Source organism: Serinus canaria, chromosome 3 (assembly GCF_022539315.1).
Source record: "Serinus canaria isolate serCan28SL12 chromosome 3, serCan2020, whole genome shotgun sequence".
Classification (NCBI taxonomy): Eukaryota; Metazoa; Chordata; class Aves; order Passeriformes; family Fringillidae; genus Serinus; species Serinus canaria.
In genome coordinates this window covers 77860880-77921827 of record NC_066316.1, presented here as the reverse complement: position 1 = coordinate 77921827, position 60948 = coordinate 77860880, and the positions used below count along the sequence as shown (strand labels likewise).

General features: G+C 42.1%; 1 protein-coding gene and 1 long non-coding RNA gene across 5 annotated transcripts; one reads left to right on the top strand and one right to left on the bottom strand.

Annotated features, from left to right (window-relative positions):
• Positions 1-1560: 1560 nt before the first annotated feature.
• Positions 1561-18510, bottom strand: AKIRIN2 (akirin 2). Of its 4 annotated transcripts, none has more exons than XM_050972109.1 (5): positions 17857-18493; positions 7190-7333; positions 6332-6466; positions 2559-2630; positions 1561-2244 (listed from the first exon to the last, which is right to left on the bottom strand). In XM_050972109.1, the coding sequence occupies exons 1-5, from the start codon at positions 18059-18061 to the stop codon at positions 2234-2236; spliced, it is 567 nt and encodes a 188-aa protein (XP_050828066.1). In that variant the 5' UTR covers positions 18062-18493; the 3' UTR covers positions 1561-2233. The 4 variants fall into 4 exon arrangements, with proteins under 4 accessions (XP_050828066.1, XP_050828064.1, XP_050828065.1 ...); XM_050972107.1 differs by having other exon boundaries at positions 6332-6481; positions 17857-18487; XM_050972108.1 differs by lacking the exons at positions 1561-2244; positions 2559-2630 and adding an exon at positions 2640-3702 and having other exon boundaries at positions 17857-18510.
• A 7-nt stretch (positions 18511-18517) lies between these two features.
• LOC108962628 (uncharacterized) lies at positions 18518-37081 on the top strand. The gene is made up of 3 exons (XR_001991309.3): positions 18518-18657; positions 28401-28545; positions 34706-37081. It is a non-coding gene; the product is annotated as an uncharacterized LOC108962628 (long non-coding RNA).
• Positions 37082-60948: the final 23867 nt, after the last annotated feature.

Below are 60948 nucleotides of genomic sequence, written 5' to 3'. Positions count from 1 at the left end.
TCCTCACAGTACCCCAATTTCCCTAGTTTCTCCAACAGCTATCAAGCTGCCAGCCATTTTCCTACTGAAGAGTGTGACTCTTGTTCTAACAAGTCTTTCATGTGTGATTCATCACACCAGATACTGGCACTGAGATTAAGTAAAGGAGTCAGTTTGAAGTCCAAGACAGAACAAGCAGCAGGTTAAAAAAATGAAAAATTTTAAAGAATGCAACCTCATCTCCAAAACAGGCACAAATTAAGCATACCACAGCTGTGATACATCAGCACCCATAGTGCCATGCTTTTCATCCGCCACAAGACTGCTTACTATGTATCAATTTGGAGCAGTACAGGAGTGGCTGGGTGCTAGCATGACATCACTTCTTATTTATAAATATTAATATCCCAAAAGAAAAGATAAGAACACAGGAAATACTTGAGATGTATGAGGATGCCAGATTTTGCATAGTGGTCCACCTAGAAGCAGTAATTTTCCTAGCTTGGGCAGCTTAATAAAAGGAGGTCAAAAAGTAAGGAGCAGGAAGGAGAGGGTCTGAGGACTTCAAGGCAGACAACAAAAATTACAGCCCTTGATGGTTTAATCTTCAGTGGCAGAAGACCTGAGAGGGGAATCTAGCAGAGATTTCTCTTTTCTGGGATTTTGAAAATAGAGATAATCCAAATATTTAGGCAAGATAGGTTTCAGGGAAGTGAGCAGAAAATACTTGATACTGTGGCAATGTGTCCAATTCTGAACCTTCAATCTCACTCCTAAGTGAAAGCTCACCAAGCAGCAGGGCTCATCACAAGGTTTCTCTGATATGGTAAGTAAGCATGAGCCAATTACCAAGTTCATTTACCAGCTTCAACTCAAACTCCTCTGTTAATCTGAGATGGAACATAGATCTATCACAGAGCAGACTTCCCTTTAACCAGAAGCTGACACTAAGTCAGAGAGGGGAGCAGTTTATAATCAAATGATTACTTTGAAACCGCTTTCTTGTCCCCAGAGCAGGTAACTTTGGTAGCAATACTTCCACCCCATAACACACAAATCTAGACTTGCCATGTAGGAAATTCGCAGTGATTCAGAGACGCAGCACTGCCCAGACAGCAGCAGCCAGAACCAACACAGCATTGTGTCAACAGCTGAATGCATCCAACAAGGCTCTCAACCCTTAACAGGCATTACACACTTTCAGCTCTTGCAATGGCTACACTGTTCCAGCTTGCAGTGCATGCACCTGCTCTATCTCAAGAACAGATTTCCTTTAATGTGTCACTGAAATCTGAAGGAAGGCAAGTGCAGCTGCTGTTTGAGTCAGCTGCAGCAAGTTACATCACCAGTTTTGTATCCATTCTGTACCAAACATGCTTCCTCAACACGAAACACTACAGCCAATATAAGGAAGATTTCTCTGCCTCTGAAGAATGACCTGAGATTTTAATCCAACTCCTTCTCCTGGTCTAAAACTGACCCACCCACTATTGCTAGTAAATAAAGTTTTCATTTAAACACTCAGATTTAAGTTTATTCATACACAGCAAAAGTTCCACCTGCATATTAAAAACAAACAGATTAGAAGTAAATGTTTTATTCTTCCAACTAAATTCCAGTACTACAAGGGCAGTAAAACAATGATACACTGAAAAATTGCAGCAATAAACATTTGTTAAAGACTGATAGAATAAATAAAAACTACAAAAATGAGAAATCATATAAACCCATTCTTAACCCCCAAAAAAGTCATGGAATACAGAAATGCCCTCCTTCACTATTTCACAGGCAGTACTGTGGGCTATTTGCTTAAAATTGTCCTGGGATTACATTCTAACTTAACTGTGATTACAGCTCTGTTGTAGTGCACAGTTATGAAAACCACACTAACTTCAGTCAGAAGTGTCATTCTACATTTTTATTTACACAACCAGTGAAGGGCAACTTCTAGAACACCAGCTTTAATCCTTTACTTTTTCAAACTTATTAACATAAGAAGCCAAATTGTAATGATACAGCAAATGAGGCCACTGGTATTATTACAGGTAGCAAAGGTCCACATCCAGGTGGTACTGACATCAGGGAGCACTCCAAAACCAGTTGCTGCATAAGAGTGGTTGCCACTGACAAAAGCTTGAAATAACCTGTGTTCACAGGGGGGAAAAAATATGGCATTGTTGCAAGTCTTTACTGGGACAGCTTGCAACAATAAAACAGGGTGTATAGGGCAGCCCACATATGCAGAAAGTGTGATTCATGAAACATCTGGAAAGAGAAAAAAAAAAAAAAGCGTTAATGACAGCAGAAACAAGTATCAGCTCTGTGCAAACCTTCTATGGTAGTACCAAAACTGGTTTCAAAACTAAACTCCAGCATGCTATGGGAAACCAGGTCTAGATGTTTTAAACACAAGCTGCATTTTCTCTCACACCTCCCTTTCAATCTCAATATTCCGTATTTTCAATTTCAAGTATTTTACCCTGGGGCCTAGCAGCTTAACAGCAAACAATGGCCATTTAAATTATTGAACACTTGGTAATTCAATGCTGCTACAGGGACCAGAAGAAAGAGATACTCACAACTGGCAGGCTGTTCTCCATATCGTCGCATGATCTGATCATGCGTGAACTTCACAAATGCGTCATATTGTTCTGCAAGGATGAAAGATTGCAAGTATGAGTATTAAGTTTAAATCTAACAGAAAAATACTCAGGGCTAATTTTTATACACAGAAATCATACAAGTTAAACACCAAACTAGCAGTAGTTTTACATAACTTAAGACAGTTCATAGCTGCCATTTCTTTCTTTATCCTCCAGAACAATTCAGGTAATGTCCCCTTAAATTAAAAGACTCTCCCCTACAAACTTCTGTAAATGAGAAAGATGGCAGTAAACTCAAAGAGAATTATGCTGCATGTAACAAAGACCTCAATATACCTCACACCTGCTAAGTATCACACACTGTACTTTGAAGAAGTGTGTCCATTTTACAGATCCATAATGGGGGCAGAGTATAAAACATGGCATAAAGGTCAGTGCTAGGGTTGGAAACATAATTTGTCTGCTCCTACCACTACCAGATGTAAGAAAATTAATTTAATGAAATGAAAACACAAAAGTACAGAAAAGGGATTTGATACAGTTAGAAATTGTATTTGCTGACTGCCAGAAAATCAAAAGCAAACAAGAAACCAAAAGGATGAAATGCTAAGTGACTAACTTTTGAGTCATTCTAATCACAGAAGCAGCTACTATGGGAGACATATAGTTGATTGTGGATTGCATGAAAACAGTTACTGTGTCATCTGAAATGAAATTTTGATATCAAACATACTTGGCTTTGAACTAAGCACTGTTGGAAGTAAGCACTAAGCACTGTTGTTTCTTATTTCACAGTAAGGTTATTCCTCCTATACACACATACATACAAAAACATTTGCAATTTTTTATTCAGTTTTAATACTGCACTCATCAGCAGGATATCACCTTTCAGAATTAGGAAATTGAACAAGGAGAGTAATATCTACCAGATGCCGCTCCTCTCCATTCCCCTTCCTCCCTTGTGGAAAAATACATGTGCAGCAAAGTGGGGTGTTCTGAGAAAAGGGCAAGGTCAAAGAAGGCAATCTTCAACCAAAAATGCAGCTAGATTTGTAGTGGTTCCTAGTCCCACAGGTTTGCCCCAATAAAGTCCCCATCCTCTTGCAGGGATGAGCTTCACCTTTGAAGTAAACAGGGTATCAGTAATCAGCAAGCAGTGCAGCAGCAGCCCAAAGTACGGAGCGGACCCAAAGATCTAAGGACATTCATCCCTGACCAAGGGGGCCTGCAGTCACTGCGCCAGCTCCCCTCTGCCCACAAGCAGGACCTGTTTCACTGCAGTTCTGACCAACGGCTTTTCAGCAGCTATGTGAGGACTTCAGCCAAACAACAAAATAACACAAAGACCGGACTGAAGGATCCAGTGCACTGAAACCATTTGAAAAAGTAACACCAAATAGAATTTTTCCTAAAAGTATGTATTAAAGACCAAAATCAAACTTGCAAATGTTCTAGTATTAAGGCAGAAGTCGGCATACACAGCTGCTTAGTAACATTACCTTAGTTAGAACTAAGGCTTTGCAAATTTTTTTAAAATCCAGTTACTAAAAAAGCCCCGTTCTTGTGACATTCAGATTCAGAAGTTAAGCAACACAAAGTTAGGAGCAGCCTACAGTTAACTACTTGAGAATTTAAGTGAACACTGCACAAATACTTACATCACGGTATCACATACATCTTAACTATTTTAAGTCAGGCAGCTAAATGACATGAACACAAATACAATTACAATACTATAAAAGGCTGTTTTTCTGGGATTCTTTAAAACTTTTCTTTAAAACCTTTACAGCCAAGCTAGTGTTTTGCTAAGGCTCTTGCAAAACCAAGTTTGCGCTAACACAGCAGTTTCAGGTAACAGAGGCAGGAAGAGAAATCAGGGCATTACAGTGATCTGAGTTTTCCATTTACCAAACATTTATTCTGCATGAAAAGCAACTGTGCTTGCAAAGAACATGGAAGAAAGAAAGAATAGGCAGTATCAGGCTAACCACTTACATGACAACTCTGATTCAGAAAATACCCAAGATGCAAACATTCAGTTATGTCACTTGAAAGAAGCTATTCAACTGAGATTTATTAGAGAATTTCCAGTTACATTTCCTATGACTTCACTTTTGTAACAAGGAGTATCACCTTACTGCACTAAGGATAGAAAACGATAGAACCATTCTGTCAGCAGACAACCATAACTGGCCTTCCACGTAGGGAAGGTCTAAATTCTTTTGCCAGTCTTTAAATTCTTGTATAATGTTGAAAATGTATTACTGGCTTAATAAATGTGATGCAGTAACATGATCCTCTAACTGCTCTTTTGGTGAGCACCATGGTAAGAACAAGTAAACCTAAATCATCTCACTGAACCACAACTCCCAGACAGAATTCAATCCCCTCCCTTTTCCAAAAACAAACCAATCAATGCTCCTTTTGAAACTGAGAGACAGAGCACATGTAAGGAACTTGACAGAGGGGCTTCCTGTTTGTAAAGAACTACAAGCTTGTACTCCAAAAAGTGCCTGGAAGAAATGTAAATCTATCTGGTCTTCAAATGGTTATGAACCCTGCTAAATTAAATGAATTTAAGAAAATACAAGAAATTACCCAATTCCTAACATACATAAATTAGGAGAAAAAGTTGTACAGAGTCCTTATTCATCACGCTGAAGCAGGTTAAAAAGAATAACACTGAAATAGCACACCAGGCTCAAAGCAGCAGAGGTATTCATGGTTTTATTGTCTGTAATAGATGTAGATTTAAGAGGGACATAGAACTATAGCAATTTCTTATACAGAAATGGCAGATCAGCAGGTACAGAACATGAACAGGATCTTGGGTGCAGAGACAATACTATCACAAGCAACCTACAAGCCTGGTGACTTTCTGCATGTGCATGCCTGTAAAAGGTTTTATTCCCACCTGAAGAGACCTTCCAACTTTAATTCTGATGCATTTTCAGGTGGAAAACACAACAGCTGGAGGTATTCAAAAGCACATCTGCAGTGTGCTCAGGTTTTAATTATCATCACACTAAATATTAAACTCCACATCATACTGTGAAAGCACCTACCTGAATGCACAGAAATTTAGGTGCTCAAATGCTAGCAAGAGGCTTAGAAGTAACAGCCCTCAAACACTGAAGAAAGGTCATATTTACAATGCTGACATTAGCATGATCTTGATGGAAAGATAAGCTGGCATCAGGTGCCAAGAATTTCAACTGAATGGTAAAATACAAGAATTCAACATGGAGCATCAAAAAACAGCTGAACTGACTCTCAAGCAGATACCAAACACTGCTGGCAGAAGTGCAATGCTAAGTACTGGGAAGAGAAAGGGAAATCTTAGGTACTGTCATCTTGCCAAATTCCAGAAAAAGGAAGTCAGTTCCCAAGCAGGAAAAAAACAAAACAAAAAAACAGTCCTTCAAAAAGAGCTCTACAGGCAGTCTTTCTGAAGAAGAAGAAAAAAAAAGGGAACCTGTCAATTTAAGACACAATAGCAAGAGAAAGTTCTCACTGAAATAAAACCACTGTCTTCACTGAATAGTAATAACTAAGAGTCATACTTTCTATCCAAAGCAGCACAGAAGGAAAAAAATCTATCAAAGGGAGTAAAAATCATTTTTTCTGGCATGTATGCAACCCCATTCCTTCATCAGATCAGGTCAGAAAAAAACACACACTGTAACAAAAATAAGAGTTTTAAGCTTTCAAAATGACTCTGACTTATATTATTCTGAAATGCAGGATACCTGCAAGCTTTGTGGTCAAAATTTCTTCATACTCTTCACGGATTTTCTCTTCACGTTCTTTCAGCAAACGTTCACAGATCATTCCAACTTGTCTGAGAGTAAACAGGGGCTGTTCTTTTTTCAATGGTGATGATGCTGCAGATGAAGTACCTAAGAGTAAATATTTGGGCATACCAATTTACAATTACAAGCAGATCAGAACCAGTGTTTTATAATCAGGTTTTTTCACACCTTTTACATTAAAGGAACTTTACAATACATTTGCAGAAGATTTGCTCTACTATTTGATCCTCCTAATTACTACTGAAGCAGAACTGGATGCTCAAAAAGGAAGATATCTGCAATGGACAACACGCACCACAATCAAAACCCCAGGAATGTCACACAAACAGTGTGAACACCATTTACATGGCAGTTGCCACACACAAATTTAGGCTTCTATTTTCTATAAAAATTACAGTACAGTACATTGGTGCCGAGACAGCTGCTTTGCAAAAGCCTATTACAGTGTCAGTTACAGAGTAGGCAGGATGGTCTCCTGAAAACAATGCCAGGTTTTTGTCTGACCAATTTTTAAAATGCAAAGCTACCATCTTCCAGACCAATACTGCTACTGACAAAAAAAGCAGTAGTAACTAGTGGGAATGTGTCATAACACAACAGGTAATGGGGAGAACTATTTACTCAAATGGAATCTGACAAAATAACAGAATATAGCAGAATTACACACAATTTATGGCCAAAAAACAACAGTAACTAGTGAGAAGGTGCCATAAACCACCAAGTAAGTAGAAAAAGTTGTTTACACCAGCATAGTCTAAGAAAACATAGGAAAATTACACAGAATTATCCAAGTACCTGGCAAAGCTGGTCCAGTGAGGAGAAATGCATGTGGCTGTGCATCAGTAGAACAACAAGGATCTGTCTGCTGGAAGCTATTTTCTAAATGTCTTCTCTTCTGCATGCGTTTGTACTCCTGTTTTATGTTGTACAGAATTTGTTCTAAAAAGAGAAAAAAACCAAAAACCCTAAAATAATTCTCTTTACATTTCACCATTTCACTTGATTTCCTCTCAAACATCAAATGCTGTAGATAAATAGCAGATTATAAAGGACAGACAGACTCTTAAAACATGACCTGCAAAAGCACTGTCTTACCTAATTAAAAGAAAGGTAACCCAGGCTGTTTTCACCAGGAGAACACTAGCAAAAATGTTCTTATTTAAGGTCAAGTATTGGTACCAGAGTTCTGCTAACAAAAAAATCCAGCATCCTAAAATTTAGGAATGATACAATGTGCATGGATAAAAGTCTGGCTATAAAACTTATACTGGTATTAATTATCTTCACTTCTTATATTTAATCTTTAAATTAATCTTTCACTCCCACACAACATTTTATCAGTCATAGAGGTAAGAGTAACGAGACACTCAAGAATAAAACAGCCACAAGAATTGCCATTCCTCTCTGCACACTGTCCTCCAGGCAGCACAGTGAAGAGGAAAACACAATTTAGACAATATGCATTAAGCACCTACTGCTTAAATTATCAAAGAGTTGGAAACTGACAGGAAAAATACAGAAGCCTTCCACAACATTTTTGATAGTCTCAAATTTATCCAAATAAAACACAGTGAATGGATCAACAGTCTCTTTTAAAGGAGTATGGCAATATGTAGTGCAGCTTTTCATTGCAATGAATGAAGTACAGCAAGTTATTTTAATAATTCATCTCCACTGTAGAATCATAAGGGAAAAACTAATCCTTGCAACAGGAACTACCAATCCTGTGTGCCTTGTCTCTGAAATTCCATATACCAAACGGCTCTCAGGTGCATCAGTGGCCTAACTGCATATCTTCTGGCAATGGAAAATATTCAAGAACAAAAAAAAAGAATTTTCTATTTTTTACCATACTATTTTTTCTTCCCATAAAGAAATTTCCACAGATTATCATCCTTTATGAGAACTCTAACTTTTAAATGCTCAAATGTTTCAAGAAAAAATTACGTGCACAATTGGCTTCCAATGACACTTCTAGACTTTTTAGCAAGGAAAACTTTCCAAAACTCAGGTACACATAAATTCACATGATCATGTCAGAGTTACAAAGGACTCCACTCAGACCCTTCCTATTTCTGTCACATTTTGCCAATACAATACCATGAAAACTTAAACCAAATTTCGTGTTTGTAATCCATATGCTACTGAGGTTCCATATCTGAACACTTCTAATAAGGAACCATGTGATGCAGGTACCTTCAGCTACCACCTTTTCAGTCAGCAGCTGAAGCCTCTGCTAAACCAAGTGGAAGGAAACACTTAAAATTCTCAGTTCAGATGTTTAAATACTGTCATGGTTCAATTCCATGAGTCAGTCTAGAGATTTCCAATTTATAAAAAGAGAGAAACCTGTTTTGAGTCAACAGGAGTGCCAGCAAAGGAGCATCTTGGATTTTGTGCATTGATTTAAGGACTTGATATCTTTTCAGTCCCAAGCCTGAAACTGAAAAATTTTCCTCTAATGGGAGGTCAGTAATATGTTTCAAAGAAGCAGCAAATGCAGAAGACAGTAATAAAACACTAATAAAAAAGCATAGTGGGTAAATTAAGAGAACAAACCACAAGAAAGTGGTGTGGGGGGATAGAGGATTCACTGCTTTCTGTAGGACAAGATACAAACACTCCTGTACAGTACTAAGGAACATAAATCTTGTTAAACCAAAATGCAGCCAAGGCTTCCAAAATTAAACAGAATCCCATGTAGAGCTGATCATGTGCATACACACATCACTCAGAGAGTGGCCTAACAATATTTATACTCAATGGCACTATGGTGGCAGAACAATAATTCTTCTCAAAATCAAGCGCTGTTCTGGCTCCAGTGATACTGCATAATTCTGAATGGGAACCAAATTAGCTCCTATGATTATCTGTCCTAAAGCATGTTTACACTATGAGAAACCTGACTGCACATATTCACACTGCATTTGTATTAACTGAAGAACATAACAGACCATGACCATCCTTCACTATGACTACTTTGTCCTGGCCATACTTTCTGAACTGCAAAAAAATCAGCCAAATTTCAGGTGTAACAACTTTAATAAAAATATTTTCTACAGTTCTCCTTTTGTCTTTTTGCAAAAACATTCTCAAACCACACTAAATACCAAAATCATTAAGGACAAAAAAAGTAAACAGACTCTGCTCAACTGAAGAAACTGCAAGAGTTAAATCAGTAATCATATGCCCTGTCTCCTTCAGTCCAAACAAAACCTAGAAATTAAACAAGGAATACTTTAGAGAAAATGTTAAAATACCAGCCAGGACAGAAGAAGCAAAAGCAAGGAGGGGCACGTGGGGGAAACAGGGAGAGGAGGCAGAGAAATCAGGTGTGGACTTTGGGAACACAGTAAGAACTTGGATAGAAAATCAAGATTTGTACACCAAAGATACACGACTCTATTCTAAATTATACTGAATTGTGGACAAGAAGTCTCAATGACATTACAGGAATTTCATCTACTTCCAATTTTGCCAAAGAACACTTTTTAAATTGCCACCTTCAAATCCTACTGTGAAAATCAAAAATCTCAAGAAACACTATTGACAGATCTGGGAGATCTCCATCCTGACAAAATCGCTTTAACAGTTGGCATTACTATGACTTCAGCTGAAGGTATAGAACTAAGCAAAGTTCAAGAGAAAGGACTATTTAAACATGACACTGACTACACTACAAACTGCAAGGAGGAGAAAAAAAGCCTGAAATGTTAAGCACTGGCTGAACACCTGCTAAGCATGCCTATAACCAGGTCTGGTAAATGGTATTCCTCCATTCAGACTAACTTAGAAGATTTAAGGCACAACTGCTCAGCACAGAGACCTGGACTGCAAGGCATCCTCAGTACCTTGCTGATAGCAGTCAAGGAGGCTGATTCATCTAATATTTCCCAATTTCCATCATCTATAAAAAGGGAGACTAACACAGCAGCAACCTCTCGCTGACCTCTCACACTAACAATGAGACCAGGAATGTTTCAAATAAAGCAGGCACATTTTTATATCAGAAAAGACTAAGCAGGCATTCTTATTAACCTACAGTAGCATAAAATTTCAGACTTAAAACTACTTCACTGTGAAGTGAAATGCAAGCCTGCAAATATTTATGACTCATTTCAAATGAAAATCTGAATGCCAAATTAAAATAATCTAATACAGTAAAAAAAACTGCTTAAATACACCCAGTTACTTCTCCCATTTACTGGTCTGTTTTGTAATTCCACACAAATATATTAACAACATTTTTATAGCACCTCAGCACTTGCAGGAAGCCACGAAATATTAAAGTAGTGCAAACCAGACAACTTCTGAACACCACCTATACAGCAGACATGTAACTGTAAATAATTTTAAAACTCTGACCCAGTTAAACAAAGCTTAGGATCAGTAGAGCCAACCTACTTTTGCTTCCAGAAAACCTTCCTGCTTTTTCAAGTTCAGTTTTCCAACTTCTCTGCCGTCCAATTAGTTCTGACTGATCTCTCCGCGGTGCACAACTAACTTAAAATGTGCACTGAACTGGTGTCAAACACAGCACAGTTTTTTTATGTGTCTCAGTCTGGAAGCCCAAATTGTCCTTTAAAACAATGAGATGCATTTTAATTAACAAATTATTTTATATATAAAAACTTAGAATTTGAAAGTACACTCATTAAAGAAAATCTACTATCACCACCTCTAAGACTATAAAATCTGAGAACTTGCATCACATATATCAAAACTTATTAGATATTTTAAATAAAAGCTTTCATTAACCTTGAACATACACCAAGTCCAAATCAGATATTGTACATCAGACAATGATTTGATCTGAGATTACAAAAGGAATTATTTAAAATCATGAGACACACATCACTGTGGCCTATCCTCAGTTCCTCCATAATCTCAGTCTTCCCCCTGCGCTCAGTGGTTTTTACTGGTTAGATGCCTCTGAAGGCACAAAGCTATTTAACAGGAAACACCAGGCAGAAGTGCTGAAACTGAAAATCCGACTTGTGAATATGGTGTAGCAGCAAGAAAAAGCCACACTGCTAACGTACTGAAATGAATTAGTACTTCATAAATAACATTTCAAACTCAACATGACTACGAATCTCTACCAGTTACACAAGAATCTGTTTTATGCCCCCCTTCTCCTTCAGGTTCAAGGCTAAGATCAAGAATGGAAAATGAAAACTATCGTCTCACCATAACCACCAAAGGCACCAGGGATTCAGTCAAATATCCCTGAATACAATGAAATACATGGATACTCTCTTTTTTATCCAGAGCTGTGTACGGAGAGCATAAAGCTGAGTACACAGGTTCTTTAAATTCTGCATTAAGACCTTTCAGAACTCGAGATGCCATTTGGAGAACAATGATTTCCAAATGAAGAGAGGATGAAATATGAACAGGATAAATTAGACTTCAAGTTTGACATCTGAAATATGATTGTCACACTAATGGATTGCAAAGCCAAATATTCATTTACAAGGAGTGATGTAGTCTTCCTCCTTTCTTTAAATCATGATAAGAAGTCAAGTTAATATTTTTCAAAATTCTGGCACCTAATTACTTCACCCTGACCTGTAATTACCTAAAATTTATGTACAAAGGAAACAGCAGTTCAACTTAGAAAGTTTAAAAGGCAAACAATTATTTTCTTCATTTCAATAACTGCTTATCAACTATGAAGGTGCTGATTGTTTCACCTAAAGAACTTTCTTCTTTGGGTTTGATTTTTAAACTATCAATCTCTCATCACAGGTCCTGATTTCTCTCATTTAGCTAAAGGAAAATTCAGCAAAACACACAGGAAGGTGACTCAATGCGCTGAAATCAGTAGCAGTCTTCCAGGCCTGAAATGGAACCTATAGCTCAGGTTTCAGCTGGCAATGTCACCATTCAACATATGCATTCAAACTTGAACCATGCCTGAGATTTCTTTTAAGTAATCAATCAAATGCTATCCTGATGTCAGTGGCATGCATCTTTAGGGATTTCAGCTTCTGTTAAAGCAAAACACTCCACTATCCTAGTTCAAATTAACATATAACATTTCCATTAGGCCTTCAACCTTATTCAACACCTAGTTGATGTCACCACATTCCTACTTTTGGTCTCCCCACCAGACTACTGACATACAATGTTAATTTGAAGATGCCAGATTCCCCTAAAGACAGCACTGCAGCAGAGCAATGGATAAAGGGTATTCCTCAGGGTTTTTTTTCTTCTTAACGAGGGAACTCTGGCAGAGACAGAAATTAAAACAACCCAAATATTCCTCTTACTCTCTTGCTTTGGTCTGCGATGTCAACCACTCCACTAATGCTTCTCAATTAGGCATGTTAATAGGTTAGTAACAGAATGCATACTTTTGGAAACCATGCTCTCCCTCATAGGAGCACGCTGTAAGCCAGAGAGAAAACACTGGTAAGGGGTACATGCGGGTACAGCTACAGAAAGGACAGAAGCAGCTTGCTACAGACTGGAGCACAGAGCAGGCAACCTCAGGAGATCCAGTTACTCCAGGTTTCACACTGCAAAAGTTCTGGGTCTCCCACAAGCTCGACATTCACATATGCATTAGCTCATTCTGCAAATGTATTATTTCAGGAAGTCCCCATTCTCCTGTTCAAGGGATTGAGGAATAAAAAATAAATCAAGCAATGCAAAATGTATTAGACACAGCAATTAGACCTTTCCCTTCACATAAAAAATTGTCACACTGCATTTATCAGACTTGCCATTGAAACAAAAAAAAAAAAAAAGGCTTCAACATTTCATGACGTCTACAACCAAGGGTATTTAACATTTATAGTCACCACAAGCATCTATGCAGAAATTTCTCATATAAATTAAATTATGAAGTCCAGATGCAGCAATTACGTGACTTTTGTTAAGGGGTGGGAATGTTTTGGTTTTTAAAATCCTAATGATTTCTGCAATACTGGAGTGCAATGAGAAACCTGGCATTTCACCAAGACAATTTAGCAATAAATACACATGTAGATAACTTAAAAAAACAGAAATTAAGCAGAAAGAGATGCAGCACTACTAATATGCCACATTCCAAAGCCACTGGATATGTTCATTTAAAAGCCAAACCTATGCTTGGCCATTGCCTGACCAAGTTTCAGACAGAAGTAGTTCAGTTTGCTCAAGAGGGCAACTCAAAGGTCGTAGGAGGACTGCTCACAGGGAAGACTAACAGTTCCTCCTATTCAAAAAGGTCAAAGACATTTTCTAGCATTAACTTTGAAAAACTGTGTTAATTACATCAATCTCTTTCCAGACTTTTCTGTGAAAGAAAAAGGACATTCTAAAGGCAAATTTATCTACCTTCCATTTGTAAAGAGTCCCTCACAAGAGGCCTGTTCTCAACAGCTCCACCCACTCCGGTTTTTAATTTGCAACATTAGTTAGTTGCTGGGGAAGTGTTGAAGCAGATGAATTTTTCTGATGGAGGAAAAACTGTATGTGCTGAAGTCGGTGGACTTCTGGATTATTTCATCCTTTTCGGCTGCACATAGGTCTTTCAAGTTAACCTCCGATTCTGGATGAAGTGTGGAAAAAAACCTTGCGATCTCAGTCTGTATTCATTTTTATGTACCAGGAATTTAAATTTTCCTATGTACCAGGAGATTTAAATTCCCAAGATCAACATTATTTCTCCCTTCTGTCCCTCCAATTTCTTTCAACAGTATTTCTTACTGTAGCTTCAATCTCAAAAATGTCCAGACATTCAGGCCTTCAACAACTAACCTGCCTATGAGTGTAAAAAATTTAAGCGTAGTTTTTTCTTTTTTTCTCCCCACTCTCAAACAATCTTTCATCTGAGTAAAACTGTAAACAATGGTTCCAAAACATCCAACAGAGAACAGAAAAATAATACTGCCAATATTTTCTCCTTTCACTTTTGAATTCATTTAACGGCTTTGAAACAGAATAGCATCCTCTTGACTTCAGAGGAAACCCAACAAGTGTATGCATAACACACAGGCAGCATCCAGCCACAGGTGCAGTTTTTCTGATTACACAAAACAGTCTCACTTATAGCTAGAGCTTACATGAAACTAAAACTCATCTGTAGTATTCAAGCAGTAGAAAAATTTTTAAGAGCAGCCACTCTTTCAAAACTCAACCAGTTTTTTGCCAGGCAGGTATGTTCTGCACTGCTTATAGTGAACAGTTTTAAAAACATCATTCAACAGGCAAATAATGCTATTCAAAAATTAGCAAACATCCTCATAAGTATGGCTCAAGCCAGTAAGCACAATTCCACAAAATGTACAGACTGTAAAGCCACAATTACAGTTCGACTGCCAAATTCACCGAGAAACTGGAAGTGACCTAACAGCTGTTCAAATAACCACAAAATATTAAAACACTCTTGTGAGAGATAAATTTCATCTTGACTAAGCCTATCCTCTCTCAGACAGACATTGGTTATTTGTCTATGACCACTCTATACAGACAGCTGTTTTCTCATCTGACTACCACACTGTATTCTCAGTTCCCCACACACCCCTCAATCAATCTGTAACATTCTACTTCCAGATAATTCATTTTTGAAATGAGGACCGATGTGGTAAGAAGTCCTAATGCTGATAAGGTCTCCACAGTGTGAAGTTAAACACTACCAGGTCAGAGTATCAGACAGAAGAAAAATGTTTAAACATAAACTTGAAGACTAAGCATCAGGTCCTTTTTATCCGGAGCTCTGTCTTCATACGAACATTAATTTTCATTGCACAAAATTCAGACAGACACTTTTTAAGTGCTGGAAATCTAAGGATTACAGTAACGGGCTGAGAAAAGCCCAAGTCAAGTCAAGTCAAGTCAAATTTATTAACAACAGCCGCAATTCATGCGGCTGTTGTTAATAAATTTCCCAACACAAAAATTAACACAAAATGGTGTCTTGGTAACACTTTTTAAATCAGACTGGAATTCTTTTCACCTATACAGCAAGATTTATCTGACCCTAATGCAGACATCTGCATCAGAAATGGTCATGTGAACTCATTTTAGAATTAATGGAAAGCAATATACATTTCTGCAGCACACTAGGCCTCAATCTAAGTCAGAGCTCTAGAATAAACCATCTGATTCTTCCAAGTGACTACCAGGAAAAATGCAAACTATTTTTTCACAGGTACATTTACAAAATTGGATGAATCACAGACAACCTTTCAACAGGCCTCTTTAACATTATGAGCTCTATTTTGCTTAGTGAGGGTCAAAATGAAATATATACAGTGTGATAATACCACCAAATTCAACTGAAATTTAAAGGTAAGCAAACTGATTAACAGATGCATTTATACCAGCACGGTATAAAGACTTTTTTTTTTCTGTAACGGAAACCACAGAGGGAGCTTTTAGGCCAAACCCATGTAAACGTGCACAACTTATAAATGCTTCACGTTTTTCTTAGGAGTATTCAAGTGCTGTACGAGACATTCTGATTTACTACTGTCATTCACTCTTCATTATATTAAACACACTTTTTATACATAAAATACACCTTTGTCTGTACACCAATCACCTTTTCACGTGGATCACCACCTACACCTCTGATTTTCTCAGGAGACAAAGAGGCCTGTATTTGCTCAATTTCAGTAATATTCCAGTTTTTAAGCCCTTCAAAATGGATAGAGGCTTAGGTATTACCTCAAATACTGCTCTAGGTAGGTTCTTCTGAAAATTTTATTGATTTGCCTCCTTTCAGCAATACATATTTACTGGCCAGACTATATTAAATATTCATAACCTAAGCTCGTCAGACCCCAAAGAAATCAAAAGAAATCACTGCAAAGAAGCAATACTTATCCTCTAAAATAATTAAATTAGGTCTGATTTTAAATAGCTATTTCAAAGTACATGCAATGCCTTGTTGTACCAGGGAGTGCCATCCATCACAACTCTCATCCCAGACCGCTGACTCATTCAAGATCCTTTCCTAGAGGTTCAAAAAATATCATGCACTGATGCCAAGTTTTACTCTATATGCCCTCTATATTTCCTCCATAGCAATTTTTTATTTAAAAAGTAAAAGCTCTAAAAAAAATGTATTGTACAGTACCGTTTTCCGAACTAAGAACTGAAACAAGGCACTGTCCTACGTGTAAATGGCAATTTGAACATTCAAACTTAGTGCTTGGTAACCTGGAGCCAGCTTGTATTATAAAAGGGAGTATCAAACACAACAGCGGAAGGAATTCTGCTGCAACAACTGCAGAGGGCTTTTTTTTTTTCCCCTGCACACAAAGGACACGGGTACATCCATACCTCGGCGCTACAGCCGCTCATGGCCGCGAGCTGCACCGTCCCTGAGTGCATTGCTGCAAGCTGCCCACTGGACTAAGCATGGCACGGGCCAATCAATCCTTTGTGCCCAACCAAGATTCGTTCCTTTCTTCTCTCCCTACTCGCTGCTAAACATAACTCGGTTGATTTTTAAGTGACAACCATTACACAAGCAGACCTCGAGCTTTTAGGGCCGCCGGTTGACTCATCTCTCGCACCTTAAAAATGTAAAAGGGTTTCGTTCTTGCCCCGAGTCTCCCAGACGAGAGCAGGAGACCGCCCGACCCCATTTTATCTGCCCTAAAGGCAATTCTCACCCTTGCACACAACCGCTTTTAACGCTCGGGTCTCCTAGGGAACTTTTAAGGATACCACAGAATGGGTTACCCGGGACGATAGCCCGTATTAAGGAGCTGGGAAGTGGGATTACCCCTTTGTTTTATTCGCTTTTGCCTTTTCCCACTGGCGTTTTGTGGGTGATGGATGACAGGCCGGCCTCCCCGCCCTGCCCCCCTCGCCCTCCCCCGATGTCTGAGCAACGGGAGGAGGTGCCGCCGCCTCGACCCACCGATAATGGCTGCGAGGAAGGGATCGACTGGGGCCCCGCCGACTCCCCACCCCAGTCCCACCTCGGTCGCACCCCTGTCCCCTGCCTCCAGCGTTTCCGGAGCTCGACTCGCCCCTGCGGCTCTCCTTGCCACATCCAAGCACCCGTGGTACAAGGAGGAAAAAAAAAAAAAAACAACCAGCCGGCCTCCTTTCCTAGGATCGAGCTTCCCCCCAACAGCACCCCCATCCCCCACGCCGCTTAGGTCCCTTTCTCCAGTCTCATCTCACCCCACCCCCCGCCTTCACCGACCCCTTTCCTATGGCCACCCGCCTGCATCGGCTCAACCCGGCCCCCCTTCTTCCTCCGCGTCCCTCCTCCTCCTCCCCCTCCTCTCCTGCTGCAAACGGCCATTTCTATTGTGTCTCTCGGTGCCAAGCCGAGTAGGGATCGCCCCGACCGCTGCCAGCCGCACAGCCCGGCAGAAAATGGCTGGAGGGGGACGCCAGACCCACCCAACCCCCCCCTTCTTCCTCCCCCCCGCTTCCCGGCCGCCTTCCCGGCCCCCTCCCCGCCGAACTGCCCTCGGGGGGGGCGCAAGGAGTGCCGCGTCCCTCACCTGTGGTGAGCCGGGACGACACCTCTCCGAAGGGCGAGGGCTCCATGCGCAGGTATTTCTGCGGGGAGGAGGCAGCGGCGGCGAAGGAGGAGGAGGCGGCTGAGGCCGGGGCTGACAATGGCGCACATCGCCTTCGCTTCGGGGACGCCGGGCTCAGCAGCGGGTCGAAATCCAGAGTCCTTTTCAAAGTGGCGCCGCAAGCCATGGCGCGGAGCGGCCAAGGAGGCTCGGAGCGAGGGGCAGCGGTGGAGACAGCAGCAGCCGGCCCTGCCCAGAGGCGTCTTCCCCGCTGTCTGAAGTGGGCTGGGGGGGAGGGAAGGGAAAGGAGGGGGCGGCTGCGTCAGGGCCGCCTCCGCCGCCTCCCCGCCGGCCTCTCTCTAGGGAGCGGCCCCGGCAGCGGCAGCAGCAACCCCGGTTGAGTCCAGCTGGATCTCCGCTCTCCTCGCCCGCTCCGCCCTGCCCGGCCGGGACAAATTCCGCCCGCGGCCGGTGGCGGGACAGGAGCAGTGCCGAGAGACGCGGTGCCGGTCCCAGGTGCGCGGTGCGGGGCGGCCGATGCGGGGCGATGGCGATGGCAGGGCCCGGGCGGCGGCGATGGCGGCGGCGATGGCGCTCCCGGCCGTAACCCCCGCACCAGCAATATGGCGTCAACAACAACGCCGCCGGTTCAAACGCCGGCCCCCCCCTCGCCGCAGAGGCTCACGGGACTCGTGGTTTCCCCGCCCTGGCCCACGCCACTCAAAGGCAGGATGGCCACTGGGAGCTGGGACTACAGCTCCCGGCGTGCATCGCGCCGGCAGGGTAGGCTTCCGGGGTCTGGTTTAAATCCCCCCTGGGAGGGTGCGGGTTGGGGTGTGGATGGGGGACGCGGCGGGAGCTGGGGAAGGGTTGGCACGGCCCCTTGGGACGCGGGGAGGCAAAAGGGGCGATGGGCCTGTCCTGCCTCCTGTTAGCGCTGTTGTCGGGTGGCCCGGGCGGCGGATGTACGTCCGCGTGGCGCTTGTCTGCATGTGAAATCGGGGGCAAAGTGCGTTTAGTGGCCTCGGTGGTGAGGGCAGAGCAGGGAGCGTGCGGGCGTCCGAGGTGGCAGCTAAGGACACGCATGGAAAGGCCTCGCGGTGTCGGGTTCTGTGTCACGGTGTAACCGAGTGGTTTCCTTGCAGTTGCATAAAGCACATTCTTGCTTAAGGAGGGTGGTAAGGGAAGAGGTTCAAAGAACTATGAAGCTGCTGCTGGGAAGAGCATAGCTCTTTCCTGTGCAGCTTCCTGATTGAAACAAACTGTGTTACAGGTCACCACAGTGGGAAAACTAACAGAGGTTTATAAGCCCTAAAATATATGTAACTCCTATGTTTTCTGTACCTAATTTTGGTAATTTAACCATAAGCACAAAGACATGTTGTCTTTGAAAGACAAAATTATGAATATGCTTTCATAAAGTTTTAACACTTCGGTGTTTTTTGATTGAGTTTTGAAGTGTGAGCTAGGCTTTCTCTAATGGCATAAAAAACCTCCACAAACCTTACCATCCTTTGGAAGCAGGATTGGCTGTACGTGTTTGGTGTGTGGCATGTATTTTTAATTAAGCCAAAGGGGAACCCAGTCAGTCAAAACACCAATCTGATTGTGCTGGCACTATGGTTGTGCTGCTCTTGGGGTAGCTGAGGTTTAAGGTGCTGGGGTGACCTAGCAGAACCTTCCTTCTCAACAAATTATTTGTTTTCTGAGACAGATAGCAGAGCCTTCCTTCTCAACAAATTATTTGTTTTCTGAGACACATAGCTTGTGACAGTGTTGGTGCAATTAGGTGAAGTTTACCTTATGCTTGTCTGAGTTGCCTTGGCCTAAAATTAATGCTGCAAAATTGCAAAATGAAACCTCTGCTATGAGCTGTTCCTCTAAAGAGGAAGTACTTGGAGTGTTTCCTTGGAAATAAGGATGCTGACAAGCCTTTCTAAAGCTAAGACAAGTTCTGCTTCTCTGCAGCAAGATTCAGGAAATATACTGATGTTATTACAGTGTTACAATTGCCCTACTATTAGTGTACTGGTGTAACTACTTCTGTGGACACTCTTCTTTGGAATAAGGCTGGCTGGTTTTCCATTCATTTAATTCTTCATTTCCATTACATTTCCCTAAGCATATAGCTTTCCCTGTGTTTGGGCACCGGTGTTAAATATTCTAACCAAGCACTTAACCCAGCAAGACTAAGGCAAAATTGCTCTTGCAGGCTTTGAATTAAGGGAACCCCAAGTGTCTCTCAGTGTGTGTATGATGTACCTGTTTAGTTTGGAGTGCTCTGTGCCCAGCTTCTGCCATCATGTGTATGCTGAAAAGTGCCTGTGTTTGGGTGTGGTACTGGGAAAAAAAAAGTTAAGTTTCAGAGTAACCAGTACTTCCCCACTGAAATTATTTTTTTAGATATATATGCTGCATTCAGCAGCAGAAGCAAAGATTGGTGACATTAACCATGTGGCAGTAGATCCTAAGGACCATTCAGGCACAATTTAACTCAATTAAGACAGTCTGAGGAATCAGGTGAGACTTCATCAAGATAAGCTACTAGAAAGTCAGCTTTTGCCAGCACAGGCAGCACTATAATTGTAAGCAATTGATTAGAACAGTGATTGTCCTAATCAGCAGAGTTATTTGGCTTTCATGTGACCTTTAATTTGTTGAACTAAACTGAAGCAAGTCTGATTTTGGTCAAAATATGAATGCACATAGTCCTTTGCAGCAAATTAAACCCAGACAAACCAACATAGACGAGCATGTAGACAAGCCCTAAGGCATCAAAATGTCCAACAGCAGTGACAAAGTGCTTGATGGTTGTCAGGGAACATGTGTTTTTACTTTCATTGTGGCAGGAAACACCATAGGGTCAAGGCTGCAAACCACTGTTTATATTGTTCTTTCTTCTACTTACTTATTATATAACCAATTTGCAGTGCCCCATTATGTGCTACATGGGGTGCCTTTAAAATTATATATTATAAGCATCTTTTTAAAATAAATAGTACCCACAAATTTTATTAATACTGGGAGTGGGAGAGCTGATTCATAACTGGCATTGTGCTAGATTTTATTGAATATGTACTTCGAGCATGACACCTGTTAAAAAGGCAAATCCTGACTCAAGACAATGTTTTGACCTCTGTACAGCCCTGATTGAGGTGGGAAAGTAACTCTTTCAATGTATTGCTTTGGGATGGTGATGGAAGTATCATAGTGGACCAAATATTAGGCTTTGTGCATTCTCTTTTCTTCTTTTCTTCCCCTTCCTTCCATTGCTCCATTTCTCTTTTTTTTTTTTTTTTTTTTTTTTTTTTTTTTTTTTTTTTTGTGTTGTCTTCCTGTCATTCTCTTTCTATACCATCTTGACTTTGCTTCCTCCTCCTTTTTCTTATGACATCCTATTCATTTGATGCAGGATCCACATCACAGGCCCTATCTTTTCTTCTACACCATCCCACTTCACCTGTGCCTCATTTCTCATTAACCTGTGCTTGCCATCACAGGATCACAGAGTGGCTGAACAGTTTAGAGGGCTCATTCATTTCACCACAAGAGAACAAAATTCACTTTAAGTGGTGTCATGCCACTTGAATTGGACATGGGTACCAAAGGTTTCTTACTTACGTATTAGGCACAAGCTATGGTAGCAGATTTTGTGGACAAATTGCAGTGGTGGTGATCTGCCATTATGTCAGTAAAGTGTTTTTGTGGTGCCAAGTGAGAAGGGATTGGTTAAGCTGATTAAAAAAATGGAGATTAGTACAGGAATTGTAAGGTGGGAAAAACAGCTGAAAGAAAACTGGAATAAATTCTCAGTCTGCTTTGCTAAATAGCAATGTAGATGGTGCTGGCCAAAGGGAAAGGATACAAGGGAACAGGAATGAAAGGCAGAGGTCAGTGAAGGTCAGCTCTGCTTCTTTAGATAAACTGTACCAAAAATTATGACCTGAACCTGTAATATTCTCTGACTATCAATAGGACAAATCTATTTCTTAGGCTTGAGCTACTAAGGTATAGCCAACAGAAGTACAGAAGTATATTTCTCAATATAAAAGACATTCAAAACACCTATTTCCCCTAAAATACTTTATACAGTTACACATATTCAGAAAAGATTAATTAAGACCACAATCTGTATAGGAAAAGGTAAATGAGCCAATTAGATCAATATTTAAAAAAGGAAAAAATTAGCCCCAGGAAATTAAAGTGTTGTTATTTAAATGTTATTGCCCCTACAAATTGTTGAATTCTAGGATTTTTCCCTAAAAGCGCAAGGTAAAAATAAGTTCAGGAGATCTATTTTAATGATGAAGACTATGTTGTGATACAGGAACTGTCAGTTACCTCACTCAAACTGAAAATAAGAGGAAGATTTATAGGTGTCAGAGGAATGAGTTTAAAGAACACTCTTCCAGTAGCATCAGTATGGGTGAAAATAAACCCCAATCTTTAGTTGCAGGTTAGGTGGGCTTTAGGTAAGGCTTAGTATTTTTATAAAAAGGGATTCTATGGTTTTGATGTTTTTGGTGACACAAGATTACTAAGAATAACCCAGGAAGTTTTGTAATACTAAATGACAACAGCAAACTGGAATTAAACATTTTACCGGTGTGCTGGTTTTGACTGGGATGGAGTTGATTTTCTTTCAGTGGGATAAGTTTTGGATTTGTGACCAAAACAGCATTGATAGTACAGGGATATTTTCATTTTTGCTGGGCAGTGCTCACATAGCATCAAGGTCTTTTCTGCTTCTTATCCCACCAATGAGGAGGCTGGGGGTGCTTAGGGAACTGGGAGAGGACACAGCCAGGACAGCTGATCCCAAATGCTGAAAGGAGCATTCCACATCATATGGCTTCATGCTCAGCATATAAAGCTGGGGAAGAAGTGGTGGGTGGAAATTCCTAGTTGCACTATTTGCCTTCCCAAGTCACTGTTAGGTGTGATGGGGCCCTGCTTTCCTGGGGGTGTCTGAACACCTGCCTGCCCACGGAAAGCAGTGAATGACTTCTTGCTTTGCATTGCGTGCATGCACAGCTTTTGCTTTCCCTATTAAACTGTCTTTATCTCAGAAAACCCTTATGAGTTTTCTCACTTTTACCTTTTCATTTCTCTCCCCCATCCCACCAGGGGAGTGGCTGTGTGGTGCTTAGTTGCTGGCTGGAGTTAAAATGTGACAACTTGAAAGGATATGAAGCAGGAATAACCCATTTGAGTCAGTTCACCTGTATTCAGAATAATATATTGAAGCTATAAAAAGAAAATTACTAAACTCACTGGTGTATATGTTGTGCTAACAGACCTGGATATAGAATCATTAGGAAGCACTGAGTAAAATTTTGCAGCTCTGACTACTGCAATTACCTCAATGATTTCAGGAAAGCATCAACTAGCAAAGCATGGATCAGTAATCTTTTCTATCTGTTGTTAGTCACAACCTTGTGTAGGATCACCAAAAAAAGGAGGGCAGTGTCATAAGGTACTGAAAATGCTACTGCAATGTAAAGAAAGATTGCCTTATATCACCATGTCCTGAATACCCTTACCCCCAGTGTCAAACATTTTTATACACAAATGCTTTACATTGTGCCTATTGGCTTTCTACCTCCCTTTTACTATTGTTAAGAATTCACATTTTTAAATTTCACATATAATTTTCCCTGCCTGGATTTTGGACAAACACTGTACCATGTTAAACTCTGCTTTGCTATTGATCTTAAAAACTGGTACAGTGCTTTAGCAGAAAGGAAAATTGTACTTCTTATGAAAAGATTTTTTTTTTTTTTCAAAAGTGTTCTCTTACATCTTTGTAAAAGAACTTTTCAAAATTGATTCTAAGGGTAAAGGAGCAGCATGGTATTGCATATTAATTGGAGTGTAGAATTGAGTCAACTAAAAATATAGAACTGGAATGGTAAAAAAAATTACAGGCCAAGTATTAATAAGGTGAATAATACTGAACATGTAAATTAAGAGCCATTGAAGTCAAATACGCTGAGCTGTGAACATTTCTCCACTTTTTAAGTGGACTGGAGCCTGGATCCTCTGTGAACTTACACAGCTGTGTCAGGCTGAGATATGGTAAAGGTCAGTTTTTCTTCTGTGCCAGTATGTTAGTGAACAAGCCAGCATGGGACAGCGTGACAACTAAGCTATCTATTAACTATCTCCTATTGACTTCTTCAGAACTAGGAGGAGTTGTGAGACACTGTTCATTCAGTTTACTTGCAACACGTAAGAAATGTTTCCCCTGTTGCCTCCTTGGAAATTTTGTGTGGAAGCCAGCTGGAAATTTTGCTTGTATTAAGCTCAGTTTTCTGCATCGAACAATGAAGAACTGGGGACTTGAGTTAAAACTCCTATTTTTCCAGATCGTTTACTAAGTGTTCAACTCCTCTGTCACTATCTTGCCTGTCTTATCCATCATTCTGTTCTTTTCAGACAGTACCTGGCTGCATTTTATTCTCAAAAACTTCTTCCTGCCTGCTGCAGCTGACCTCCAGGATGCTCCTCCGTCTCCCAAGCAAGGTGCTATGTATGTGTTATCTACCATCTATACACACCTATGGCTTAACCTACTTCTCCTCTTCTGATCAATCACCCCTCCGTTCCCCTCTGCCAATCTTGTACAGTACTTCTTACTTAGCATACCTTTTCTATTCATAAAACAAAAGACAGCACCCATCTTCTGCTGGCAAACCTACTCCTTGTCCTTTCTCCACCACCACTGCTAATTCTGTCATCCTTCAAACTGATCTGCTCCTTTTTCCCTCTCATATAAAAGCTAGTTTTAGGTCATGGTTGCTCTTCTGTGAAGTATTTCCAATGACCTGTTTCCCCACCTCAGACCTTGTTTCCAAAATTCTTCCCCAGACTTAGGTCACCTCTAGCCTGAAGATGCTCATAAATTACCAGCTTTCTAGAACTTTCTCCCAGGGAATCTTTAGTTTCTCCTTTCCACCCACAGTTCAGGGTCTCTCTGTTCACCATTTCAGGAGACAAAGTTTTCACTGCCCTCCTCAATTTTTTTCCTCACTAACCCGGAGCATCTCCTCACCTTTGCACCCTTTCTTGGACGTTCTTGGGTTATTCATCCCTTTGGTTTTAGGCTTCACCTTTGGGGCCCGGCATTCTTCTGCTGATGCATTAATTTGGGGTTTATGTCAATCCCACACATTCTGGTCCAGTCCAGCTTCCCTCTAATAACTTCCTTCCCTTCTTCATTCCCTCCTCTGCTTTCCTCAGAGAACTTTCACTAGTGCTGCCCTTTTTTCTTTAAGCCTGGAACAACTGCACCCATCTTGTGAACCAAATCCACACTGCCTTCATTCCAATATCCCCATAGAATATACTTTTGCCATAAGACCTATCCAGTACAGATTCTTCTCTGAAATATATCCGATTCCTCTACAAAAAAACCAAATCCTGTTTCATAATAAAACAAAAAGAACTGAGCAAGAGACTGACTACAAAACTAATTTTTGGCAGTTGCTTTCTGCCAAGAGCAACATGCTTGTTCCTATTCCATCCTTTGGATTGTGCCTCCTGTTTGTCCTTTTATTTTCAGCTTTTGATTCCTTCCTGAGGGCTCCTGGCCTGATCCTGTGCTCACACTGGTGTGAACTGAGGAGTAGCTCTGCTGCAGCAAACAGAGCTTTGCCAAGGCGAAGTTTCTGTGGAAGGCGATCATCCCTTTGTTTTAATATTAGCTAATAAAGCCAGTGCACAGCTCCAGCTCAGCACTCTGGTTTTAATTAATAAGAATTAGCATATACAGCTACATACACTCTTCTTTTTCCTTCAGCTCCTTTGAAGAAAACCTCTTTGTATGTCTTCCTGGTTGCTCTGTGTATTGACATTAAAAAAACCCCAAATGAATAAAACCCCAAAACCAAAGTAGCATCAAACTCCCACGCAAACAAAAGGCTTGGGTGCTGCCGGTGGCGGGGAGCACTGGGAGCAGTCCCAGCTCCCAGCCCCTGCTCCCTGCCGCTGGGGAGCCATCCAATTCCCAGCCCGCCGTCCCTTCCTCCGCCTTTGCACAATCCCACTGCAGCGACTTCCCAGTCTTAATTGGAGCCTCTGGGCATTATTGTATTATTATTATTTAATAAACAACCACATAAAACACTGACATTTAAATAAAAGTAAAGAAAGGAAAGCTCTGACTCCTAGTCTGTTTTGTTTTCCTGTTGGCTTGGGTGGAAGCAGGAGCAGGCTTTTTCTCTACAATCCCCATGCTTGCAAAACACAAGCTTACACTTATAGGAAAGGGAGCCCACTGTGGATGAGCAGGCCAGACCTACTGCAGCTGTCAATCCCTGTTGCATGATAAGATGTAAATATAGAGTAATAACCTGAACATTCCTGAATAAAAGGCACTGCTTTTCTTTCCTGAGCTACAATTTGCAAGGGTTTAGCCCCATTTTCTGCATTGTGACCCCCAGCCTGTCCTTTTGAGTGATCATCTGAAACCTACAGCCATAGGGATGCTATTAGAAATTATAAATGGAAATTATAGTTTTATTTTTGCATTTTATCATTTGACACAGTCCAGTGTGAGAGTTATCATGACAAAAGAAAATGTGGTATCCTTGAAGTGAACGCAGAGGAGCACAACTCCTTCAATGAGGTTGTGAAAGAAAAACAAAGAGCTGAGAGCCAGATCTGACTCCTTTAGACACAAGTCTAAAATGAGACAGGATTCAAAGTGCTTAAAGTATTTTGGTGACAGGCAATGAAGAAGCGTCTGTTACTAGAATTGATTGAATTAAGGAAAGGGAGAGAAAATCTTGAGAACTTTTAAAAAGTGGTTTTAATGTGTGAGGAGTATAAGGACAAAAATTCTCTCGGGCCACAGCTAGAGCCCTGAATCAGCATAGCTCCTTTTCTTGAAGAAAGTGAAAACTAGACAAGGGCAAGTAAGTACACCCTTATTATCCTTTTTCATTGTGGATCAAAGAGGAGGAATTCAAAGGGCTGCCAGGTCTCCACTTTCCTGCAATGAGTCTAGAGTATGGGCTCCGTTTATTTCCCTCACATTAGGCAATGCTTCTCTATTACTCTAAATGATCCAGTCCTGAAATGGACTTCTTGTGAGATCTGAATTCTATTTACTGGTTTGTGTTTTTAAAGCACTCAGTAGGAATGAAACATTCCAGCTGTTTAAAAAATTATGTATATATGTGTGCTTTAATTCTAGGGAGTTCACCCCTCATTCTTCCCACCATTTCATTACACATTTGCTTTCCTGTATTATATATTAAAAGCTTAATGCAGTGGCTCACTTGCATTTACATATAAGGACTGTAATAATTCTGTGATGTTGCTTGGAACTTCTGTATGAACATGTTGTATAGAGTCAATGTGGGCATGACAAATCTAGATTTTTTGTAGATAAACACAGTTAGTGAATGCAAATATGAGTGAATTTGTGTGCAAGTTTTAATATCTAAGCATTGCTAATAAGTGCATGACACCTGTAACCACAACTGCCAGGGCAAACAGGGAAACTAGTTTTAAGGCATTTGCACTGTTTTAAAAGTGCTGGACTTTGAAATATTTCAGCTGTAATGGTTGAGAAGTGTTCATCCTCCAGCAGGTATTTAACTGTATGGACTCTGTTATTAGGAGTACTGAGTTTATTAGCATCTGATATGCAGAAGTCCTTGTGAAAGCAAGTACCAGAATGGTGAGGACTGCCTTATGAAGCAATCCCTGGCTTTTAAAGGCATTACGGAAATCTTACTGCGATATGGATTAAAAAGTGCTGGTTGATGATCTTAGGAAGATGGGTGTTAGGCATGGAGATTTTTTTGGAAAGCAAAATAGGAACTTATTGGAAAGGTGCTGTATTTCCATTTGTGGCTGTATAGCCAGTAATAGCTCTGGTCTAGAAGCAAGGAGCTTGCTTAGGAAAGGCACTGCAGGGACATTCAGTGTAAGGAGGAAATGTAATGTGTTTGAATATGGGATATAATAATTCCCTAGAGGGTGATGGAGTGACTGCTTTTTGTGAGAATACTGAGGCAAAATATATTAAATTGTTACCAAAGTTATAGAGAAGTATGTTCTATAAAGATTTCTAGTGCATTTTATCAAAACCATTTTGTCAAGGCCAGGTTGGATGGGGTCTAGTGGACTTGGAACTAGATGATCTTTAAGGTGACTTCTGACCCAAACCATTCTATGGTTCCATGAAATTGTTCATGTCACAAAAAGGAGATGCACGCAAGTCTAAGACTTTAATTGACAAAAAGGCAAAATGAACCTCTTTCATCTCTTTATTCATGAATCTTTGCTTGTTTTTGTATTTGGTAGAGGTAAACTTGTCCTTAATTGGCCTGCAAAATATTTCCTAGAGATGTAGTTCATGTTTAACCTGTGAAGGAAATAGTTTTGAATTCACTGGAAGTCCACCAGCTCTTTCTAAATAAAACCATATTAGTGTAGATGTTGAACTGCTACAATAAAAATTATGTTTCTCAGAGAGAGGAAACTAAATTGTCTTTGTATTTGCATTTCTTTAGAGCTCAATCACGGTTATTTATTGATGGAAAATCAGGATCTCTTCAAAATGACCAGTCAACTGAAGAAGCCAGACTGCGAACATCTGTATCTTCCCATTTGAAAACCTCACCTGTTCTTGCTCCTATAGAGTACCTGGAAACACTGGTAAAAAACAAATTACAGTAATGCCATTGTATTTTAGCAACTCTTTTCTGCATAGCATTAGAATGATGTCAGAGGTCGATGACACATTAGATTGTTCTAGTGAGAACAATTAATTTGGGGGCAAAAACTAGTGAGGACCCTGTCAGACACTGAACAATGTTTTTGGTTTTCATGTACTGATTCATCAGTGTTTATAGGCCTCCAACATGTAAATCACCCTGAGGTAATCTGGAAGGGAAGGATATGAATAAGCCAATTAAATTGGCAAAGAGCCTAAGGAACACCCTGTTTAGGGATAAAATCACGCCTACCCTAGTGCCAGTAGTTTTGGAGAAAGAAATAGACTTAAAATCCTTGCAGAGTTGAATTTCTATGTAGAGAGAACCAATTTAGAAGACTTTGGTCTACTTCTTTTGTATGTGTGAGCTTGGGTAACTGAGATAAGGCAGTAAGTGAGGTGTTTTCTGCGAGTAACTTTAATTTTGATGACACAGAAGGATGTCATCCAGGTTGCAGAGGGTGTAGGAACTAGTTGCCTCATTTATGGTAATTATTTCGTATTCAGTTTTATGATATGAGCATTCAAAGGACTGAATTGCCCTTTATCTTTCCAAGTACCACCTCTTTTCTTTCTTTCTATTTTTTTTTTTCCCCCAAAGGGAGGTACAATTTTCCATCAGGAAGCTTCTCCACCCAACTTAGCAGTTACTAGCATTTATTAAGGTGCTCTATATCTAAATAATAACAAAAGCAACTACTCTTCTTTTGCCATCTGTCAGGTCTGTGCCTTCAGAGGTGTGATGTAACAGGAAAAAGAGGCAGAGGTGAAGAGAAGTTTTCATTGAAAGTTGTACAGAGGGAAAAGTATTTCCATTCTCAGTTTACTTCCTTACAGTATAAATGGATTCTCTTGGAGTTTTCAAGAGGCTTGCTGCCTGCTGGAAGACTGGCTCTGTTTTGCTGTCATTCCACTCGGGTCTTTGAACTCACACTCAATTCCAGTCAGGAAAATAGATCTCTCTCTGGAAGAGACATGCAATGTGTATGCCTTCACTGGAGGAAAGGCTCAGGCAGAACTCAGATGTGACACCAGACACTATGTGGGAGTGGATCATTATGACCTCTCCAAGTGCCAGAGAAGCCGTAATTGGCATTTGTACATTATTAAGCACCAGAGAATTTAACTGTAAACAGGAATCCATAGGAAATCAGGAGTCACCAGTTACATTGCTCACAGAGCTACTCATTTAAGAGCAGCTTTTGGACATTTTTCAGATGCCATTAAGAGTGGGGGAGAGGAAACCTCCCCTTTTTTCCTTCCATCGTCTTTGTAATTCTAGAGTCATGTTCATGGTTGAAGGGAAGTAACTTCCTGAAAACAAAACCAGGCAGAAAGCAACAGAGACATGAGATCACTGGAGACACCACTATCAGTCCTCGGAATGCCTTGGAATTGACAGCATCAGGAGATCCTAGATATAAATGCCCCGATGGACAAAAGACCCAGATAAACATAGCTGTTAGATGATTTCAGTGCCTCTCACCTAACCCCAGTGTGATAGCTCAGCATCTAGCTCATACCAGTCTTCACACCCTATGGAGACAAAGAGACGCCTTCCAGGAACAATCTGTACCAGCCCAAAGTAGGAATAAAAGGGATGTGATGTACTCTTTTTGTCTGTCTGTCTGCATTGTGTGCTGAGAATGGCTAGATGACCATCTGAATTTTTTAGAGGGCAGGTGATCAGTGACATGATTCTCAAGTTTACTGTTCAGCTCTTGCCATACATTGCTGGCAGCAGATCAGACTCCTGTTGCTAGATGAGGACAAGAAATTTTGCACCAGAGGTTTATTTCAAGGATCCCTTTGTTTTGAACTGGAACTAGAGATTCACTCATCTTCTTGGAGGTGTCTCTGGCTCTTATTCAATTTCAGGCATTCAGGAACTGCTCAGAGCAGTCGAAAGAAACAGAAATAGCTGCTTTCACTTCTCTTGTTGGTGTATGTGTCCTGAAGAAACAGGAAGCAAAGTAAGGTTAAGCTAGGTTTAAAGGAACAAGATAATGTTTGGTGGTGGAAGGGAAAAATGCATAAGCTGGCCATGTCTCTAACTTTAGTGTACATAAACTGTTGCCATGTCCTCAGGAAAACAAGGGATTAGGGAAATAGTCTAAATCTATGCTGCATGAAACACAGAGCACATGACACAAGCCTGAGCCCCTTTGTCTTAATAGACAGCGCTCTAGAATTGGTGTGACCTTACTTCTGCCCTTGTTAGTCTGAAATATGTAGCACAGCTGTAGGACGTAGTTCTTCATTTATCAAGGGAAAATACAGTTCTGCATGGGAACGTGGAGGTGAAAAGTGTTCTGCACACCATGTTCGCTTTCATGTTGTAACTTGCTGCTTGGAAAAAAACAGAACGCTTTGTCTTCTTGTAACACTGGTGAACAACTCCTTATCGTAACCTTGTAAGAGGTTTCAAGTACATTCACGAGTAGGAAGATGATTAGGATGACACATCAAGGTTTTCTGAAAACTTTTTTCTATTCGTATGCATTCTCATATTTTTCTTAGTTTTCTTTCCAGAACAAGGTGTTTCTAATCTCTGGTGTGATTGGTAGTTAACATCCTTTCACTCTTGGTGGCCCAGCTTGCTATGAAACTCAACCTGAGCAGTAGGAAACTGAGTTTACATAAGGGGCTTTCAGACCTAAAGCAGCTAATTTAGCTGGAAGGCCCTGCAATGGCCTTTGCAAAGGAGGCCACTATTGCTCTGAGCAGTTACTGTGACAAAACCCAAGGATAAAACCCCCTTTAGCCTGACTAAAATGTTTAGTGGGAAAGAACTTACACGGGGGATTTAAAGGATCTAATTATTAGGGTAGAAAGAGGAAGATATCTATGTAGCTGGGGAACAATTGAAAGTCTTACTCTGAACACATCCATAAATCATCATGCCAGGTAGGGTATTTTCCCTTCCTTCAAGTATTTCCCAGGCTGGGAGTCTGCATTGGCCACAGCTGCTTCTCTTCAACAGTCCATTAGAGTCCTGAGACTGGGTTTTGAGCCAGCTGTGTAGGAAGGCTGTAATACTTCTCTCAGATGGCAGCTGAAGAGTCAAGTGTGTAGCCTGATGTACTCTTTTTGAGAAGAGGACTCATATTAATTACCCTACATCTAAGAAAATCTAATTTTAGAGCACAAGGACGCAGAGGAAAAAAGGAAGCCTGATTTTTCCAGGGTTCAAATGATCATATTAGTGCAGAGATTTGTGTCAAAGGGAGTACCTCTGGGCCTTCTTGCCACCGGGTTTGTTAACAGAGGGCAGGAAATCAACTGAGACCAATGACTTCAGTGACAGATGCCAGGGGAGTAGAGGTGGTGTATCTTTGGCATTAGGCTGAAGGGGCTACAAGTGGTGGTGCAATGGCTGAAAAGTTTATCCCGTGGCTTGTTGCTTCTAGGGGTGTAAATGAGTGCTAACCATACCGACCAACAGCACAAGTCTCACCACACTTGCCACATTTGGGGGAAGAATGGTAGGGACATGTCCAGTTCAGTGAGGTAGAGTTAACTGAGAGGGTAGGTAGAGTTAATAGAGAGGGTAGTTTGAATTTATAGTGTAGTCTTACTTTCTTGATTTAACAGAGCAAAGAGAGAAATTTCAGAAGCCATGTATTTTGAGATTTACTCCAAGTCAGTTACAGGGAGTGAATGAAAAAAGTAGATAAGCTTTTTGAGATTGCCACATCACACACTCATGATGTTTGGCCTCTGCTGTCTACTTTTGTCTACTCAGCCCAGTGTTCCTACCCCTGTAATTCTGCAGCCCCAAGGACCCAGTTAACACCTGCTCCTTGCTGTCTGGTGCCCTCTGGTGCTGCAAGTACCTGTCCAGGCTACATCCCATTGCACCCTTGTGCAGCTGTGGGAGCCAGACTGTACCCCAATGGGAACCCAGGCTTTTCCCCACTGCAGTCTGGAAGTGGCAAGGGCACTCTATTATGCCTTGGGGCAGGTGGGATAGGCCTGGAAGTAGGAAAAAGCTTCTCTTGTCCTTTGACTGTCCTTGAAGGAGGAGAGTGGGACGTGTGCAGGATCCTTCTGTACACTTGGACTGGTCCCCCTCCAAGCATATCTCCCTTGCTTTACTCCCTTTTTCCCTTGCTTTAGCCTCTAACTTCTATCATCCAAACACTTCTACTGTTACCTTCACACAGTTGCCTGGTCTCACTGCTGTATCTTCCTCCTCCAAGGTACAGCTTCTCTTCCCCCTGGCTATTCCTATCACACTCTGATCCCTCTCTAGACACCTCATACTGCAGTGCCTATGGCTCAGTAATGATTGGAATTTACACATGCTCAGTTTTATTGTTCAGAAAACAGGATTACAGGATCCTTGCTGTCATTCTTCTTCCCTTTAATTAATCAATGCTAATTGAGTGATTGATTGGTTGATTGATTGATGGTGGCTCCCTGGTTAAACAGTCTCCCAAGCCCAAGCAACAGTCACATGCCTATCCTTCCCACATATTTACCTGGAGCATCCATAATGTATTAATCTCCGGAAATTACTCAGGGCCTTTTCTAAATTAGTTTGTACAAATTGGCAGGGCTCATTTTGCTGTACTTACAGAAAACTGATAACAGAAACAGATAGCAACAACAGGCTCACTCACAGGTTGTTCTCTTGATTTGGTCCAAATAGTTTTTAGCTTTTTCAGGGAATGAGTGGATCACTCAATGACTGCAACTACACACTGATGGCAGGTTCTTACCTGCAAGCCTGCTTTGTCACACCTGATACTTGTGCCCTGTTCAGTTTAGTTCTCCCTTCTTGAGATGGTCAAATGCTGTTCCTGATGATGTTGTCACAGTGTGACACGGTCAGTCAGTAGCTGTATGGAAAGACCAAGCTTCAGAATGTTTGCAATCTGATTAGCTAAAACATCATTACCATGGGCTTTCCTGGCAGATTCATGACCTGAGGACCATCTGCCTGACAAATTTCAGTTCTCTGCCACAAGGAGCAATTATAGGAAGAAATACACTACATTTTTTTTCTGTTGTTTTTGTTTGCTTCTTTCTTTGTTTCTTTATTTTTGACAAATATCTATTGGAAAAAGCTAAAGTGATTATACACAAAATAAGATATCTGCCCCAAACTCAAACAAACCAAATCATCAAACCCAACTAACAAACAATGAGCTGTTGGCAGGACTAAGCTTGAAACTTGTGAGCTGGAACTGATAAAGGGTTGGCAGAGATGTAAGGAAACAGAAAATGGGACCTTATAAAGAGAAGTTGGGCAACCTTCAAAAAAGTGGTGCTACCAGTCCTGTCAATGAATACTTAGATATGGTCCTTGCAGATTGCAGGTCTTTGATGCAATGCTCACTGGTGAGTCATTTGGAAGATCACTAATTGAAGGATAGAAACTGGCCTGCTGCGCCCTGCAGCCATTGTGAGCTGTGCATTTTTTTAAGAGGTGTTTGTTGCAATACCCTCTATTTTCTGCAAATGGGGTGTGGCTCTCCCATTCCTGGTAAAGTGACTGGTGCAGCTTTTGGTTGGGAAAATATGGGTGCTGTTGCATGACAAGCTGGACTTCCCCTAGGAGGGAAATCAACTTCTTCCTCTCCAGTACAGCATCTGGTGTGACAATTCCCAAAAACACAATGGAACCACACAGAAATCTGGCAACTTTACCTAGTTTGTAGTTATGTGGATCTGCCTCATAAAAACATCTGAATCACACTTCTCACTACCTACCTACCTACCTGCATAAACACAACCCCATCCTGTTCTTAGGATCTGAGCCTTATATTCTCAGACTATGCTTCCGTTTCCTATTTTCATCAGAGGTCTTGTGACTCTCACCCCAACATAATTATCTGGGCTTTAGTGAAAACAGCTGTGTTTCAGCCTGCAATCAAAAGTGACACTGTCACTCTTTGCTCATGTTGAATACAGGCACACAAAGTTTATTGGGCTCTGATGGATTAGAGAACTCATTCTTCATGCTGGATGGGAGGGACACCACACTGAGCCTCACAGATGACAAAGCACAACATAAACGGCCATCCTGCAGCTGGTTCCATGGTGGATAAGACAACCCCTACACCTTCTTGACTTTCTACCACTCTGCTTTTCCAGACCACTCACTTTGCTGATTGAAGATTTCCCAGTCAGCTCTGCTGGAAGCCTGGGATCATGGAGAAGGAGACAGACTACAGCACTGTGCTGCAAGTATGGGAAGAATGGAATTAGTTTTGTGGAGGCTGCAAGGAGCAAGCAGTCTGGTGAGTATTCAGACAGACACTGCATCCAGTCTGGTAGGGAGAAGTTGAAATGAGCTTTCCATGTTTATGGGAACATGGAGATTGCTGTGCAAGGACAAGCTGATTAAGTCTGGTATCCTGCTTCAGACAACAATGAAGACTGGCTGCCCGAGGAGATGCAAGAAATGCTGTAATAAAACAAAGATTTTTCCATGCTGCATGGACATTTCTTGTCATCCTACAATATCTAGGTCACCGGTTAATCACATCAACAACTAGTCCAGCATTAGTTGGGAAGGGTGAAAGCTTTACGCTGAACTGTTCCAGTCAATGCCCTACATGATTCCTCTCACTTAGCTGAAACAACAATGAACAAAGAATGATACCCTCCTCATCCTGTTCCTTCTGAAATATGTCATGAACCCCATATTATTAGCAAAGGTGTAGGTCCAAACGTGTCATTATCTCACACAGAGCACAGTAAATATCGTGACTAAGCATTAACAGTGTGTCAACAATGATCATCTGTAAGTCTCATTGGCATGCTTGCTGTGAACTGAACCAGGTTGTCAGCTGCCTTCTTCAGTGAGAATGGAGCAACTACTCTGAATAACCATCTTCCATCACTGCATACTACAGGTAAAAAATGCAGGTGAACAATAGTTTATGCACACAGATATGTAACTGATTATATTACAAAGAAATGCAAGAACATGTAGCTTGTTTTACACTTTTAGGAATTTGCATGAAGAGATCTCATTACCCAGAATCAGCATGCATCTAGCTTGGTGAATACAATAAAAAATGGATCCTTCAACTCACTAATTCAGAAGCATTTCAGAAAGAGAGTTCAGCAGCACAAGAAAGATGTCTTATTCCTAGAAATCTCCATACTCAACTGCTGTCCTGTATCTTTCAGTGATTCAGTAGCAAGGCAGTTATAATTGAGCACACACATACCTCTGTTCGTAAACAGGAAGAAGCTGTGCAGCAGCACCAAGATGGCTTTGGACTCTGTGAGTACCAAGGTGAGTGGTCACACCTGATCAGGGCTGTGAGATTGCTGTGAGATTTGGGTAAGGTGGTCAGGGTTGCAGAGGGAAAATCTGAATTACCTGTAACTGTGTTGTGATAAGAAAGGAGGATGCACAAGGAGGATGGTAAGCTTGGGGGGCACCTAACAAGGCAAAAGAGAGAGAAAATAATGCTTTATTTCCATTTCTTTAACTAGTAATTGCCTTACTTTCTCCTTTAGATTGAGTACTTTGTGTAAGAGAAAGCACTGACTGCAGCATTGAAACACTGTTTACAGTACATTAATGTATTATTACAGATATTGTGTGACATGATTGGAGAGAGGATGGACTATCAACAGGTAGCCAGAAGCCTGGGGGGAGTTTCTTAAGATTTGTGTGCTCCCGTGTTCATCTCCCCAAATCCAACCCAGTCTGCTTTGGGGGGGAAAAAACCCCACCAACCTGTGACTGTGCTCCATTTATGAAAAAATAGTTAAATCAGGACAAAAATATAAGATCCACATAGTTCCTGAAGGTAGGGATTACTCAGAGGGTGTTGCTAGGGCATCAGATAAAAATTTTAACAAATGCATGTAAAATTTTTATCACAAGTCTGTGTTTAGGAACCATTGGAACTGCTTGTATTTTCAAAAGTGTGTAATCATGGACAACTTCAGCTGCTCTCTTCTTCATGCTTTTATTTTGTGAATGGAATAGAGCTCAGTTGTTCAGGGTTTATGGAAGTTTTTCTACTTGCCTGAATTGGTAATGATATCCTGACACAGACTATCCTGAATGGGAAAGGGACCACAAGGACCATCCAATGGAATATCCTGATTACAGAGGGACCTACAAGGATCACTGAAATCTAATTCCTGGCCCTGCACAGGATCACCCCAAAATCACACCATGTGCCTGAGTGTCATCAAAATGCTTCCTAAACTCTGTCATACCTGGTTCTGTGATCAGTTCCCCCGGGAGCCTGTTCCAGTGCCCAGCCACCCTCTGGGTGAAGAACCTTTCCCTGATATGCATTTTAAAACCTTTCCTGACTCAGCTTCCACAGGCCATTCCCTCCAGTCCTGTCACTGGTCACCACAGAGAAGAATATCCACAAGAGACCGTAAGATAAATCAGCTACTTTTCCTGTCTTTATTTGAAGTTCTTTAAAATTATCAAATCTCTGCATATGCACAAGCTATCAAAATGTAAATAAATGAAAATGAACATTTTCTGTTAAATGCCTTTCCACTCCCACCTCCTGGCTGGAGGTTCCTTCGTATCAGTCAGATCCCTACACCAGTCAGTGTGTGTGGACACATACTTCCTGCCTCCTAATGGCTCCTTGGAGAGAGAAAAATCTGTCCAAACAATCCTAAACAGAGATTATGTCTTCACTGATTAAACTTCTTGAGGTAGTGATGTGTCCAACTGGGCTTATGACTGCAAATCATTAGTTTCAAGCATAGTCCCAAGAGCAAAAAAGGCTTCACCTGCCAATTTGGCTGGTTTTGCCAGCAGAATTGTTTGTTGATGACATGAACATGTGAATAGATCTTGTTGATGAGCTATCTTCTCAAACATCTCAGTTATATTTTTCTTATTGCCAACTTCTATTGACAGGCTTTTGGAGGGAGGAGAGGACATAATGAATGCAGAAGAGCATCTACATTAGTTAGGTAATTTTCTTTTTCCCAGCCCATGATCTAAAATGGCCCTGCTGCCTTGTTGCTGTTGCTTGATTGCATGGATCAGAATTTAGTTAGCATTAATTTTCTGGCCCTAAATATTTGAAGTCTAGAGCTATTCCAGAGGATAATTCTATTTCATAACAGCCTTGCTGTCATGAATATGTCTTGATCATCCCTATTTCAGCCAGAGTCTGAGCTTTCAGTGCATGTCTGTGCTATTCTTGGTAGTAAATGGTTTCTGGCAATCAGTGCATGGAGATTTTTGAAATAAGATCATTTGTAGCAGAGAAATATTAGAAAAGTTATGAGCCCATCAGGGACCTGATAGCAAGACAGTATTGTCCTGATTCTTCCATTTTGTAATGTGGGGAGATCCAGCTGTTGACAACCCCAAGTCACAGGGAAGCCTTGGGCACCATAACTGATTTCCCAGAGTGCTCATGGTGATCAGTGCTCTGGACCAGACAGCCCAGGATAAGGCATTTCTCCCTGTCTGTGCTTTGTAGGGGTGTGGGCTTCTGGGAGCTCCTTCCCTACTGCTGGAAGAATCAACTTTATGTTCACTAAGTTCAAAAGAGGAACTTGGCCTCTAGACAGATGTTCTGATATGTGGGGGATGTCTGGGTCTATGTAGTATGACAACTGAGCAGAGGCTGTACTTATGGGCTTGTGTTTGGAGAAGACTCATAGGAGTGCTACCAACAAGCAGCTCTTGGGGCCAGCCATGTCTGTGTGGTGCTCTTGGGTGTACATCCACTCTCTCTTGAGCTAGTGAGTGCCCAGAAAGTCAGATGGATGCTGTGCCCCACACATCACTTCCTAAACATTGTCCTGTCTAATCCAGCTGCAGTGGACTTCCAGCATAATGTCGCTTTGTCTGAATAAGCAGCAACAGCATCTAAAGAAGCAATAGATTTTGAGACAACTGGAGCAATCATTCTTTGATCCCTGGCAAAGCCCAGGGGCTTGATTATTATCCCGTGGAAGGAGCTGAGATAAATGAGTTTTCAGGAGTAGGCAACTCAAAAGAGGTCAGGCTGGAGGAGGATTAGAGTGAAGGGTGAGAGGGTGTGCCCAGCTCCCAGGATAATGAGGTCAGCCATGAGCAAGCCACAGGGTCCTCTCAGAGCCCAGTGCTTTTACAGGGCTCACATGCATTTTCTAGGAGCAGGCAGGAATGCTTCTTTCCATAGACCTCTGTCACCTCCTTGGAAGCTGATCAAACACATTTTAATAAAAACCACCATTTGACTCCTGATGTTTTTATACTGATTAAGAACATTGACTTGGCTGACTGAACAAGGGAGCTCATTGTAGCACATTCACTTTATGTCGGAAAAGCTTTGATCGGACTGAGTGGGAGTTTAAGGTACTCTATAAAATGAATTTTGGTGATAAGCTTTTAAACTGAATTTGAACCTTGCACAGGCTCCAGAGACAAGGAATAAACAGCTCCATTTATATTCTCTAAAGATACACACCAAGATGTCCCTTTAACCTTTAGTTATATTGCATTGGAGGTCAAACTGTTTCTTAAACTATTTGAAATTATTTGTCCAGATAAGCTGTCCATTCTGAAGATGGAGAGCTTTCAGGCTGATTCCCAAGAGCCCTGAAGCCAACTATAATGAATGAGTTTGGTGCTTTACTTGAAAAAAAAAAAAAGCTGAATGAGTTATGGAGCTGCTAAGTAGCCCCAATTCATTCACACAGAGTTGAGGATGATGTTCTTATCTTAACATAGTATTGTTAGAATAGCTTATTTCAAGGACATTCCTGTCTGAGATCTTCCCTCACTCATTACTTATCCGCCTCTTTAGTTATATATGGAGGTTTAGGAGACTGTGGTATCTGACAGAAACCCTGAGGAGCATGTAGGATTCATCTCCCATTTCTGCTGAAGCTGGTGACCAAACTTGCAGTGGATCAAGTGGAAGCAAGCTCAGTGGTCATCCTGTGAAGCCCTCTAGTCTAAAACATCTGGCGAGGCTGTAAACGCACAGGAGACAGTCTGAGGAGTCTGCTAACTGCTCAAGTAATTATTTACCACCAGTGGTGTGTTCAGCACCAATCCCAGCACAGCCATTGCGGAGAGTCCAAGGCTGCTCCAAACCCCAGGAACAAAGGAATTACACATTGCAGCAGCGATGTGGTGTTTGCCCAGAACAGATTTTCTTTAGAAGGTGAGATTGTGATCTGTATGAACAGATGTTTAAATACTGTATCAGAGGATTTATCCCACTGATATGTAAGTCTCACAACAAGAGAACACTTCTGTTTTCATTTTTTCAAGGTGGAGGGTGGAAATGAAAAACTTGTGGTCTGGCTCTGTAATGTCCTGCGTATCTGCAGGAAAGTCACTCCCACTGCCATTCTGCTCCTGAAGTCTCTCCACATCTACTCCAAGAGAAAATTGCTGAGACCCAGCAGCATCCTGAGCTTCTGCAGTCATTCCTCCTTCCCATCTTCAAAACAAATGCACTCCATTTATCATAATAAAAGGAATATTTTCTTTTAAACCTAGATGATCATATGTGCATATGCCTCTTCGACCCTATTACCCTACCCAGATAAGAATAGAGGCCTCAATGGTATCAAAGTTACATTAAATTTCCATGAAATTGGGAGAATTAATTAAAATGTCACTTCTCCTGAGAGAGAAATCTTACCAGATGTCTGAGAAGAAAAGGGATAGAGGGACAGAGAAAAAGACATAAGAAACAAGGCTTCATTTTCTCTTTCTGTTGCATGAAGAAATTTTATTTTGGGTTTTCTGTTAGTTTTCTCATGACCCATCATTCTCTGAACCTTACTTGTGGTTTGAAGTGTAAATTAGTATATTAGTAATCAAATATTCCTCCCATGAGCTCTCAGTTGATCTCTGCATTGTATCTGGAAAGGGCTAATGCTCACCTGGTGTTAACTCTCCACCAATTACAGGGGTAGAATTTAAGTAGCAGGGACACTGGACATGCAAAGGGAGCAAGTCTGTTAGGAGCTGGAGAAGGCCCATTCATTGATCAGTTTCACTAGATATTAAGGGAACACAATAATACATGTCTAAATTGGAGACAAATTGCAAAAACTAATTTGTGAGCTGGGGTGCCATCTCACAAAGATGGCACCCCAGATCTTTTGCCTCCCTTGCCTTTGTCCGTATAGAAACAACTATGGAAAAATGCAACACAAATCATCGGCTTTTGCTAGCCTTCCAAGGGCATTATTAACTTCTTCACATGCTTCCATTCAGGAATCATAGACTTCTGAATGCTCAGTTTTGACCTGACTAGCTTTACCCTCAGCCTGCTCTATTCATCACACATTATTTTATTCATCTACCCTAAAATAACAAGGTTTAATTGTCAATCTGGTTTTGATTTACTAATATCTCCTTGTGCGTGGAAGGAGACCTCAAATTCTGTGTACTCATTCTCAATCAACGTCAGCTTGGTATTAACTCAGTGTTATTACATTATTGATTTTATTCATCCCAGGAGCTACATCAATTTATCATGGAATTTACACTTCTTTAACAACCAACACAAATCAAGACCATTTGTTAGGCTTACTGTGTAGACTAGAAGGTTTTTGGAATCTGATCCTCATTTTCCTTTACATTTGTTTAGATTTTCAGTTAATCTGAATTCCTATCTTGCCCCTTTGAACTCCCAAGCAACTGTAAATGCTTTTGATAAATTTCCATGCTAAAAACTGTATTGCAACACAGTTCTTAAAAAAAATAAAAAAAAAAAAAAAAAAAGGAAAGCCAACTGCAAAATACCCAGTGCTTTATGGTGTATTGATGTAAACTGGTTTGGGGAAATAAGCAGTCAGAGCTGCTTTAGGTTACACAGTGGCCAATGTAAACAATAAAATCTGTTTGTAACCCCAATCATGCATTTGGTTCTGCTGCACAGTATAACCATTTGCAGTTTTAACTCATGTCTTGAAGGTGTGTAGTGAGTTCAAAATGTCCTTTCCCATTGCATTTTACTCTCTGATTTATTTGAAACAGATGATGAGATTCTGGGAAAATTAATTGTTGCTTCTGCATTTGTTCAGTCTTCTTCTCTGGCTAGAGTCTGTGATGGCTGGAGAGATACTGAAAGGATGATGTCAGAAGAATGGGAAATGAAAGCTGAAGGGAATTTCAGCAGATGCTTTGAACTGCTGATTTAAAGAAGTAGAGTTAATGACTACATTAGCTGAAATGCTGATTTTGTATTTGGGTGAAAGAATGTGGGACACCAGAGAAGTCACAGCACTGACTGGTGTTAACAGAGGTACTTTTTAGAGGGCTAAAGCACCTCTACTATCTTCCTTTACATCACAGGAAAACCCACTACTGGCTGGAATGTGAGGGACAATTGCAAACTTTGCTAAGCCATATAGTAATTTTATCACTCTGCTGTATATTCATCCTGCTCTTGCATCTAAGTATAAGAAAACTAAAACTTTCAGGACATACTGTTGCTTAGTAGTAGGTGGACAAAGATGAGACTTTAATTAAAATTAAAGGACCAGTTTAGCAGCATTTACCTTAAAGCACATGAGTAATCTAGAAGAGGAAGGATTGCAAAATCTGTGTGTTCATGGCATTGCCAACCTTCAGTGTTGCCTAACACTGTTGGGATTACATCATCAGAACAAACTTTCATCAGTTCATCATGGTTTTCTTATGTCACACTATTTTGAGCTCAGCATGGAAGTGATGCTTTCATGGAAATTTGTCCCTTCCTGAGTATTTCAAACATTGTCAGAAACTCCATTCTATATTACTACAGCTTGCCACAAATTGTCTAGGGGAGAGAAGGCCACTCCACCCAAAAATATCAGATAAAAACTTTAGGAGCTAGAGGATTCATGCAGACCTTCTCTTTGAAGTCACCAAAGCAGGAATTTCTTGGCCTTGTTGCTCAGAAGAATTTCAGGAACATATGTTACCAGTAGTTTCCACATCAATATCCTGGTTTGGGTCTCAGCATTTCACATAGGTTGAGGAAGGTCGATACCTGAGTACCTGAGTGCTTGAGAGGTTTGAAATAGAGACATTCAAGAGACAGGGAAGAGAAGACCAAGAACTTCTTTTGGATTGCCTTGGCAGACAAATCAGGGGTTTATGTTTTTTCTATGCCTATAGCACCACCAGCTTGCACCTGTGCCAGAAACCTTTATGTGCTGGCTGTTTGCCTAGTGGTAGCTGAGATGCTCAAAGTGTTGTAGCAAGATGTTACTTCTCATGCCAAGCAGTGGAGCAGGAAGCAGGAACTCTCCTCCAGGTTAGACCTGGGGTTACCAAAACACCACAGAAGGCACAAACCAGAGCAGCTCTGAGGTACTGCGGGCAGCAGGAGGAAGCAGAGCAACTGTGAAAGGCATTATATACTCCTGCCAGAATGTGCTCTGCCAGCCAGGGGCTGAGTGAGAAGCTGCTGTGCAGCTTAGCAAAAGGTTCAGCAGTCTTCCATAGAGACTGGCCAATGCATAGGATTTGACAAGAGTTGAGATGGTTACCCCAGCTGCTGCTTCAAGGGGTGTAGAGGGGTTGCAATTTACCCCAGTTTCTTTGTCACTGTCCATGTGCACAGGTAAGCAGGCTCTGGCCTTTGCCATCTTCTCAGATCAAGCCACAGGAAGCGCTAAGCTCTTTTATAAACCCATGCTGTAATTCCACAGGTGCTGGGTGAGAGCAGGCACGCTCTCAGATTAGCTATCAGATTAGCCACTGACCTTATGCTGTTTTTTCAGGGCTCCTGGGAGGATGTGATGCAGCACAAAAGCAGAGCAGCACGAGCAGTCAGCGCCTCATCCAGCACCCAGCAGCTTGTACAAGGTTCACCCACCAACGATTTTAAACAAGCCTGAGTAACCAGAGCTGATTTATCAAAGCTTTGCAACATGTGGCTTTTGGCTCTAGGTAATTTAGGGCTGGTTTCAGTGTGTTGCTGGATCAGCCAGGGTGTTTGGATGGGTTGGTAGTGGTGCTTGGCTGTGCTGCGGAGGTTTTGGCATGCTCACCTTTGCTGCCAGTGCTACAGAGCATGTGGGCTCCAACTGATTCAGCTACAAATCACTGAGCCCCTTGGGCTCTGCGGGGGGGGTGTGACCTGCAGCAGCTGCACTGTACCACTTTGAACACTGAAATATCTTCACTTGTTGTTCAGGCTCCCTTGTTCTCCTCTTGCTGGCTCTGCACAGCTTAGTGCTGTCTCAGGAGTCTGTCTCAGCAAAGGTCACCCAAGCCATGTTTCTACTCCCGGGGAACTTTTCTCACCCTACACGGTAACCATGGTGATTTGTTTTCTTTTAAATTCCTTTCCCTTAAGTTCAATGCTATCTTTAGATGTCATCCTGTTTTGACAAATGTCCATGTAGTTCCTGATACTATCAGGGAACTGTGGCATGACAAGGACTGGCTTAAGTAACAGCTGCCTAACTGTCAGGAATGAATGATGCAGCCCATTCCCTTTTTGGAAACACTCCCATTTTCAGTGATTCTTGCTCTGATGCAGCATCCAGCAGCCAGACATGGCCTTGCTTGCCCAGTTTTTGATCTTTCCTGCTATTACTATACACAACTTGGTAAACATGAAATCGAAAGAGTTTTGTTGTCTTATTATTCAAAGAGAACTTCACATTTGCTGTACTGAAGAAAAGTATACATAATTTTTTGTTGTTTCTTGCAACATTTTGTGTTTAGCCACTGATGCTCTGTATATAGTCACCTGTCTCTCTGTAGATGTGTGTTTACCAGAGTTATCCAACACAGTGCCTTTGCTCATTTAAATGCCACAGTTTCCCCAATGGTTTTCCCTCAGCAACATGGAAGTGAGCAGGAGACACATCAATTCTAAGTCTTCCTGTCTTATATTCCTCAGTTCTTGCTTGTGTGAGGCTGTCTTGAGGACCTGTGCAAATGTCACCCTGGAGAGATGTTCTGCCAGCTAGAGGATGTGCACAGAGCAGCAAAAGGGAAGCAAGGCTGTGAGCCTCTCCTCTGGCATCTCTGGCTTTTTAAATACCCTGAGCTTAAGAGCACCCAGAAGTCTGACCATTCAAGTTCATACTTCAGAGTCATCAAATCAAAATATTATTGGAAATCTGAACTAAATTATAGACCATACAGTCTGACATCACCTTTAGCTAAATCACAAGATGACATTTCCATACTATAATGGACTGTATAAACCTCAGCTTAAAATAGGGAACTAAATTATGCCATCATTACCCAACTGATATAATGCCAGTGTGCATTCAGAGGCACAGAGGTGATCTTTAGCATTGCATGTGAACTTTATGTTTCTTTAATTAACTGTGTCATACTTCATGTTGGCAAGAAGCAGTAATGATCCTTCCATCGACCGAACATCAGAAAGTTGCAGTGATCATACTGTCAAGAGACATACTAGGTCTTGATTTAAGAACTACTCTAAATACCACAAAACAAAATCCCTTTTAATAGTTCAATATTACATACTCAAAATACTTATGCCATAATGAGTTCCCTAGTATAAACAGCTGGGACCAAAATCAGCATTATAGCTGGGTCAAACCTAGCTTTACAAACAGTGTTTTGGATCCAAATAGCTAAGAGGCTTGGATGTTGTGCAGCTGGTTGTAGGTAAGAGGGGCAAAGTATCATTAAGTTTGGTCAGTTGTGTTTACTTATGAGAAAATACTTGGCTTTGCCTAAGACACAGTGAGGGTTCAGGATGTGTCGGGCTTCCTCTCCAAGCATTGCCTGCATCCTTGGAGGCAGCTGTCCTTCTGTCTGGCAGTGTTTGGTACATGCCTGGGTCCAGCTCCAGACCCCAACCCTCCTCCTGCCTCTGTTTTGCTGCCTCTGTTTTGCTGCCTCTGACTCAGCCCCAGGAGCCCTGCGGCTCTCTGCCTGTGTAACTCCTGATGCTGGCTTGATGCTAGGCCTGGCTCAGGATCCCAGCCTGGCCTTAAGCCCCTAGACACCTGGGGAAGCACTTCCCTGCTATTCAGCAAGTAGTGCTGAGGCAGGCCAGGCTGGCATGCCTCCATGCCCCATTCCCTGCTCACATTTCAGGATGTAAGCCTGAAATGTGACCTGCATTCTGGGAGACAAGTACTTCTGGTCTGCCCTTAGGTACTGGGCATTAAGCAGAGGTGATTTGGTGGCAGTGCAGCTGAGGGTTCCAAAAGTGGCAGCTGTGATGTAGCTACCAATCATTATCTCCTTCAAAATAAGATGAAGTTGCTGAATCCTCACCCTGTTTTGACCCAGGTGGCTTCATGGACTGAGAAGCTTGATTTTTTTTTTTTTTTTTGTCACCCTGGGCCATTGCAGCAGTACAGGCTGTTAAGTTTTCTGATCTGAATCCAACAGGTCTGCTTCCATGTCTTTCCTCCTTGTTTCTCTCCCCTTCTGCTGCCTGTACTCAAGGTGAGGTGCAGGGTTCAGCACCCTGCCTGTTGCCTTTGTAGGAAGTCTGTACCAGAAATTCCTTTGCCTGTCTCTGGCAGCTCATTCCCAGTGCAAAGCCCCAGGCTGATGCCGCAGGGACAACCATTACCAGCCAAGAGCATGGGAAGGGACTCAACCTCCTGGAAAATGCCTAGGCAACTCCACCCTTGGCCCATCTACTCTGCCCAGATTTTAGAGCAGCTTCAGGTGCTTGCTTTTGTTTTGGGTTTAAATGTGTGCTTAGCTATCTCTCAGAGCTATCTCAGATGCAGGGGTGTGGTGAAGCTGCATAATTTAACCCAGCCTGTGACATCCTACAGATGGATAGCCTGTCTCCAGAAGGCTCCTTCATTTAGGTTGGTTTAATACGTGTCCATTTGATTCCTTTATCACTACTCATTTTTTAGCTAAGGAGACATAGTCTTAAGTTAGCTTGTAATTGGGACAAAGGAAATAAACCCTCCCATAAACAGAGAAGGCTCCTGCCAAAGAGAGCCAGTCTTTCAGAAAACCCCTTCAGTTATCTTCCCAGGAGGGAAGGATGTTCTGTGTGGCCAAATTCCTACCCAAACTTTCAGTGCATACACTCCCCTTGTCACTTTCTGTCCCCAGGGTCCTGCAAAACCCATCAGCCAGGCACAGTGTCTGCCTTGCCAGTCACCTCCTTCACATGTCAGTGGAAATGCTCAGGCACCAAACTTGAGCCTCATCCCCACCCCAGTGGAAGAATGAAAGCCTCTGGTTTTCACAGGGTTAGGGTTTCAGCCTTAACAGCACTCTCCAGTTGAACAGCTACAGGCCAAGCACACCCACAGGATCCACAGCATATATCTCTAGCAATATGCTCCAGTTTCAAAGTACTTGCATATAATCTTATCAGTGAGGGTTTTTCCACTAAACTCTTGCTCTGACATGATGAGGAATGTTTAAAACAGCAAAATGGAAAAGACACTAGGGAGATATGAATACCTGAACAAAGAGGGCAACCTTTTTTCTCCTGCTGGCCCCATCACCATAGGTGTTGGCTTCCAGAATTGTCCCACAATGGTCCTTAGGAGCATGTGTGACAAGTATGGGCAGCAGCATTCTGTTCCTCATGCTGCTTGTTTCTCACTGTACATTGTGATGTGCTCTATGTCAGGCACCAGGCACCATCATGTCTGCATGGAGCTTGCATTCAAATCATGAGCGAGGTATTTTTTTAATACAGGACCAGGTGGATCTCCAGACCTCCATAAAGGGGGATCCCATTCGAGGGAGTTGCTTGCTGCCAGGGATTTACAAGGTTCAAGGGGAGTGATGTGTTTTCTGTTAGGGGCAGAAGGCAAGAGGATAATTACAGTGTTGTCATTTTTGATGGCATAGGGCAACATGCCACTAAAAGTGTGGGTTTAGTCTTCAAAGAGACGGTATTTCCTTGACTCTCTCTTTACGCTCTGTCTTTTAATTCTCTGTGACATAATAAGTGCTATTACCCTGTTTCTCTTGGGCTAAAGTCACAGAGGATGAGAAAAGTGAGAAGCTGAGGTCTTGGGTCGCCCTTTCTCAAGTGCAGCCAACCTTACCAAGACAATGGCATGATATCCTCATAGGTAAACTTGGGAAGTGGAGACTAGATGAGTGGATGGTGAGGTGGATTGAGACCTGGCTGAACAAGCAGATCCCAGAGGGTTGTGAGGTGGGAATACACTTCAGGGGCCAGCTGCACAGGATACTGACTGATGCATCTTTTTCCCTCCAGACACAGCCCTGTCCAAGATGGGTTAAACACAGACCACCAGCCATACAGACTTTCCGTTCATTATATAATTTTTTTCCCCCCAGAAGCTCCTGATCTGAGATGTATTTCAACTAGTGACCTTGACTGGAAGAGTACCAGATCCCATGCTGTGTGTCTTGGGGATACTCTGTCTCATTAATAAGTACCTTCATTTCAGAGTATTGTCTATTTATTTTGGAAGTTTTACCTCCCCTTGTTGAAAAAACAGAGATGAATTGGGATAAATACAGGCAGGAAATGGTTTCCATGGCAACACTAAGAATACATAAGAACAATCTCATCATTCACTTTTATTCCTTAGATACAATTTTAAAAGAAGTTTGAGCTACATTAAAAGATATGTCCTGTTCTCAGCACAGCACCCAAGTCACCAGAAATAATCAGCTCTGATTTCATTTTCAGTGAGACGGGAAATAGGTTCCTTTAAAAAACATGGACGAAGGGTCTTAGTTTCCAGGGAATGAAAGCTCAGTGAAAAGAGGAGTTCATTCAGATTCAGTGCTGGTCAAAAAAAAAACCAACAAACTGCTTTATGCAACATTCAGCTTTGCTGAAGTTCAACTCACACTAAACAGACTTCCAGCATATCTTGCTCAGAGTCTTAGGTTTTGGTGAAGCCTTGGGTCAGATCGATTGTAAGCAAAATCCAGTCTAGTTGTGTGACAGTACTGGGAAGGAAATCCATAAAACTCTTTCTGAGAGCTTATTAGTGGAGACATCAAAGCTTGGTGTGATGTGATTTCTACTCCTGTCACGTTCGTTCCCCCCTCCCTCAGGATCTGCTTGCCATTTCTGCCAGCCTTCCCACATGCTGTAAGGTGAAGGAGAGACATCCAGCAACTTGGATGACTTTGCCTTCCATCTGGAATGGTGTGTCCAGCCTCAGAAGCCAGGGGAGAGCTCGCTAGGCACAGTCTCCTCACCCAAGCTGGTCTGCAGTCTGTTGGAAAGGTCCTGAGGGAAAGCTGTTTGGGAAGCAGGTTTCAGGCTTAGCCCTGACAGATTTCTAACTCCAGAGGAAGCAAGATCTTCCCTTTCTCGTCATTAAGCAGGGATCAAATGGGCCAGCAAAGGTCACAGCATACCAAGCACCTGATGTTCAACCTGCTTCCTTGTCTCATGTCTTTTCTGGGATCACTGCTTTCCAAACAACAAACCCATACTGTATGTAAGACCTATTTTCTTGGTTCTCATCTGCTAAAGCAGCATTAGATTTTTTTTCAATAATGCTGGGGGTTAATCCCTAAGTGCAGGTACACATCATTATCCACAAGCTGTTTTTTTACTGAACATGTTACTGATGCTACGGAAGGAGGACCCACTGCTGATGATATGTGGAGATGATGGCAGGGAACGCTTGTGGTCACAGGAGCATCAGTGGTTTAGCTGGGTGTAAACAAACCACGTGTGCTTCAACCTGTGTCTAACATGAAGTCACAGATCTAGGAATAGAAGTGGCAGAACACAAGAAGGTCTCCAGGGCCTGTCTGGTTCATTGGAAAGAATCTGGTCTCATTAGACCCCCTGAGAGCAAGACTGGTCACTGCTTACCATTGCCTGGATGAGGACAGATGCTTGATGGCTGAATGCTTTTTGTTCTAGGTGAATGGAAAAACTGGATGGAAGCTGAAAGTAAGGCAACTCAGACAAAAATAAGATGCAATTTTTTATTGTGAGTATAATAGTAATTGAACTTTAATGACTTCAAACAAAGTTGAAGTGGTTTTTCCCTCATAAGGAACTTAACATTCGTGGTGGTTTTCTTAAAGATAGATGGCTTCCAGAAGGTCCACTGAACCAGGTTATGAGATCAGGAAAGATAATCACAGCAGTGCCTTTCTGGTGCTAGAGCCTACTGCATGAAGAGCAGAGCAGTGGAGAAGGTAGTCCAATATCATGGCCAATCTGGTAGGCTCAGTCTTGGAAAGACTCATGGAAAGAAAAGGGAATATACGATACTCCATATCCTTTAAGGGCTCTGATATTTGCAGAAGATTGCTGATAGACAACCTCCTTTTCTTCGGGCCTCTTTGGAGATCCCCCAAGAGGGAGAGTGTCTTGTTCTATCAGTCCCGGTTTATTTGGTCTTGCCATGAACTTATCTCCATTGCTGCCTTGTATTAGTGGAAGGGTTTCATAGTCTCTTCTGAGCCGCATTAATAGTCTTCCTCTGAAGTAGCTCAGGGTGGCTCAGCTGATGGTGCATACAGACAGTGCACTGTGGCAGGCGGTGCTGAAGAGGATGATGGTGTGAGGGACTGAAGTGTTAAGAGTTAATGACTCGAATAATGGGCAGTTGCAAAAGCAGCAGGGTGCTTTGCTGAGGCCAGGTTTGCACACCCCAGCCGATGGGGAGAAGAGATTTTTTGTGTGAGTGGTGGCAAAAGCTCTGATCTGCATAAGAACAGCCCAGGTGCGGAGGGGGCGCGCTCCCACCGGCACAGGATGACCGAGACAAACCGACCTTTGTTTAGCAACAAGGTGGGTTTTGAGCCAGCTGGGAGGAAGGCCGATAAGAAAAACATCCTGCAGAGGTGGGATAATGCTTTTTATCATGATAATGTCCTCTCTTACACAAGCGGTTCAGGTGTAAATCTCTCCTGTCTGGAGGTAGAGAGACATTCACATTCCCATGGGCTTGAAGGTTTTCATCCCTTCTGGTGGGGCATAACTGGCTGAGCTACGCTGGCTTGAGAAAAAGCAGTCAGGTCTTGGGGGCACTCATGAACCATCAAAGATCCCCGAGGCGCCCCCAGGCTCACTTTTAGGGGGCGCTTCGGAGAGGACTGGTCATGATCCACAGTGTTTCAACACAGTGTAAAACTGCATCCAGGGGAGGTACATGGGCGTTCCCACCTGAAGCTGAGCTTTTATTAACCCCTTGAACTTAATGTTCTGTGGGCTTCCCCCATGTCCCAATAAACCAAGACTGCGACCATCACTTGGACCAAGGGGCATTGAAATTGCAGCAACTGAGTCCTGTTGCTTGAGCCACTGATCATTCCTGTCCATCTATGACTCTTATCCTTTTATTCTTCTTCTCCTTAAAAATGTTCTCAAGTGATATCTTTATACGTTGATATTGTTGCATTTTTACAGATAGCAACAAAAATAGCTTCATACCTTCTTTCCGTTGAAACAAAATTGTTCTAAAATAAACCTGACAAATATTCAAATATATGAACACTGGTCATTTAGTGTCATTTAACCCTAATCGGCCCCCAGGGATCTATTAACAAGAACCTCAGTTACCCTTGCCTCCAGGGCTGGCTTGTAAAATATGGTTACTGGGGAGGTTAGCGATTTGTAAAGAGTCCCAAAACCTGAGTCTGTTTCCCACTGATGTTGTGCCACTCTGGATTAGCTCATAATAGGAAATGATGCTGTAACCAAAGACAGCCCTAGAAACTTAGGTTGTCACTTCCTTATCTCCAAGAGTCTGATAAAACTCAGAAATTATTTCTAAACCTGCTTCTCCATTTTCCATCTGGAGTATCACTAACTTCAAATTAAAAAAAAATCTGAAATGCTGCAATACAGTAATGAGGAAATATGACTGAGGTGTGGGTGGTTTTGTTCTGTAAATGAGTATGCATTGCTTGTTTCAAGATCAAAATACAACAATTGTATATAGAATTTCTGCTCTGTGGGGTGAGATTTTACCATCTATGGCGCTTGGTGACAGGGATGGACTTTCCTTATCACACTGCACTTCTCAAACAAGATGCTTCTCAAGGATAATACCTTTGTTCAAGGAGGGCTCAGTGCTGGGAGGCCAAATGAACCAGGTTATGGAGACCAGACTGGATAACCACAGCACTCTCTTTCTGGTTTAAGCTGCAAAAGAGGATTTCCTGGCTATGAGGAACAGGACAGTTATGAGACATAGTCTAGCATTGTGGCCAAACACCGAGACCCATCTTCTGAGAAAGAGCAACACGAAGAAAGGAGGAGGACTCCTCAGTGGGAGCTTTACAAGGCCCATGCTCCATAAAGGGCTTTTGAATGCAGTGTGCAAGCCAGGCAGTGCACCAGGAGCCAGAGCAGCATGGCCCAAACTTGCACGATCCATGGTGACAAAGCATGTGGAGCTCCTCTTTTGGGAATGAGATCCCTAAGGGCCTGGCTGTGCCCCTGCCTGCCCTGGGTGTGTGGAAGGAGGAGGTATATACACTCTCCTGGGCTAAGATACAGCAGGGTTTGCTGGAGGATTGCTAGTGCCTCTACACCTGCCCTAGCTCTGCTCGTGCCCAGGATTAACTCTGCAAAACCCTCACTGATTTGAGCAATTGTTGCCTGAGCCCCTCTGTCCATGTGTCTGTGCTTCTCTACCATGTCTATCAATTAAGCAAAAGCCCCAGACATCCTTTTGCTCATACAATGCTTTAATTATAAAGTAGTTTGCTTCTGATTGGCAATTACTCTGCCTGGGAATGGGCCTCACAAGTGGGTGGGCTTTTGAGACCTGGCTGTCACTCATCTGCCTTGTCCCCTTCTCCATCTGGCTGCTGAAGAAGCATGAGGTGTCTCAGACTTTTCTGTGAAATAAGAGCACTAATTAAGAAATGGACTGGATTGGCCTTCACTGAAGCAGAATCTATCTTTGACTTGTTTCTTTGGGTTTTTTCTCTCACTTGTGAATAGGACAGGTCTGATACTCATTGCAATTTCTAGGCTGACCCAATCACACCGTGGCACCTGGCTCCTCCTGCCAGACATGCTGTAAAGGAGAGAAATTATATAGCCATGGCACACAGAGAGCCTGCCACTGACCACTTCTGCTAAAGGCTGTGGGCTACTCTTGGAAAAACACTTCTCAGGAGCACCATCCCAAACCCAGATGCTGGAATGTATGTGAGGTCTGACGGGTCACCATGAGGGTCTGTGCAAAGGGAAAGCAGGGGCAGGGCTGGGTGATGGGAGCAGACTGGGCCTTCTTGCTCTGAAATCCCTGAGCTGATGACCAGGGATAGAAATGCAAATGTGAAGAAACTAGAAGTCTTTTCTGTATCCTGACTCAACAGTGCAACTTTGCAAGCTACCCTGGGGTCCAGGATAGGTGCAGGAGCCTGGGAGCTGTTCCTAGTCCTCCTCCTGGCCTGGGGAAAGCCCCTGCCCCCTCTTGACCTCATCTGCCCCTGGTCCTGCACTCTTCCATCCCATGACATTCTGCCTGCTGGCACAGGCCAGTCCCAGCTCAAAAATGCCATAGTGAATGGAAGTGTCCAAGTGCAGGGTTGGCCACAAGCAGGAATCAGCCATTGCTGTAGTGGTCTTCTCATAATCTTTCTATGGCCAGTGAATCTGGCTTGTGCAGCATGTTCTCCTGTGTCAGTTGATCCTTCAAACCCTATCCTAGCCCTTTCCCACATCAGCAAGCATCTAGAGACAGAACCTTTTCCTTTTGCAACTATAAACTCCACAGTGTTATGTTAATACCCTGCACTGTGGTTTTGCTTATTGGAATCAGACCAGTCGTAGTCATTCAACAGTGAGTATTGGCAAAGATTAAATATTTTGTGGCACAAAGATTAGGAACTGAGCAGATTTTTGATGAAACCCTCCTTTTCTTCAGCAGCCTGTGGTTTTTTGAGCTATTTAGATTCAGCCACTAGAGAGCAAACTTCTTCTTTTTATCAAATGGCAATTTATATATTCCTACAAAAAAAGAATTGTACAGTTCTTCAGGCTAAAGCCCATGAAAATTGAAAACAACTCTAAGTTTATAGAAGTGAAAAGAAGCTTGCTTGCTTGCTTGCTCTTTCTATCTGTCTTTTCCTCTTTCCCTCTTTCTCTCTTCACAAGCTGTGGTTTAGGAAGAGAGAATAAAGGAGTGTGTTTTGTTGTAGTGAAGGCCTCTTTAATGACTGCTGAAGCTCTTTTCCTTTGTGTCAATCACCAGAGGTAATTGTTCATCCTGACATTTGACAGGTTGTGTAAGTAGAATCTCAAAAGGAGGCCTTGGGATGCCAATAGGCAACACGTGTGCAATTGTGCCAGAGTTAGAGAGGAGGGGATCTCAAACTATCAGGATTATACCCATTAATATTGGAGGCTGCCTCTTTCTGGATTAGTGCTAAGCACCTGGGCTCCTTAGACCATGTCGTTTAAATGCCCTTGAGCCGTGATTGCAAAGAGAATAGAGAATTCAAATTTTTCTGGGAGGGAGTCTTGAGCCATGTGTTTTCATTTGTCCCTTGGTCTTTCACAGCTAGGACTGCTCTGCTCTGATGGTGAGGTCAGGTATGGAGACAAGTGGTTTAACAGGAGACAAGCCCCAGGTATGGACTGGGACTGTGCTGTGTGCCCCAGGCTTGCCAGCCCAGGCAGCAGATCAGGAGGGAGCTGACCTCTCTGGGTACCACCCTCAAATGGCCCAGAGCACAAATGAAGAAAACCTGGTTCTGACAAAATCTGGCAAGCCACATCAGCACCTGATGAAAATCAGCCCTTCCCAGGAAAATGGAAGGGGATTTTATGAAATACTTAGTGTTGCCATTGGTGTGTACACAGTGGGTTATCTCCCTGCCTTTCTTTGTGAACTGACCAGCTGCAGGTGCTTGCTGTTGCCTAATGCTCAATGAGGTGTACCCTTCTGGTGGCTTATAGGCATGGTTCCAGGCCCCATGAGCTGACATGGACCTTTACAAAAGGGTTCTCCACTGGGCTGTGATTTGACTGCTAAGAGGACAAGTCCTACCGTTTAATGTCCTATTGACAATATGAATTGCCCCATGGGGTGATGTGGCCCAGATTTAATCAGTTTAATCCATTGTACCAATGCGGGAGCTAGTGTTTTAGACTGAAACTGCTTTATTATCCTTGTGCTACATTCATCAAAATGAAGTGGCTATGAAATGAATTAGTTGTACCCCTACCTCATGCTGTGAGAGACTCTACAAGCCAGATGTTTTTCTAAGTCCCCAGGCATTTTAGGATTTTGGACTCAATCAGAGCAGCTATGACAGTCACAGTTGGAAAATCTCACCAGGTCATTCTATTGCTATGTAAATTTTTGTATTTCCTGTGAAGCCACTGATCTTGAGACCAACTACATCTTGGGCAAGTGCTCTACAAATGCAGGCAGAAGGTAATAAAATCCTTTTACTTCTGTCTTGGGAACATCAAGGTGTTGGGGAGTTGATGAGTCAGTTTGGAGAATGTGGTACCTCCATCCCACTTTTTGATGCAACTTAGCTACAGCTATGACTTCAAAGGTCCATCACTTCAGGGGCTTGGATGTGAGCAACTTCTCTGTAAAGTCACAGAGATCACAGAGGTACAAACTGAGAAGTGAGGACAGAAGCAGCACTGGAGTGTCCCTCGCTGCCAGGCATCCAGACCACCACAAAGGGTTGGGTATTGACCTGCCTGAGCAGTGGTCAGAGCAGGTGTGACACCTCCTCTGACCCTCTACTAATACCTGCTTTGGTCTCCTCTGTAAGTAACTAATAACCCTCTGTGAAGTGTGGCTTTGGGCAAGCTTGCTTCACCAGAGAAGCCCCTAGCTGGTGCTCAGGTTAAAAACAGCTGCTGGACAAAGTAAACAGCTCCCAGGACACATTGGTAGCAGCTGCATAGCTCATGTTTTTGCTCTGTGTTTGACAGCCCAGTGCACTGTCAGTATAAATCCAGCCCTTGGCACATTCAAACCTCTTGTACACTCTTACCTGCCTAGCTGGCTTTTAAATCTGTGTCAGAAGCAAAAGCTGATTATCAGCTTAAGCAGTGCTGTTTCTCCTCTTTGGCTGTAAACGTTGGCCACAAGCAGGGGCAAAACCTGCACTTTGTACTTCCTCTAGAAAAGACCTCTGGATAGGAACAGTTTAGGCACTCAGCATCTACTTTATTGATAGGTACATCAGTAGCTTTAACAGGTTACTTTTAAGAGTGCTCTGTGCAGCTTCCATGTAGGGACAAAGATCTCTCTTTTTTAAAAAATAAGGCCATGATGATTTTTATTCTGTGTCTGAAAACCCATTTTCTGCAAATCTTTATGTGTCTACAGTTAGATCCCATGAATTCTTAACGGAATGGTTTGCACACTTTTCCCCGGGAGCTCTTCTAAACGTCTGTCATAAGTGATTGTTTTCAAAAATACTTCATGGTTTTGAGTATCTGCTTTTACTTTCTCTATCCCTTTGGGATAGGCTGCATTGCTGTTACTGTGCTGCAGTTTCTGAGGTCTCCATCCACGGCATGTGTTGGTGCTGGACCACCTTGGCACCTGCCCTTTGTGCCTTGCATGAGTGAGAAACGGTGTGCAGGGATGGGAAGGAGATGCTTGTCTGGCACCATGGGGGAAGGACCATGCTTGTAAGTTTGGTGGGAGTGCAACTTCCTGTGGCCTCTGCATGACTTTGAACTATGGCTTCCCGACTCCAGGCCCTGAGCTAAGGCACTTGCCTGTATTTCTCTTGCAGTTTTTGGTTTGGAAATTCATTTTATGAGGAATTTTTTAAATGGAAAAATTTAAGACATTTCTTCCTAAATCCTATGGAAAATACTTTGCCAAGCACTGTGTTGTGCTTAACAGAATGTCATTCTTGGATTCTGTTGACTCTAAAACACTCTTTTTATCTCCCTCTTTATACGTCTCTTCTTTTCATACAAGAAATGTATCAATTTTCATAACTTTTCTGTCTGTCTCTCTGCTTAAAGTTAGCGACTTTCCTTGTCTCCAACTATCTCCATAGTGTTATGCTTCTCAATTTCTTATTTATTTATTTATTTATTTATTTATTTATCTTTGTGATTTCTTTCTGGAAGTCATGGCTTGCAGTGAAAGTTTACTGATGCTGGAAAGGAAGATAGAACAAAATAAAAACTGGATTCTTCCTTCCTTTACTCTTCATGTTCCAGGAGTTAGTTATTTAGTTATTTCTCCTTCAGCCAGACCTGTGAATCTCTTCCAAGAGCTTATCTTTGTTTTTTGCTCTGAAATGAGAATTAGCATCTCTGGTTAGAGAAGACTAAAACCAACATGCCACTGCTGTCTGATGTGCTCAGGTCAGTCTAGAGTCTGCTGCAGGGTCCTCTATGTGGGCATACTCTAATGACATTTGGTGTCATTCCCTCTTTCAGTGGGGTAAGGCTGGTTGTACATGACCTCGGGCCTTGCTTAGAATTCCCTTGTGTGGTTTTAGGCTTAAGCTGGCAATTAGAGCTGTTCTCCTCTCAGTGCATCAGCAGGCTTGTCATGCAGAGAGCATTGCTGTCTTGGAGTGGTCCCAGACCTAGCCTGGGGGCGGAGCAGAGCAGGGAAAGGAAATGGGGTGCGGAAGGAGGTGGGGAAAGGACAATCACCTTTGGCATTATGAAACTTATGCCCTATAAAATATTGCAATTATATTGTTTTCTAAATCCAGTGGGAACCATTGTTTTTCAAGCAATAAATATCCTCCTGCAGTGTTGGCAGCCATAATATGGCAGCTCTGACAACCCGATAGTGAAACTCATTCCAGTAATATGAAACAAGACTGATGTTAGTGACTTTCTATTAGCTAAGCTGAAAGAAACAATCAGAAAAGGTAAATAAATGGAATGTTCAAATTTGTTTTCCTCTTCCCATTTAATAATATCTTTACAGCAAGTCCAAGACCTTCACTAGCAAGATGTTTTTGATAACATTTTGACAACAGAGCCTTGAAAGATGCAGAAGGAACCACTAATAACTGACAGACCAAACCCAGAATTTTTTGTTAAGAATGAGGCTCATTTTTTTTGTACTACAAACTTTTCAAGGCAAGATGATATAGGCAATCATTCACTCTCTGAACACTGGCAATATTTTCTCATCTCTCAGATGTTTGGTGTAGGAAAAACAACACATTCTATTGGTATTCCTGTAGCAGAAATTCAAATGAATAGCAAATAAATAATAACAAAAAACCCCAGAATGATGTGATTAAACTGAGGTTCTAATGCAACAAACCTTACTCAGCTTTCAGCAGCCCTAGAATTAGATGCTTCTTGGTACAAGTAGGAATGAATGTGCAGAGCATTTCACGGTTAATGCTGTACCTAAGCTCCATGCACTAATATGCTATAATAATTAAAGCACTTTCTTATGGAAACATATTTACAGCTTGATTGGTTGAATAACCGGATTTCTAAGCTAGGTTTTCACATTTGTGGAGAAACGTCCTTGTGCAAAATATCCCTACTTTGATGCAACCTTGGACCTTCAGGTAGATTAGTTGGGTCTGTGTGGACAAACAAGCCCATTAACATGTTAGACCAGATAATAAAATTGCAATACAAATTTACCAGGCTACCTATGTAGTGGTGTTGACTTGTACTCCTTGGGAAAACCCTTACCACAGTACAGATGTTGCAAACCCAGGTGGATCTCACATGTGCCATTTTTCTTATGGGCTGCGAGTTGTACACACTCACATCTCTTGGCCACCATCAATGGAGATCCCAGCTTGGGCTCTGACACCAAGACAAGGGTAGACCTAAAGGAATGTAATCTCATACTGTCTAGTTAAAAGAGATGTATTTGGCTCTCCAAACCATTTTTCTCTAGGCTGAACACCGAGTGCCACTGTTACCAGACCTTTTTGAAATATATCCATATTTCTCACACTAAAACTTAGTCAACAGGCTACATGTGGTGAAATTGTTGATCCCAAATTAAACCTTTGGGTTTTCTTCCTCTGTGTCCAACAATTTAGAAGCCACACTGACTTCAAGATGTGCTTACATGTGAATGAAGTTTGCAACAAAACTTTCCCTATTGCAAGAACCTTGCATATACATTTGTAATTATTAGTGCATTACTGGAGATGGTATCATAGACATAATAAAATGATTTATTTTATTTTCCTGCCAGCGCATGTGTATGTCTTAATTGTGTATCGTAGATACACTTAGAATCCTCTCTGTCATGTAAATATGCTCGTTGGCTAGTAAATATTAATGCTGCATTCTGGCTCCAGCTGTGAGAAGATTTCATTGTTGTGTTAGTGGTTTTCATTAACCTCCAAAAGGTTTCACAGCATCTACTCTATTTATTTGAAACATACAGAACTGCTGCAAGCAAGGGCTGCTGCAAAGAAGATCATACACAGCCTCTTTAATGCTTTGGAGTCACTGTCTATGAAATTCCAGAGACGGGGAAGGAGCTGCCTGGTACTTTTTAGTTCCAGTTTTCAGCAGACAGTGCTGAAGTAAAAGGAACATATGTCACGTCTTCCTATTATTCTCCCTAATTGTCATGGCAATTTACCCACGAGCTGACATGATAGCCATGGAGGGAAATGGAGCAAAACCTTTCACATAACTCTGGGCTCCAGGAAACCATGGAGACATATGGAAAGGGGAGGATTGGTGTCTGCTGGGCTGCGCCGCAGGGGCTCTCCCCCGTGAGTTCAGCTGACAAGGTTGGTGGCCTGTTTTGACCTTCCTTCATCTAGCTAATGGAACAAAATCCTCCTCAGCTGTCCCTGCCAGATCCCTTACAGCAAGGCACAACGCTCTGCGGAGTTATCCGAGCTGCTGGTGCTGAACATCTCCCTGCCTGCTGGACTGGTGTCCGTGGGACTGGTGTCCACCCTGTGCAGGGATCCAGGTGCTGTTGTGCCCATACCAATGTGGCTCTTGATGGTGAGAGGCACATTCAGTGGCTCCCAGTTTTTGCAATGAGAAGGGGGGTCCTGAATTCCCACATCATAAAGAGTGGGCAAGCTTCTGAAGCTTCTGCTGTATAACTCCCTCCTGGCCCTAAAAGGGGTTTTCTGGAGAAATGAACAGCAATGATGTGATGATCATATCCTTTCCCTCACCCAGGCCACCACAGTCAAAATACTTTGGTAGTGTGAGCTCTGGTCTGTGCAGACAGACAACCTCAGAGGAAAGAGTTTTGCAAGAAGGTAAATCTTTGAGCTTGGGTGGTTGCTTGCTGGGACAAGCCCAGTTATTCTTGAAGGGATGATCTTTTTTTGCCCTATGATTTGACTTTAAAACTTGAATTAAATATGCCCAGCAGGCATTGACTTCTGAGCTGGGAAATTGGGCACTCTCCTCTGTCAGTGAAATATCTGGGACCATTAGCAGTGTCTGCTCCACAGTGAGGTTGACCCAGGTCAGCTGAACTGCACACATAGCATCCATCTTCTCCTGAGAATTCTGTCCATGAGAAATCCAAACTATTGTGGGTTTGGACATGGCTACTTTTACTTATGGTGACTACGTCTGAATTTGAGCCAGTTTCTTGGAGCTAAATTGCCAGTCCCCAGTGTCAGGTAGTCTTCTCTAACTTGCTGGATGTTTGTTTTTTCAACCCAAAGGCCTTTTTTCTGGGAGCCATTTTTTAAAACTTGGTGCATTGGTGGGGCTGAGCTCTGTTAGTAAGGCAGTTCTCACATGGAGGTCACCATCATCTCTAACCTCCTTTGCATAAACCTTAATTAAAAACCCACAATACCTTTGCATGCTGAAGAATAATTCTTGTTTCTATTATTCAGAAATTACTACATTTTCAGCTGATCTTTTAAGTGGTTCCTAATAAAATTGTTAGGACTGGAAAATCTTCAATAATGTTTTTAAATGCAGCCCAGCTTCACAGTAATAAACTCAGCTTTTAACAGTCCTCATTTATAACAATCCCAACAGCAAGAACTAATTTTCCCTCTGATAATGAGGCCTATTAGCAGGACTGTTCACACAGGGCTGACCTGGATTCAACAGTCATATGATTTTCTTTTGTTATTTTCAAGGCACATTGTGTTTAGCCAGTAAACATACAGCTTTCCCTCTTGTTCTTGTCTCTACTTGTCTCTTTAATGATTGTTTGAAGGTTGCTAAACGGAAAGCACAAAAGGAAAATGCAGCGATGTTCTATGCAAATAGCAGCTTTCTTCATTATTCTGATGCAGCTAATTGCTGAGCCCCGCTACAGTGTGTACTTTCACAACGGGAACATTCATCCTGTTCCCACTGGGGTTTGTTACGGGGAGAATACAACATTTCAGCTTTTAGTATGGGCAAAGGACATGATTATTTGAATACGCTGACAGCACTTACCATTCCACACAACTGCTTTCCATAGGCTGCAGAGCTGGAAGATGTCTCCTGAAAGCAATGGTGTAACTCCGATTGCTTCCCATGGGGCAGGGCGGGTCAGCAGTTCCCACCAAATTTCCTGCACCAGAACTTGCAGTGTCCCGTCCTTGCCAGGCTCCATACAGGACC

What these genes read in the sequence shown, in the direction of transcription:
- AKIRIN2 (XM_050972106.1), bottom strand. Translation starts at nt 18,061, where the DNA reads ATGGCTTGCGGCGCCACTTTGAAAAGGACTCTGGATTTCGACCCGCTG. An exon ending in GTCGTCCCGGCTCACCACAG is followed by an intron (nt 7,334 to 17,856) that starts GTGAGGGACGCG and finishes TTCTCTTTTTAG; the next exon opens with AACAAATTCTGTACAACATA. An exon ending in TTTGACCACAAAGCTTGCAG is followed by an intron (nt 3,703 to 6,331) that starts GTATCCTGCATT and finishes TTTACTTCAAAG; the next exon opens with GTGAAGCTCATCCCTGCAAG.